This window comes from Thalia democratica, chromosome 2 (genome assembly GCF_965202585.1).
Source record: "Thalia democratica chromosome 2, ktThaDemo2.hap1.1, whole genome shotgun sequence".
NCBI lineage: Eukaryota > Metazoa > Chordata > Thaliacea > Salpida > Salpidae > Thalia > Thalia democratica.
Window position 1 is genome coordinate 48486699 of NC_139166.1, and position 72089 is coordinate 48558787.

The 72089-nt window shown below is 24.6% G+C and overlaps 3 protein-coding genes across 4 annotated transcripts; 2 read left to right on the forward strand and 1 right to left on the reverse strand.

Moving 5' to 3' along the window:
* Nucleotides 1–1394: 1394 nt before the first annotated feature.
* Nucleotides 1395–12235, reverse strand: LOC145829273 (uncharacterized). Of its 2 annotated transcripts, XM_082937022.1 has the most exons (11): nucleotides 12200–12235; nucleotides 9339–9462; nucleotides 7156–7623; nucleotides 5171–5322; nucleotides 4774–4977; nucleotides 3950–4064; nucleotides 3529–3608; nucleotides 3076–3180; nucleotides 2863–2998; nucleotides 2458–2653; nucleotides 1395–1613 (listed from the first exon to the last, which is right to left on the reverse strand). In XM_082937022.1, the coding sequence occupies exons 1-11, from the start codon at nucleotides 12212–12214 to the stop codon at nucleotides 1424–1426; spliced, it is 1785 nt and encodes a 594-aa protein (XP_082793148.1). In that variant the 5' UTR covers nucleotides 12215–12235; the 3' UTR covers nucleotides 1395–1423. The 2 variants fall into 2 exon arrangements, with proteins under 2 accessions (XP_082793148.1, XP_082793149.1); XM_082937023.1 differs by lacking the exon at nucleotides 3076–3180.
* Nucleotides 12236–14188: 1953 nt separating this feature from the next.
* LOC145829271 (uncharacterized) lies at nucleotides 14189–37917 on the forward strand. The gene is made up of 31 exons (XM_082937020.1): nucleotides 14189–14368; nucleotides 18268–18363; nucleotides 18548–18696; nucleotides 18802–18931; nucleotides 22844–23025; nucleotides 24650–24756; nucleotides 25157–25217; nucleotides 25336–25399; nucleotides 25568–25640; nucleotides 26039–26161; nucleotides 27572–27815; nucleotides 28246–28301; nucleotides 28592–28634; nucleotides 28805–28892; nucleotides 29903–29997; nucleotides 30390–30498; nucleotides 31025–31095; nucleotides 31164–31212; nucleotides 31275–31315; nucleotides 31602–31686; nucleotides 32429–32518; nucleotides 33006–33137; nucleotides 33456–33550; nucleotides 33705–33795; nucleotides 34061–34201; nucleotides 34286–34393; nucleotides 34461–34532; nucleotides 34629–34777; nucleotides 35268–35419; nucleotides 36610–36771; nucleotides 37377–37917. Exons 1-31 carry the CDS (start codon nucleotides 14201–14203, stop codon nucleotides 37625–37627), a joined length of 3477 nt encoding a protein of 1158 aa, XP_082793146.1. The 5' UTR covers nucleotides 14189–14200; the 3' UTR covers nucleotides 37628–37917.
* Nucleotides 37918–46455: 8538 nt separating this feature from the next.
* On the forward strand, nucleotides 46456–58404 carry LOC145849834 (NAD-dependent protein deacetylase sirtuin-1-like). The gene is made up of 15 exons (XM_082954909.1): nucleotides 46456–46575; nucleotides 47025–47103; nucleotides 47925–48001; nucleotides 48671–48795; nucleotides 52607–52726; nucleotides 53445–53537; nucleotides 53823–53923; nucleotides 54243–54349; nucleotides 54408–54487; nucleotides 55225–55513; nucleotides 55615–55777; nucleotides 56243–56763; nucleotides 57351–57452; nucleotides 57540–57614; nucleotides 57706–58404. The coding sequence occupies exons 1-15, from the start codon at nucleotides 46506–46508 to the stop codon at nucleotides 57765–57767; spliced, it is 2064 nt and encodes a 687-aa protein (XP_082811035.1). The 5' UTR covers nucleotides 46456–46505; the 3' UTR covers nucleotides 57768–58404.
* Nucleotides 58405–72089: the final 13685 nt, after the last annotated feature.

Below are 72089 nucleotides of genomic sequence, written 5' to 3' on the forward strand. Positions count from 1 at the left end.
TTAATTTTTTAAGTTTTAACTAACTTTCACGTCTTGTCTTATATTTCTAAAGTCAAAATTTTTTTTGTTCCTGCAAAAATTTTATTAAAGTGAAAAACTACATAAGTCTTTAATTTACAATTTACTTACTTATTTTAACAATTTTTTTTCTTATATAAATTTTTATGAAAAATTTATTTGTTTATATACCTTAAATTTTTATTAAATGAAAAAAAATAAGGTCAGTTTAACTGGTTTGTTAAAGATTTAAGCTTAATTTACTTTTTTAAACTAAATTAAAAATATTTTCTGCTATAAGTTTTATAACAATCTAATTATACTAAAGCTTTTTCAGTAAGAATATTCGCAGCTAAAAATGTTAACTTACTATATTTTATTAGATAATAATGACTATGATATAAAGCAAAGACTGAAATTGTACATTTAAAGGAATTCATGTTAAACTACTTTAATTTGTTTCATAAAACAAAACTTTATTTAAGAGAAAAAAAATCTAAAAGGTTACTAGTATTACTTATTTCATTTATCTTTAAGTTTTAAACCATTTTAAATGTTTAATTTGTAAGTATAGTTAACTAAAAAGTAATTTATTTTTGTAAGTTGCTTATGTACTTCTAGGTTTATTCATTTAATTCAAGTTTCAAAGTTTGTGAAAAAATAAAAACTAGGATATATTGTAATTAAAAAAATTATACAAACCTTCGACACTACAAAATATTATACTAATACAAGCTATATACTCTACATACTTTTTTGATATATATATAAAGAGCTTGGATTAATTTTATATGTTTATTAATAAAAGAACAAGTGCATAACATAAGGGCAGTTTACAGCACTATGACTTAAACTAATTTGTATTGCAATAACTAGCAGTTATGGCAATTTAAAAAAAATCTATATTGGTAAATAAAGAAAATTGTTTAAAAAAAAAGCTGAATTGAAGTAAAATGTTTTGTTTAAAAACCTAAAATTTTAAATAAAAATTTTAAAAAATACAGAAGTTAATACGGAAATTTAAAATAACAATTTTAAGTATTAAAAAATACTTAATAAAAACTAAGAAAATGAGAAATTTTAAAGTTTGTTAGGCAAAAGAAATTTAGCATAATACTCATATGATAAAAAATTAGCGCGATTAACGGTTGGATTATTATTGAACTTATTATTGTTACTACAAAAAATGTAAAAAAGTACAAATAGTCTAAGAAATTTTAGCAATTAATGTACAAAACTTTGTAAATAAACAAATTTGAAATTTTTGAATAAAATACAGTCACAACAAATTTAAACAGTAGAATGCTTTAACAGTCACTCAAGTAAAAGTGTTTCTAAAATAGTGAATTGACTTTAAATGAAAAGCATTTTTTTTTTTTTGAAAAAAATTAACTGCTTTTTAACACGCAAAAATTTTGTTGAAATTTTATATTACATTGTTTGCTGCAAACATTGTCAAATTTGAAGGTTTAAATTTGCTGTACTCTTCGTTTGTCAAGATTTCATTGACATCTTGGCTTCTTGGTTTGTACAAACTAGACTTACCAACTTCTTCTATTAATGTATCTGAAAGTGGAAATTTGTCACAGCATAACTCCATTCTTTTGCAGGTTGATCTGAGAAAAATAGATTTTATTATAATTTTGGGTAATAATTGGCTTAAGAATGTAAAAAGTAATTGTAGGAACTTTTTATTACTAATGTTTGAATTGAACCTTAGAATGAAAAAGAGTAATTTATAAACCATACATTGAGTTATAATTTTGTACTTTACCAATATTATATTTATGATAAAAATATTCAACAAACAGATTAACACTATACTTTACTTTATCTAAAAAGACAACAACCTATATAATATTTAAATAATAAGCAAACGCCAAGCTTTTTAACCTTGTACAAATAGTTTTAATTAGAATAAAAAATTTAAAAACCTACCTAAACTAAAATTTGTTAAAAAAGTTCTAGTATCTTTTACTAGTGATATATATTATTGAATTTTACTGATAATATACCGATAAATTTAGCAAAAAAATGTTTCAATTCTTATTATGCATTTATTTTTCCCTTATATTTAAAATAAAAGAAAAAAAATTATATAAAACAAATCGTTGTAATACAAAATATTAATTTAATTGGATTACATTAAAAAAAACAAGTTATTAATAGGGCCTTTATGTCTCCTATAATAAAATATGTTTTTTAAAAGTAAAAATCAAAATGATAAGGTTTGTTAAATAATAACAAAACAAAATTCAAAAATTTCTTGTTTCAAGGATCCGGGTACACAAAAAGACCTCTCGGTCATCGAGTTGCATACCCAACTTTAACTAAAATTAAATAATCTAAATAATGATTAAAAACTTTACAGTTTAAATTACACATTAAAATTTCATTTCTATGAAATAAATAATTTAAAATAAAAAGACATAAATCCAAATACATTAAATTTTTACTTACCTAATAATCATTAAGGAGTTTAACAAAATATGGCCCATATTAGATTGTCTATTGTTTTTCGAGATATTCATCAAGGAAAAGTCTCGCTCGATTTGCGCGTTACTAAAAGGTATCGTTTGTAGTTTCATCATTAACTCCTTAAGTTCTTGGTATTCAACGCGAACACTGCTCCAAAAGTTAACGTTTGTTGATTTATCTGTTAAGAATAAACTGATAACTTTTTATGTACATAATCAATTGTAAGTGTACTCTTACAATAATAAATCATGTTTTTATTTTATCAGAACTTAGTTTTCGGTAGATTTACAGTGTTTACTAAATTACAAAACTTGTTTAACATTAACACTGAAAATTTTAATTTATATTTAAGTAGTAGGTTACTATTGTTATTATCCTTTAGCTAACCGATACTTGTTTGATGACGTCCATGCAAACTTTTGTATTGAAGTGAGATAGTATCTCTGTGGTTTCCTTCAAACAATTTTTTAATTTTTGGATGTTCTAAAAACTTCTCAATATCCGGCATCCGTCTATTTAAGGCCTTTAAAAAATTATAAGTTTTAATAATATTTAAATAAGTTATTTTATTTTTTGAAGATATATTTAATACCAACTAACATCGTTTACAACTTCATACTGTGCCATAAATTCAAGATTTTGCAGCATTCTTTTTTCCAATTCAATTATAAACACTACAACAAAACTTTGAAAAATATTTTTTACCTGTATTAAAACAATTAATTATAAAAATGTTGGAATTATAGGAAAATTAGTTACAGATTAGAACCGTAGCGTGTCATTAACAGAAATTTTTTTACGTGTAATACACAACATTAAGTAAATTACTTAAGTAAAGTATGAGAATTTACTGAAAAAAAAAAAAAACGATTATGTAAAAAATAAACACAGTTATTATAATAACTTGTATTTTGACTTAAAATTTTTTCAAGTAAAGTAAAAACAATTTCAGAAATTATTCTCATTAAACAAATCCTATTTAAAAAAAATCAATTAAGTTTAGTTGTTAATAGACCCAATTGACTAAACAACGTGAATTTTAATTAGTTTAACCTCTGCCTTCTTACTAATGGATAAATTTGCATAAACTTCGTTTACTTCTACATGAAAGATAGGTTCTTCCAAAAGGTTAGCTACAAAAAAAATGTAAATTTTAGTAACTACAACTTAGTTTATATGGTAAATTAATAATTTAACAATTAATTTAATAAAAAAATAAAATATTGATAATAATTACTTATATCGTTTACTCTGTATAAAATCCAATCTAAGTTTGAATCTACTAAATCTTTAACAAAATGTTAGTAATGTTTTGTTATAAGAACGTTATTACACGTTTGTTTGCGTTACTAATTAAAAAATAATGTTTATTTACGCCAAAATGTTGTAGATATAAAATCAAACGAAACTTTATTATTAATAGCCTAAAATAAAAAATTATTCTTAGTTGCCTTGTGATCTAAATTAAGCTTACTTGAATTTGGTTGGTAAATGAGGTCTTTTAGATGCTGTATAAGTTTTGTTATTGCTAATCCAAACTTAAAAGGTTCTACTTTACTTTTTTGTAGAAGAATATTAACAGAATTTACCTGATGAATAAAAATAATTAATTATTACACTGTAAAAATTTAGTCTTGCTTTACATTTAATACTTACAGCTAAACTTGGCATGACTACAAAATAAGTAATTAAAAATAAACATTTAAAATCAAATTAGAATGATTGAAATAAGTTATGTTATAGTGCTTAGGGTGTTAATTCATTATTAAGCAGATAATAGGTCTTAGAAACTAACTTTCTCTAAAATTTTGCCTATAAATTTAAAAACAAAATTTAATCTATTGCTATTTAGCATTTTTCGAATACTTTCAGCATGTAAATTGTTTCTTCTTCTTTCTGGCTAATATACAAACAAATGTTATAGGTAAGAATAAAAATTTCGATAACAAACATCATTATAGTTAATAAACATTAATACTTATAAAACAAGGCTCATTAACAAAGAAAGTTTTGTTTAAAAAGATATATATTCTTATTAAATCTATGTTAATTAATTTGTGCTTTTAAACATTTATTATATATCTTCTGATTATATATTTGATTTAATAAAATGTTACTTTAGTAAACATATGATTACTAAGTTTCAGGGCAGATTGAATTTTAAATTTATAGATATTTGTACAAATATAATTGTAAAAATGCTAAATAATTTAAAACAGGATTGTTTTAAGTTTTATACTAATAATTTTTCTAATTATTAAAGCGTCTTGAAGTTTATAGTAATAGTTTAATACCTACTTCATTAAAAAAAGCTTTGAGTACTTCCCAATTCAATAAAATTCTTTCAATGCATGGAAAGTGTGATATCCATCTAGTTTTGCTTAAGGCTTTAAATTTTAACGGAATTTTACCCGTCATACACACACCTAAATTTTCAAAGTCACTTCTTCTTGTGTTAGATAACTTGAAGTAGTTGAACGTTTTCTTAATAAGCTCCTCAACCTTATTTAATTTAAAAGTATACACACTTTTATTCAACAACAATGGTTTTATTTTAATACAACATATTAAAATATAATAAAATATCATAAATAAATATAAAAAAACAACTTCGTAACTTGAATAAATGCAGCTTACTAAAATTCTCATTCAACAATTGAATTAATAATTTATATAAAATAGTTTTAATACTTACTTCATTAGGTATTGTAGCTTTGGTTGCATTTAAACATGCATTTTGCAAAGCATGATTTGTACAGGATATTGTTATAAGACTGGGATTATCTTTTTTCAGAATTTGTCCTACTCCATTCTTAACTCCTGTCATGGAAGCAGCTCCGTCTGTACCTAAAAATATATTTACTAAGTTAAAAAAAAAAAATATATTTTTCTTAAATTATAAGACCAGTTTGTGCTTAAATTTATACTTTTCTTAAACAATTGAATAAAATCAAATTAAGTCTATTAATAAAGATAGATCATTGTAAGATATTAAAACTAGTTTATAAAAGTTAGCAAGAATACACAGAGCTGAAATAAACAAAAATTAACTTACTATTAATATCTAAATTTAAAATTAAAAACTCGTTAGTAGTACATATTTAATGAATACATAACTAGAATACAAAAATGAAAAAAACAGTAACAGTTCATATATACTTACATATTGAAACTACATTTTTTAACTGAACATTAAACATCTTTAAGACTCTTTTGAATGCGTTAGCAATAGATAACGCTGATTTGTCTCTTCCAAGGTCTTCGAGGTGTAAAAATATAGATACTGAAGTTTTCTTTATTTTGCTTAGATAACAAATACTAACACCTGTGATTCAAACATAAAGCTTTCTAACTCTTTTTGTTATAAGTTTAATAACTGTAAAACTTTGAATGAAAAGAACTTATAATCTGTATACTTTGGAATAAAAAAAAATATAAATATTTTAAAATTATCTGTTGGTAACTACTACTCATGCTTTTTTAATTAGATATCTAAGAAAGTTAAAAAATACCAAATATAGTCGAACTTTTAAGTACATAAAATCTGTGAATTTAAAGGACTACCACTTTGTTCTAGTTAAACAACTGAAGGTAGTAGAACAAAAGTTTAAGAAAGTATAGCTTTAATTGTAATTACAACCGCTGTATATAAAAGGAAAACTGTTATAATTATTAGAACATAAACTGGTTCCGGTTAACCACTCGGTATTTTTAAAATTTTTTCCAGGTTTTCTAAATTTCTTCCACGTTTTTAAAATTACACATATTAAGGTTTGTTTAAAGTTAATAGTTAAGTTTAATGTTAAAACTGTATTAAAGAGTATAAAAACATGGAAAAGGTACACTAAAGCTGCCTTATAAATGGTTCATTAATAAAAAAAAATTGATGATGACAAAAAACTTTGAAAAATAGGGTATAATTTTCTATTCAAATCCAAATTTTATTACTATACAAGTAAAAATTATTGAAAATATCAGGTTTTTCAACGTCTTTTAAAGATTTATGTACAAAATTCCAGGTATTTTTATGCCTAAAATTTTAACTCCATGTTTTTCCTGGTTTCTAGGTGAAGTGGCAACCCTGCTCGTTAAAGCAACAAATTGCTAATTTATTCATTATTTTCTTTATTAATTAAAATTTTTGCTGTTTAATAAATATTATAATAATTAAATCATTCTCCTTATTAGAAAAATAAAATCAACAATATTTTGACATATTTCTTAAACTATTAAATAAAAGTCAACACAAAAATCTAATATATGTTAGAAATGAAACTGACTTAGTTTACTAGAACGAGTTTACTGTTTAATTATTAAAAAAAATCATAGTAATTCTAACTTTAAATTTATGTAAATTTTAATTTATTACCCTATTAAATTCTGTAAAATAAAAACTTTTTCCTTTAACTGTCATTAAACCTACTTACATCTGAGTAACCTAACAATGTCCAACTCATTGCATAACAAAATATTTTCTTTTACAGCTAACGTGTTACAAGAAATAATCTATATTAAAAAAATAAAACAAAGAACAATGTGTTTAAAGCTTATTTCATGTTTGAAATTTAAATTTAATAAGCTTTTTGTATTAAAATATTTTTATATTCAACAGAATGTATGTAAATAAATAACAAATTTAAACTTAATTAAATTAACAAAGCTTAAAAGTAATTTTCTTACCTAGAAAACTTTGTCCAGCAGTATCTGTACTCTCATCCAGATAGAAAGAACAATGCTTCACCATAAAATCAGTTATGATTAGTCTTCTGCAAATTGGTGCGAGAGTAATGCACAGAATCATTTTTGCTTTCCTCCTTTTAAGCGTTGCTGATTCGTGAGCTGTCCCAAGTGTCTTCATGACATCTATCTGGTGTTCGCCTGCTAGCAAGTTCCTGTGAAGAGCTTGTTGCAATGCTAACCGGACTTCTGTCTGGCGTACGTTTTCTTTAAGGAAATTGTTGAATTGCTGTTTAAAAGATTTTTCCATCTTAAACTGATTTATTGAGTTGTGGTTATTTGTGACTGGAGATGCGCGTTTATGTCGGTCAGAATAAGAATGAACTTTTAAGTTGCTCTTTTTTGCTTGTAGTTCTACATTGCACCACTTGCAATAAGCTTTAGTTTCACAATTTGTTGGAGCAATCCAATCTAATAAGTAAAACAGCATTACACATAGTTGACATAACAGATATAACTAATAAAACATTAAACACTATTTATATTTGTTTATAAATAAGTTGTGTATCTAATATTTATTTTATTAATAAGTGAACAATTGAGATTTCAATGATTTAACAAAAACGTTTCACAATAAACTAAACAGTTTAATAGATGTAATAGTGTTGCCTTGTATTTTCAAATTTTTTTCAAAGTATTCCAAAATTCTTACAGAATTTTAAAAGTTCACAATTTTAATCTTTATTTGGTCGAAAATTAGGTTCAAAGTAAGATACTGTGTTAAATAGTATGACAACATTAAAAAGATACTTTAAACTTACAATAAATGTGTTGGTAGATAAAAAATTTTTAGATGAAGAAAAAAAATATTATTTATATTATAAATTTTTGTGTCAAATCGAAAATTTAACTACTGACAATGCTTAAAATGTTAAAATTTCCAGGTTTTTTTTTAATTTGAAGTTTTTCCGATTTTTTTTCAAAAATACAAACATTCCTGGTTTTTTTTTTGGGTTAATTTGACAAATTATAGGCTTCCAGGTAAAGTGGCTAGCCTGATGTAAGCATCACAGTTCAACTTGAGCTAATTAAGTATGTATTTACTATTAAAACGTGCTTTTTAAAGTTTTGTTTCACTACAAGATCAGTAAATAACAATTTTTTTTTAATTTATTTATTCTCAATTAATAAAAGCTTTAGTTAAATCTATCTTATAAATCTAAGCTTACAAATGGGATAATAAATTTGCTTATAATAAAATTGTTATTTATATCACAACTTTTATCAAAAGTTTATATATAAATTTAATCAATGCAGTGAAATAATTCTTTTTTGAAATAAAAAAACTAAGTAGATCTGTCTAGTAATTAAATCAGTCAAAGCTAATCTTCTTAGCATTTATAAAATAGTAAATAAAAATTTTCTTTTTGTATTTGAAAGCAATATACTAAAAAATTTCATAAAGAATTCTTGATATTACCACAAACCATTTGTCAGAAAAATGTTTTTAATATTCAAATAAATGTATTTTATGACAATAATTAAATTTTTTTTTTTGTTTAACAAACAAAAATCATGATAATTTGTTAGGTGTAAAACCAAAAAATTGTTGTAAATAAATAATTTGCCCATCTCACCGCCTTATGGCCTCTATGAACCATTTTACTTAAATAATAAAATTAGAAATTCAATTTTTGTCTATGAAGCGAACTTTGTTTTATACTTACAAATTTTGGTTTTAATTTTATAATAAAATTAACAGTTTAATTTGTGTGTTGTTATTATAAAATGTATTTTAAGTATATTTATTTAAATAAAGTAGTCAAAGGTTAGTACTAAAGTAAAAAAAATTTCATGCTAAAGTATTGTAAATTATTAAATTATTAAAACAAAATGTTAATTTTTAGGTAAAAAGTGAATTGGAATTTTTGACTTTAGATGATAAAATTTTTTGTGCATTATTGAAATAAAATTACAAAAAATACTTTAAAAAATATTTAAAAATTATTTTTTTTTTTCAAAAATTACAATGGAAAAATTAATTTAATTCTATAAAAACATGAGAACTTTCCTTTATAATATTTAATAAAAAAGCTCAGTATTAAAAAAAAATTGTTGTTGAATTCAAAATTGAAATACTCAAATGTGTATTCTTAAATACTACAAATTGTTAGAGATAAAAAAACCTTTTAACTCATAAACAGATTCCCAAGATTTCTGGTACCTCATCTTTTTAGGTGGTGGAAAATCTAAAGTTGGTAAATCTTCTTGGTCTGGAATTTCATCTAAAATAATTTCAACGGTTGTTACCTACGAAAATGTAACTGCTAAAGTAATGTGTTTAGTGTGTAACTTAATAACTATTTGTAAATCCAAGAAAAAAAAACCATTAGAGACTTACCTTAACTACTACAGAATAGCATGGTTGCCACAAGTCAAGCTGAGAAATTTTTTCTGACTTTTTCTGACTTTTTCCTGACATTTTACTAAAGTTTTCCTGACTTTTTTCAAGATTTTTCTGACTTTTTACTATAATTTTACTAAAAAAGGCATTGAAAATTAAGTAATTTTGTAAAATTTAAGGAAAATTTTGCAATTTTAGTCTGACTTTAAAGAATTTTTAATTAATTTTTCACTAATCGAAGGCTTTGAAATAAAAGGAAATAAATAAATTTGAACTGACAATATCTGAGGTTTTTATAAATTTTTTTCCTGACTTTTTCCTGAATTTTTTCAAAAACCCCCCATTTTGACCTGAATTTTCCTGACTTTTGTCATTTTTCTTAGTTTTTCCTGATTTCCTGAATTTTCCTGACTATGTGGCAACCCTGAGAATAGCCACCTGATTTTTATTTAAATTTTTTACATGATTTCAAAAAATCTTCAAAAATACACATTTTAGAGTCTAGCTTTAGTTTAAAGTTAAATTTATTGTAATAAACTGTTTGGAATAGTACAAGGTTGCCACTCATGTTTATAAATTTTTCCTGGTTTTTCAAATCTCTACAAGGCTTTTAAAATTACATGTATTTTGGTTTATTTTCAGTTTAAAGTTATGTCTAATATAAAAAACTGTGTTAAATAATAAAAAAACATGGCATATGTACTATAAAGTTAATTAAAATGTGTATTATAACTAAAAAATTTTAATTGAAATCTTATTTATATGATAGTTTTTTTGTGTCAAGTTAAAATTGTACTACTTAACATGCTGAAATTGTTAAAAACTGAATGTTTTTCTAAGTCTTTGGTTAAAAATTTCTCAAATTCCAGGTTTTTTTTGCCTTAGTTGTTAAGTATCAGGTTTCCAGGTAAAAACAGATTTCCAGGTAAAGTGGCAACCCTGATAGCATAAGCCATTGAAAAATACTTAAGTTTATTGAAAAGCGTTTTATGAAAAAAAGTCTTTTTTGCTGATAAAAAAAAACTTATTTATATGATAGATTTTTGAATCAAGTTAAATTTTATTACCGAACTATGTAAACTTGTTAAGAATTTCAGGTTTTTTAGGTTTATTGTTAAAAAATGTAGGTTTTTTTAAAATTATATCTAATTTCAGCTTTGCTAAGGTTTTAATTGCCTTAATTGTCAAAGTACAGAATTTTTAATTTCTAGGTAAAATAGCAACCCTATAGTTATTATCCACTCTTTAAACAATTTCCTGACTTTTTATTACAATTTTCCTGACTTTTCTAAATCAAATTACCAATTAAAACAAATAATATAATACACATTCAAACACTTGGAATTAATAAAGCCTTCAATTTTATATTTCAGTTTATCAATATTTATAAAATTAGTAGTAAATATTTTACCCTTATTTATGTAAAAAACATTAAAAAACAACTATTCTACAATAAACTATAAATAATTAAACTTAACCATGAAGTTCACCTCTTTTATAATTTATTTTAAAAATTTAAACAATTTTGAAAAAATTATAATGAGGTAAATTATAAACATAAACTTATTACCCAAAACACTAAACCTAGTGTTTAATTAGAATGAAATTATTTATTTACTTAAACAAAAAACAATTCAATTCTAACATATGCTAGATAAACAAACTTATGTGTATTATCATTGTTTTACTAAAAAATGCTACAGATTATCAAACTGCTTACAAAAACTGTTTGTTCTAGTAGGATAGTTTAAAAAAATTTTAATAGAAACATTTTGCAGTTTTATAAAGGATATTCATTTAATTTTATCAGATGAAGGCATTAAGTAATTTTGTAAAATTCTTGGAAATAATTTTAAACACACTTTGAAGAATTTAAATTAATTTTTTACCATTCAAAGACTTGTTTTTGAATATAAGGAATTCAGTGAATTTAAACTGACAAAATCTGGTATTTTTTAATATTTAGTCAAACTTCCTGACTGTTTAAAAAAAAAAACCTTACTATTCTTGTTATTTATCTTTTTTTTCTGCTTTTCCTGAGTTTTTTGACTTTTCCTGACCTTGTTTCAACTCTGCTTAATTTACAAAACTAGTTTTAAAAACCTTGAGTTGTACACTAAAACTTTCAAGTATAATATTTTTTTTAGATAAACTACCTAATTATAATAAAAAAAGACTCAATAAATTTGTCACATTAAAAATTTTAAATAGATTTAATCTAAGCAAATAGTAGTTTCAAGTTTGTAAACAAAAATAATAAATTATATTCAAATTACTTTTAAGTGAAATCTATGTCTTAATAAAATAATTTATAATGAATCTTAAAAAACTATAATAATCAAACTTTATTTTTAAGTTTAAAAATTCAAATAATTTGATAAAAGTAGGATATAAGAAAAAATAATTTGTCTATTGTATCTAATTTTTGGAAAAAAAAATCAAATAATAAATTAATTTAACATCGATTAGTTCGAAAGCTACAATGTTTTTAGTTTATTAACCATTTAAATAAGTGGAAGATACTTTTCTTTAATTTTTCTAACCAAACATTACCTACTACTACAAGGTTAAAAGGTAGTTATGATTAAATGAACAATAAAGTGAATAAAATTAACCTTATGAAAATAAAAAACATAAACTTACATTTAAGGCATTCATACTTATAAAAACAATATGCTTTTAAATATGTTGGTGTAATTGAATATATGAAACTTTTTTGTTCTCAACTTGTAAAATACAGCTTTTGCTTTCATAAGAAATTTTAATTCTATTGCCATGCTTTTTATTTTTTATTCTACTGCGGGGATTTTGTGCTCTGCGATTTAGCATCTCTGCCCATTACGCTACTAAAATTACTTTTGATAATTTTTTATTAAATTACTTACTTTATGTTAGTAACTAAGAGGCGTTACTGTTGTAATTTTATTGTGTAAATTAAATAATTTATATATATACATATAATTTATGTCAAAAAACATAGTACTTGTCTTATACCTTCTACTAGGGTTGCTAGAGTGCTAATGAATTGCTATGCCAACTGAAACCATGAAACTTTTAAAAGCATAAGTTTATTCAAACTTGAAATTATAGTAGTTTTTCTATATTTTTCGAATTGAAAAATGACATGCCTGCCTGATGCACAGTTTCAGTAAAACGGATCTTATGAAAATATCTTCTGCACAAAAAGTTTTTTATGCAAGTTAATAAAAGAAATTGAAATAGCTAAAATAATCAACAGCTTTGAAAAAAAAAAGTTAGATTAAAAACATAAGCATAAGTCCTTAAAATAGAGTAAAAACGTCTTCAAGTTTAATTTTCTATTCGTTAATAAGTAAAAGTTATACATTTTTAGGTTGAGCTTATTTTTGTCAATTAATAAAGTTTAAATTCATTACAAAAACATTTTTAAAACGATATTGCTAATTAAAAAGTAAACTTATAGGTAAAGTGTATATAAAATATTTTTTTCATAATGATGATCGCTTTTTAAGTTATTTATAAACTCATACATCTCTAACACAACGAAATAAAAATACGAAGAAGTTTTTAGTACCCTTTCAGTACGTATGCTTTAGAGATTTTAGCCATAAAAGTTTAAAAAACGGTTTTATGCCATAGGCGGGCATTCAAGCATAAAATAAACAATTACAAATTTACAATGAATTTAAATTAATTAATTAAAATAGTTAAGTTTATGATTGATTTGCATAAAAAATACATTATTTTAATATCACATACAGTATTTAAAATAGTACCAAATTTATTGCAAACTTTTAATTACATTATATACGATTTTTACTAAAAACTATAACATTTCTATGAGTCAAAAAAAAATCTTTATTTACTCAGTGTTCTATTATTTATGTTTTTACTATTTTGTTTGGTATTTTAAACTAAAAATTCTTACGTTTTTATGAGTTTTACTACTAAGGAATTCTTTGTTATTCAGTGCTCTATCAGTTATACTTTTACTGGTTTTGTTAGGTTTGTATAAATATCAAAAAAGATTTTTAATTACATTAATTAACATTATTCAAAGATAACAATTTAAACTTTTAAACAAAAGGGTTAAATAACTTGATTTTTACACTTATTTTATTATAATATAGTTAAGTTGTTTTTTTTTTAAGATAATGTTGTTACTTAAATAGGGAATGAAACCCTTCTTGAATTGATAATAATTTTCTTTATATCACAAACATAATAGATACTACAAATTACTAATGCATTTAGTTAATAAATGTATAGATTATCTTGTAATTCTATAATAGAATATTGTCAAGAGTAATTAACAGTATTTGTGAAATATATTGACTAATTTGCAATTAAAAATTGAAAACTTATTTAATAGTTTTATTAATTTTTTGTTGCGTTTTATTTGAAATTTTTTGCTGTTTTTAGATTAAATTTTATTTTGTAAGACAACTGAAAGAATTTTTATACACCAGGTGGTTGACCATATTATTTATAATATTTTTTTTCTACTTTAATTCTATAGGATAGATTGTTGTTTTGTATTAATAAGCTTTTTAAATAATTATAAACTTTATCATTAAAACAGAATCAAATAATAGTTATGAAGTTTTTTGCTACAACTATAAAAGTTAATAAAATTTATACCAATTCAGAATCTAAAATATAATAATGGCAAACGAGTTAGTTTTGAGTTTTATAAACAAGAATCTAGACTTTGAAACACTGAAAAAAGAAATAGAAAATGGTGATGTTGCAAACATTACTACACTTCTTGTTGATGGAAATAAGATTGAAACAGTTTCTATACTTAGTCCTAAAGCATCTCATTTTGCTAAAGTTAGTTATTTGAAAAATTTAATTTTTGATAATGTTAGCTAAATAGTTTTAGATTAATATTAAATATTAAACAAAAAACTTAAATTTAATCATAAGTTCATTGGAATAACTCAATAAAGTATCACTTAACTTTGTTTTTTGCTATCAATGGTTGGGCTCTACTATTAATTACAAATTTATTTCATTTTGTAAATTTTTATGTTATATACCAACTGAAAGATTTGAAATTTCTAGTTTTAAAAATATATAAATTAATTTAAATTAAATTTTAACCTAATAAGAAAACATGTTATATGAAAAACCATATTTTAATTAAAATACTTTTTAATCAGCGATTGTTACTTGAGTGACACTGTTTCTCCTAAAAGGATCTTCAGAGCTTTTAAAATAACAATAAAATAACACAAATAACATAAATATATATAGTAATTTCAAGTAATGAGAAATTAAATAAATAGTAATTAATTAGTCATTGTAATTACATACAGTAACCTTTCGCACTTGTGACGTTACGCACTCTCGTTTAGTTAGCATTTTACAGTTTTAAATAGTTCAAAACTAAAATTTTAGTTTATTTAAATATTGCACAAATTACGTTTATTGTATATTTTTAATTTAACATGTGTTTTAAAATACTAACTTACCTCTCTATGTCTTTAGACTTTGTTAACTTATGTTCTTTGACTAAGTGATAAACATTAAGTTATACCTCAGTATATCAGAAATTTTGTTAACAATAAGAGATTAAATTAAAATTCTAAAAGAAATATAACTGTGTTAAATAATGAAATAATAAGAGTTTAAAACACAAATAAATAATACAGCACTATTGCCCTATATATGAACAAACACCATTTCTTAATTGTAAACAAATGCCTAGTTACAAATTGTATTTGCTAAGTAGAATAGAATACAAATGTTAAGTATCAAATAAGTCACATATAAATAAAGATAAAATATACTTATTACTAAAGTTAGTAAAATTTTTATACTAGTATTATTATTTTATATAATATTTAATCCTTATTTTTAATATATGTATAGTTTTATCTTTTGTTTTCATATTTATAAATAAAGTAAACAAGTTGTTAAAAGTAGAAAAGTCCCCAGTCTGCTTATAACTAGAAGCAATATCAAAAAACAGCTATTACAGTAAGTATATTTGCTGCCTCTCGTATCTTTACTATATCTCATATCTTTACGCACTTTTTCTGGGACACAATGTGCATAAATAAGCGAGAGGTTACTGTACTTAAACACAGAAAAAAATAACTGGATCTTAAATGGGGGCATGTAGAAGTTAGTTCTGTTCTTACATTAAGTGCTTTGACTCTCACTGCTTCAGCAATGGCCATTCTTTCTGGATTGCAGATAAAGAAATTATCTTTCTTTCTGGGTACTGAGCAGTTGATTTTAAATAGCAATTGCCATTTAATTTCGGAGAATTGGATCTTATTTGAAATTCAGGGTTGCCAGAAAACTTAAAAATCTGGAAAAACCTGGAGAAACCTTGAAATACCTGGAATTTGACAATTTATGCTAAGATACCAAGGGAAACCTGGAATTTGAGAAAAAAAAAACCTGGAAAGGTCTGGAATTTTGAACAAAAGTCCTTAAAAAACTTGGAATTTTAAACAATTTGACATAATGAGTAGAAAAAATTCAATTTGACACAAAAAATCTATTGTTTAGAAATTTTTTTTTGTCATCATCAAAAGTATTTTTTATTAAAAAACATATTTGAAGTAGCTTAACAGTATCTTTTCAATGTTTTTATACTATTTAACACAGGTTTTTACTTTAAACTTAACTCTAAACTAAAAATAGACCCAAAAATGTCTATTTTTGAAAACCTGGAGAAAATTTACCAAAAAACATTTGGCATCTCTGTATAGTGAATTTAGCCAGGGCTGTTGCTTGTAATTTCTTGAGAATGCTGTGCTTGTATGTTGCCACTCTTGATTTGAAAGAAACTCTCGTAGAATCAATGTATTCCCTATCTCTGACTGTTGCTTTATATACACCCTTTAAAAGGCATTAACTATTTAATGGGCAATTCATATTGTTTCTGCAATTGCACGTTCTATTCTGTTCATTTTGTTAGGTAACAAAGCCTCTTGTTAGAAGGTTATTCATACAGTTTTATAACTTAAGTATTTTACAAAGTTTTCTTTTTTAATACTGACTAAATCTTAAAACGAAATAAAATGATTTTATTTTAGGAGTAACCTTTGTCTTATTTTTTAGAGCTTTTATTAAACACCTTTTATTTTGTGAAAAATTTATTTACTTACCCATTATGGCCTTAATTGTACTGTAGTAAAATTTAATTTTTGCCATAGATGGTTTAAAATTTAAAAAAGTTAAAATTAGCCATTTTTTAAAAGTTAAACTTCTGTACAATGATTTTTTTTATAGATAAAAAAAAGTTTAACTAACTTTTGAGTTATAATCAGTTTAATAAAAAGAATTTGATACAAAAGTATAAAGAAAAATTCTTTTTGTCAATTTTCTCTGACTTTAAAAAGAATATTTAAATATCTCTTTTACCTTTTAATCGACCACCATCAAATTTTTTTGGAATATTTATTGCTTTAAAATAAAAAAGACACATTATAATGATATCATATATTAAATTTTTTTTTTTTTACCAAAAGTAAATATATTATTGTATGAAAAAAGTTATATATATTTTGACCTAAAATAAAAAAATGCTACAATAAAATTGTGTGTTACCAAGTTAAGGCTAGACTGATAAAGTTAAAGTTCAATTGCTGAAAAACTGTATGAAAGAAAAGACTTTTAATGAAATAGTTTCTTTTTTCATTTTTAGTTCTGTCTTTTTATACAGACGTTATTGAATTCTCTGACCTTGCACACTTTTATATCAAAAACTTATTTGAATTCCGAAAAAAAAGGAAAGTAACAATAACATCAACTTGCAAAAAAAGATCCTTACCTTCTATGGCAGATGTTTCAGGTTTTTGATAGTCGTTTTTGATGATCATAGGCAAAATTTTGTGCAAATTTTTGTAGGTGACAGTTTAGTTTTTACTCTTCATAACAGACCAAAAACATATAGTGTAGTTTTATAATTTGCTGTCACTTGTACAAAATCAAGTTTGCCAATCATAATTTAACTTTTAATGGGCTCATCCCATTGAAAATATGAATATGCTCACTGGATGCATTGTTATTTATGTCTATTACCCATCTCTTCCTTATGGCCTTTTACAACTAAAAAACACACATAATTGTACGGTTTTTAATATTCAGCGTTGTCAAAAAATCTGGAATCCTGAAAAACCTGAAATTTTACATAATTAGTAATAGGATTTTGATTTGACACAAATAATCTATATATCATATAGTTTAAAAAAAGTTGTCATCATCAAAAAATTTTTTTAAATAAAAAATGTAGTAGCTATAACTATAAAGTAGCTTTGAAGTATCTTTTCAATTTTTTTTATACTATTTAACACAGTTTTCTCTTAACCTTAACTTTAAATCAAAAATAGACCCAAAAATGTGTACTTTCAAAAACCTAGAGGTAATTTTGAAAATCTGGAGAAATTTTGCCTAAAACATTTGGCAACCCTGAGGCCTGAGTATTAAAATCTAAAACAAAATGTTTATTATAATTTTAACTTGAATATTTTTTATTTTAAAACTAGTCTTTGAAATACTTAAAGAGGTTTGATTTAATCATTTGAGAAGCTTGTGTTCTCAGGAATTTTTTTACAACATTCTTTTTTAGTTATATTTTAAACATAAACATGCTTTATTTAGATTTAAAATAAATTTGAAAATTACAAGGGCTGTTCTTGATAAATTTTATAGTTTTTTATTTGAAAAAAAAACTTTGTTTATAATACTTAGTAATGTTCTAAAATTTGCAGGTATCATTCTCAAACAATCAGTTGGCTTCGTGCTCAATGCTTAGTCAGTTTAGAAATTTGAAAGTACTAAATTTGTCAAGCAATGTTTTGCCAAATGTAAGTGGTAATCTTAAAATATTGAAAAACAATTTCGAAAAAAAAAGTACATTAATAAGTTGATTTTATGCCTTGAGTTTTTGAAATTTAAATTTATAATTGTTCTACTGTCATTATAAATATTGAATCAAGCATAATTATTTTCAAAATTATAATTAAGCATAATTTGTATAAAAATTTTTAGATAAAAGGAGTTTCAGAACTTAAAGGTTTAGAATGGTTAGATATAAGCAAAAATGTAATTAGTGACATAGACGAATTATCATATTGTAAACAAATTACTTTTTTAAATACATCCTGTAATAAGTTGAATGTTGTTCCATATCTAAAAAAGTAAGTAAACTTTGTAGTAGTATGAAACTATGTTGTTGTTTTTGTAGATGTGTTAATTATATATGTTTGTTATAACTACTTTTTTAATTAAACTAAGTTATACAGGCTTTGCAAACTGAAAACATTATACTTAGATGGCAATTTAATTGCTTCTTTGAAGTACTTTGAAGAAAACATTTCTGATAGTGTTCAAATTTTGTCATTAGAAAACAACAAAATTGACAACATTAATGATGTGAGTTTGAATATAAAACATTTTATAAATTTTGTATATTTTGCATTAAAAGTTTATTTACTTGATAATTTTTGTCATTGTTTAACAGTTATTGTGTTTGATAGGAAAACTTATTATACAGAAATATAGAAAAAAATTAAGTAAAAGACTATTTATAGAATGTAAGTTAAAAGATAGAGAAATAATTTCTTGGTAATGTTGTATTGAAAATAAAAACTAAATAGACAGTAAAATTACAAACAAAACAATGTTTCACTCCTATACTTGCATATAGGAGATCCTCAGTTGTTGTAAATAGGTCTTATTCAATATTTGAATATCATTTGAATAATAGATATTCAAATATTGAATAAGACCTATTTACAACAACTGAGGATCTCCTATATGCAAGTATAGGAGTGAAACATTGTTTTGTTTGTAATAAACTGTTGAAATAAATATTGAATATAAATCTCCTTAAAGACATTTAAGTCGAGAACTTTAAATTGTTTGATTTAAAACAAGTTACATTATTAGACAGTAAAACTAAAAATCAGCTTCTTTAAACATTAACGAAAAATACCTAGTAATTCTAAAATTAGAGCTGTTAAGTTGTTATTTAAACTATTGTTAAGTCTATAATTTCTTTAAAAAATATATGATAATTTTAGGTAAGATTATTAATTTATGTTTTGAATTAGTTAGTTTATAAACTGATACTTGTTAGTAAAAAGTTGTCAATTTAGTAAAATTTAGCTTGATTTTCTTTCAAGTCTGAATAACTGTTTTTCCTAAATAATTTTTAAAGGTAAACATATTGCTGTGAATATTCATAAAAGCTAAAGACTAAAGTAAACATTTTGTGTAGAAAAGTTACACTATTGATTTAGAAATAAATAAAGTACAGTTTGAATTGAAAAAACAAATATTTATTTATTAACTATATATGTATGTATAAGTTTAGTATAAAAATACTTTTTTTTGTACAGCTGTTTCAGCGCAGTACACGCTTTCTTCAGCAAGGTTTTTATTAAATAAAAGACCAGTTATACGTATGAGTACAAATTTTACAAAATTAAACATTACACAATAATAGTGTGAGCACATTTTTAACAACATTCAACAGCATTCTAAACACAGATTTTAGAAAACTGCTTACAGTATTACAAACAACCAGTTTGTAATATGTTTCTTATGTTTATAAATTCCAATTTCTTAACTTTCAAAACTTCTACCTCTCTGTGTTACATAATTTATGCCTAATATTTAGACTGTATTTAATTTCGTTTTTGCTAATGTTTTCAAATAAATTTTAAAATTGGTTTTATTATTTTTAAACGTCCTTATATATACTGCATTACCATGTTTTTCTGTTTTAATTATATTTATGCAGGGTTGCCACACACTCACGAAACTCAGGGAATTTTAAAATTATAGAAAATCTCAGGGAAACTCAGGTAATTTTGATTTTTTTTAGACTACGGGAAACTCAGGGCAGTTTTGATTTTTTCTAAAAAAATCAGGGAAGTTTTAAGATTTTTAAAAAACACCCGGGATTCTTTTTCTAGATCAAGAATGAAATTTAGTTATCCCAGTTTCAATATTTTGTTCGGAAAAATTAACTTTATTATTTTTTAATTGCTTATTTAGATTTTTTTTAGCCTAGTTCTTCAATATTCTTAGAATTAACATTTTAATTCTCTTTTTAAAAATTTAAGTTTATATTTATCATGACTAAACTTAAACAAAAACAAACAGTTTAGAGAAATGAAAATTGTGGTTATCTATGCATTGAAAAGTTCTATTAAACTTTTAGTTTTTAGTTACTAATGTAATTTAATAAATTATCCTTATTTTTTAAATAAAGTTATTTGTAATTTGTTTATAACTGCTTGTTTTCAGTGAAAAAAATCAAAAATGAGTATAGATTAGTGCTGTCTTACTTTTACATAAGAGGTTAAATTTTTATTTGTAACTAATTACAAAAGTTTGTCAATTAAAATGTCAAGAAAATTAAACTATTTTTTATTATTTGTAAAGTTAACTGACAAGTTTACCCGAAATTGTGCACAGTTTTGTTAATATCAATTGATTTAACCTTTTAACATTGAATTTTTGAAAACATTTTTTTTCATAAGTTTAGTAAGCATCTAATGCAGAAACATACACATAATACCTTCCTTTTATTATAAAAGAAGAAAAATGAGCATGAGGTATTAGTATTTTGCACCTGAAGCTAAAAAAAATAATGTTTTGAAAAAAACTCAGGGAAACTCAGGGAAGTTTAAGGTTACTCAGAGAAGTTTCTGGTCACTCAGGGGAGATTTTTGACTCAAAGAGTGGCAGCCCTGTTTATGTTTTATTTAGCAATCTTTGAATGATAACCCTGTTCACCCAACACAAGACTTGTTATTATTTTCAGATTTTACAGTAACCCTATAAATAAAGTTTTCTGCTAGACATTTGCCATTGATCTGACACTCTTTTTTTGCAATTGCACTTTTGTACGAAGGGTCAAATATGCACAAAGGGACACTTTTGTACGAAGACACTTTTGCACAAGGGGTCAATTTTGCACGAAGATACTTTTGCACAGAGGGTCACTTTTGCACAAACAGATAAAAAGAAAAAAATAAAGCAAAAACATAAATTTAAAAAAGATAAAAATTAAGTTGCGGACTGTGTGTAAGGGTTAGGGGTAAAAGTGATAGTAAAAAAAATCATTAAAAACTAAAATTAATTAAAAAAAAAAAATCAACCCATGAAAAAGTGACCCCACGTGCAAAAGTTTCTTTGAACAAAAATGTCCCTTCGTGCTAAAGTGTCTCTTCTTGCATATTTGACATCTACCCATATATTTTTTTTATAATTTTGTACTAATACTTACACCTTCCTTTTTATTAAATAAAAAACTGGCTGAAGAAAATGTGTTGTACACTGAAACAGCTGTACAAGGAAAGAATTTGTGTAACTAAACTAATAATTGGCAACTAAAGAAAGTAATGAGTCTCTTTTAGCAATCACGGACTCCATAAGACAAGTATATATATAATTAAGCAACATTGAATGTTAGTTGTTTTTATATTAAATAAATATATCTGCAACAAAATTTGCATAGAAAACTTTGACAATTATAAGTCGGAAATAAATAATTAACTATATGCATACTGCATTTATATAATAAAGCATTACCTTTTTTAATTTGTATAAGACAAAAAGCTTATTAGTTCAAAATTTAATGTTTTTTGTTTTTTTAATTTGTTTTTTATGTTTTTAAACTAACTTTCTCTTTTAAGTTTTAAATAACTTCTAAACAAGATCTGTACTTACTAAAGTTTCTAGTAACTAACTGAGTACAAGCTATTATGTAATAACAGGGTTGCCAAAAAACGTGGAATCCTGGAAAAACCAGGAATATCAAGCGAAAATCACTAAAAAATATAGAAAAACTTGAAAACTTAAACAGTTTTTACATGTCAAGTAACGAAATTTCGATAAGATCTAAAAAATTGACATAAAGATTAAAAAAAAAATTAGTATCATTTAATTTTTTCAATTGAAAAACACATTTAAAGTAGCTTTACAGTATCTTTTCAATGTTTTTATACTATATAAAAAAGTTTTTTACCTTAAGTTTAATTTTTTACTAAAAATGGAACAAAAAACTTCTTTTTTTAAAACCTTTAAGAAATTTAGAAAATCTGGAAAACTTTACAAAACATCTTTGGCAACCCTGTAATAAGTACAAACATTTTAAAGTAGTATTTAAAAGGTATTTTTTTATATTATATTGTACAGCTGAATTTTAAATTATTTTACGTAAAAAATATGTTTATTAATGTTGAGTTTAATGTATAGAGAGTAAAATTGTTTTATGTATAGCTTAAAATTTAAAGAAAATGAATTAATCAGTGAAAATTGTTTTAACTTTAGGTAAAATACTTGACCTATTTGAAAAACTTATACAAGTTGTCATTGTGCGAAGTAACAGAGAAAAGTGATATGATTTTAACTTCGTCGTATAGATCGGTTGTTTGCAGTTATTTAGAAAATCTACAATTTTTGGATGAAGTTGAGACAGGTCTTTCTAGTTATAAGAAAGATGGTTTTGACAAGTTTGTTAATATTCGTATATTTCTTATGTAATTAGTTTTTTATTATACCATCGTGAATTAAAAGAAAGTAAATTATTTTTTAAGTCAGAAAAAGTTGTTTACAAACATTTTACGATTTAATTAATGTTCAATTAGTGTTTATATTTTTGTTTTATAGATACGTTGTGAAACAAATTTTTTTTGAAAGCAATATATAATGCTTTAAAAAAAGTTAGTTAAATTGAGGAAAGTAATATATTTGACTATAATGATATAGGTTTCTTTTTGCTAAACTAAAAAAAAAAAAAGGTTAAAGTTATATATTTTTATTCAAACATTTAAATCTTGATATGCTTCTGGTATTGACTATTTTTTTAAAATAACGTAAACATTTTTTTAAACTTTTTGTATATGTTATTAAATCTCGTTTTAATTTATCCTAAAAATCTTCTAAGCTATAAGAGAAGTTTTGATTATCTTGATTGTATAATATTTGATGATATTTGAACATTGGTACCAAATTTGGTATAACTGACTCTAAGATAATACTATTTTGAAAAACAGGTTCTAAAAATATTTTTAAATTGTAAATAGGGGTACACATAGCATTTTTTGCTATAAATTGGAGTTAAAATGCATCTATCTAAACCATGATTTCCCAAAAAAGGCCATTTCAGAAAGTTAGGGGGCCATAAGCTGAAAACAGGCTAAAGGGGGGTCATGAGTAGTAAAGGTGTCATAGGAGGGCCATGAGGCCATAATTTAAAACTAACACTAGTTATTCTGGAGTTAATGATGAAGAGAAAAAAGTCTTAAGCGAATTTAAAGGTAGTCTTGTAAAAAAATTTGGCGGAGTAGGCCATAGCAGTTTATATTTATTATAAGGGGTCTTATGCAAAAATTTTGGGAAACTCTGGTTTAAACCTTTTTAGCTTAATACATTTAGTAATTAAAACATGTTTTATTGAAGTGAAACTATTTTTTAGTTTATTATGAAATATAAAACGTATTTATAAATATACTTCGATGTTTTTCTCTTAGATTTAAATTATAGTTAAACATTAATTAAAGCTTTGTTTAAAGCCTTATTCAAATTACCTCCGCCTAGTTTTACCTCAACGAGTGATAACCCTAATTAAAATTAATTTCGATCCAAGATAATTATTTTATATATTTTGCTCATTTAGCATAATATAACTTTAAGGAACTCGTTGATTAGTTAACTTTGTGGTTTTCATTTAAATATCTTATTACATACACAAAATGATTGAACATTCTATTCTGAAAAACAAAAGTTTTTATTCTTTAAAAAAGTTAGTTGTTTTGTCAACATAAGGATTCTAAAAAAGAAACCTAAAGCTCAAATTAATATTTAGTTTAAAAAATTAACACCTAGCTCTCAATATTTTTTTTATAGTTTTACATCTTTAATTGAACTTAAATAACTTAAAAGTTCTAACTAGAATTTAGAGCTGTGTAGTAACTATAATATTTATTAAATTTTTGTTGAAGTTTCTGCATGTATTATTTTTAATAATAAAAAAAAAATTATAACAAAAAAAGCATAAGGTAAGTATACTAATAATTTTAACATACTTTAATATTTATACGATCATTAAACTTTCAATTACAATTTTTTTTACAGTAAAAACATTCATAAAAATAAGCACAGTGCAAATGAAATAATATTAGATGATGTTGAAGAAAATTATGTATATAAGAAAAAACCTACTACACCTTACAAACAAAACGGTTAATTATTTGTTTTTATATTAATATTAGAATTATGACGTTGTAAATTTTCTTAATATTTAAACCTATAAATATAAAATAGTAAAGTTACAAAAAATATTTAAACTATCTAAATAAGTTTTCAAGTATTATGTGGTTGTATTTGAAAAGGATTATACATATTTTTTAATAATATTTAGCTAATTTTATTTTTCTCTAAATACCTTTATTATTATTTGGTCTATAAAATATAACATTAAATAAACAATAAATTTAAACCCTCTCATAAATATTTTGTGGTTTTTTTTTACTTTAAGAATTAATTGAGTTAAAACAAGACAGATTTTATTTAAAATAAGAAATATCAAATTTATCCTGTTCACTTAGATTATAAATCCTGATGTGTTAATGTTTAATATAGGTTTGTTTCAACCCCAACCAAGAGACGAAAAGTTCCAAATGTTTCTTTCTCCAGTCAGAAGGTAAAATACAATGATATTTAGACATATAATTTATTTATTTAAAATTTACAATTTTTAAAATCGTTTTACTAATACTTAGTAAAAGTTCAAGAAAAGTAAATAATGTTTTTATTTATAGTTCAAGTCCGAACCTCACAAATCCAACAATACGACCTGTTGAACATCAAGTCGAACCATCTAAGGTGATTTTGTTTTTAAAGTTGGGATTTAGTAGAAAAAAAAATTTAAAACAAAAAAACTCTACCTAGTTTTATTGGGTTTAATTTTTCTTAGTCAATTTACTAAAATAATGTAATATTTTAAAATGCGTTTAAACAGTTATGGTATTTTGTAATTTTGTATGTATGCAGAACTCGATTGAACAAATAAAAGATGAGAGCATTGAGGAAAATTTGCTGATATCTGAATCTGAGTTTATTTCGAGTTAGTATAAAGTAGAAATTATATGCTAATATTTGTAAGGATTATAAACTTTTTTTTTTGTTTTTTATGTACATACTTTTACTAACTGTTTTTTACAAACATACAGGTGAGTTGTAAAATAAAATTATAACATATACAAATAATTAAATTTTACTGATTGTTTGAAAATTTTTAAAGTTTGTTGAAATTTAAATTGTAATATTTTTATTCAGCTTGAATGGATGAACATTTCAATAGATACTTTTTATTTTTACTTGATTAAAATCAAATGTTATACTATAAATAAAGAACAAAAATTGTGACTAGTAATAATATCTTCATCACTTGGAAATTTAGTTATACAGGTAATTAACTTAATCACAAACATTTATTTAAAATCAATTACCATTTGTTACTAGGCACTTCGATTCCTCCAAAGATTTTTAGTGGCTGTTTAAATGAGGAAGTTGAAGAGTTTGCTTCACTAAAAACACTAGATGATAATGAAGTAAACGAAAAGTTTGATGTCACTTTATCAAATGGTTATTTTTCATTCAGATTTTGTATTAAAGAATTTTTTGATTATTTTTAATTAACAAAATAATATAACAAAATACATTTCATTTTTCTTAAATTTAATTGAGTACTTTCGTAGTAAGGCTCATCAGAAATTTTATCTGACTAAGTTACACTGAATTGAAATTAAAATAAAATTATACTGTAGAATAAGGTTTTAAAATATATTAAATGTTAACGGGTATGGTGAAGCGTTTCATCAGACTTTGTTCTCTTTACTATCTTGAAGGCGAGTTGAAAACACTTCAAAATACTTTCCTTTCCCTTGGTTATCCAGGTAACTTAGTATCGAAAGTTATAACAAGAGCTAAAAGTTCAACAGCTTTAAAAATGATTGGCCCTTAGAAGTGTCCAGTATGTATACTTAAAACTTCCATACCTTGGAAATATTTCTAAGAGGTTTTCTAAGAAAATTTCAGAGGAAATAAACCAGGTTTTCAGCTCTGTTCATTTAAGAACAGTTTTGTATACTGATCGACCTCTAAGTGGAATTTACAAAGAGGTTTCTTCCACTTAGAAAAAAGTAACATCATCTATAAATTTAGTAATCACTGTGGTAGTGATTACGTGGGAAAAACATCTCAAAGGTTTCATGTAAGAATCGATCAGCATGTTCCGAAAATCTTGAAAAGTTGGTTTGGTGGTCGTTCGGAGAAACCAATGAAAAAATACTTCTCAGCGATTGGGCAACATTTGTTGGACGATCTGGAGTGTGCTAAAAACTATAAAAAGGAGAACTTTTGAGTCTTAGTTAAAGCGGAGAACTCTTTTCAGGTACATATTCTGGAAGCCTTATGCATTCAATCTTTAAGGCTCAGTTTATGTAAGCAGAAAAAGTTTGTATACCAGATTAGACTTTTTAAATCCTTATTTAAATAGTTTTAAAGTAATTAGTTTCCCGTTAAGATTTTTTTTTAAGTTTAGTTTTATTTTCATTTTTATCGCTGGTTTATTTTAGTTTGATTTTAATCTAACGAGTTTTAGTACAGCAAAGTTCTATAGTATAAGCATTTATTTAGTTTTGACATTCGATTATTACGTCATTTTATATTTAAGAACTTTATTCTACAGTATATATTACAATTTCAATTCAGTGTAACTTGATTGGATAAAATTTCTGATGAGCCTTACTACGAAAGTACTCAAATAAATTTAAGAAAATTGAAATGTATGTTGTTATATTTTTTAAATAAGTTATGCACCGGTAAAAAGCTGTTTTAGTCATTTATGAAGTAAATATTTGCAATCGTTTAAACTGATCTATTATATAAGCTTGTAAAAGTTTCTGAGCAGTTACTTATTAATATTTTGCAGATAAAAATATTACAATACGAAGTTTTAAAAACTCAATAAATTAGGCGAAAACAAAATATTAGGCGACTCCGCAGCGGCAGCAAACGGATTCTCGAAATACGAGGAATACGAGATGCGTCCGATTAAGGGATTGGACAAGAAAGTTCAGGTGGAGATGTACGGGGCACTTCACCAGCAACCCGTGTCCACCAACAAGCGACCGCAGCCGCTTAAGAAGCGAACCGGACCGACTTCCAAGCACGAGTTTGGCAAGGGCCATGAAAAAAACGTTTCTTCTTCTATGAAAAGCAACAAAAAACATGCTGTGTAAATGGTCTTACTTACTATATTTACTTACATCAAAGATATTTATATATAAGAATGATAAACAAATCGGATTTATAGAAAATGTTTTTTTCTTTCTACTAGCTGACCTTTTATTGTCTTACTTAAAGCTTAACTAATTTAAGATATAGTTTTTATAGAAAGTTGTAATATATTTTTAAACAGCAAGTTCTCAAAATGTTTAGCATTAGCTTTAAAAATATTAAAGTCAATTTATTATTATTATTAAAGTTCTATTAATTTAAAACCTTGATTAAGAAAATACCTTGAGATTTGATTATGAACTTACACTTTTTTAAAATTAATACTTAGGTTTAATACTTTGTATATTATAATTTTATATAATTAAAAAAAAAAATAATCTTTAATTGTTTTAGTGTATGTTTGCTCGACTCAATTTAAAACTTTACAGTGTAAAAGAACCGAGTAGGAAAAATGACCTTTCAAAAGCAGTAAAAAATAAAACACGTTAGTTTTTGATTAGTTTTGTTAAAAAATTCAGTTATGATTATTTTTATTCTAATAACTTATTACTAAAAACTATACTTTAGCAATAAAAATAAATTTTTTACACTCAAAAAATATTACTTATAAATTGTTTTATTTAACTTTTAAAATGTTCAAGCAAGAATAAACTAAAGAAAGTCATAAATTTGGTTTTAATAAAACTTAGAGATACAATACTGAGCTACGCATTGAAAAAACACAGACATAAAATTGTAAGACTTTTTTATAATAATTTATCTGTAAAAAAACAGACTCTACTTCAAAACTACCTAGACTGGAAACAAATTTCACAAGGTAATTATGTTTTACTGAGATTATAAAAATGTTTAATGAACTAACCTACTTATTTTTAGAAACTATGAAAAAATTCAAAGCTTCAATTTTTAAACTACTTCTATCTTTATTACTTTATATGAACTAAACTTTTGTTATCGATAATAATATTTTAAATAATTAACACACAGTAAGAAGAATGAAAAATTAAGTAATCACTTCAGAGAAATGATTTCCAAGCCTACAAATAAAATGGATCATGCTGCAATTATCATACAAGTAGATATAAAGTTTATTTACTTGTGAATTAATACAACGATATAACTGTGTTAATTAAGAAAATAGCTTTACAGTTTTACAGTCGTGCAAAATAAATTGAGCTGTAGGAAACATTATATAAGACTAGTTCGAAATGTAATTGTCTAGAATACTGTTTTAATTTACTAGATAGTCTGTAAAAATTTTAAAGCAATATTAGTTATTTAGTTAAAAAAACTATATGTTTTTACCAAATTACATGTTCTTTTTGTTTTATTTATTAAATGAAGTATTTATTTGAAGTAAATCCATTTTTTACTGGTTAAAACAGTCAAATTTTGAAGATGGTAAATTTAAGGCCACATGGGTTTAAATATGTTTTGTACAATTTGCTCCAAATTTGTAGCTTTTGCCAAGTTTCCAGTTAATTTTACTATTTAAAAACACAAAATAACTCTTGATAAATCGGATTAAAGTTGGAGAGTTTATTAAGTTGCTTATTAGGCAACAAAAAAAAAACTACTTCATCAAAATTCATATCCTCGTATGGTTTTCAAACAACTTTTTTTTCTGAAACCTTGATTAAATGAAATAAAAGGATTATTTAAAGTGAATTGTAAAAAAAAAACATTTTTTTAAATATAAAATAAAATGTTTTTTTTTATTGAAAACTTCTAAGCTAAAAAATCCTTCAACAAGAATTATTGTTTATAAAGATTAAGCGGTGAAAGCTTAAAAACGATTGCTTAAAAATATTAGGAATAACTAGGTTTCTAATAAAATAGTTTGTTTTTCGATCAATCTTTAAGCTTGAAACTTAAAAGACTTAGTAAGACATATATTAGCCTAAACTATTATTGTAAAACTAACACATACTTAGCTTGCAAAAGTAGTAAACAACTTAAGCTTGTTTTACTTATTTGTTTCAAAATATGATTATACTAAGCTTAACAATAAATTGTGTTCGCTTATTCATATTATATTTCTTTATAAATGTTAAATTAGTTGTAAAATTAAACGATGTGTTAAAGGCTGCATGGAAAGGCTACAAAACCAGAAACATGAATTTGCGAGTTATTAGAATGAGGAATGGGGCCAGAGCAAAAAGATCAGAAGATTACATATGGTAAAATATTTTAATTAGTTTTATTTTATTACATATAATTTATTTTTGAAATTGAAACATCTTTATGATTTGTTACTTTTTTAGAAATCAGTTTGATATTCTTAGTTTAGATTTACAGCTTGAGCTCACGCAATTACTTGAAAATGTTTTTTGTTGACTATATAATGGTTTTTATGCAAAACGTATAGCGTTAAATTTATTAAGTATGTTAAAATTCAATTAGATTTATTAGCTTTGTTGATTCGTTTACTAAAATGTGTTTTAAGGTAAATTAATTATAATTCAAACTATTGAAATTTAAAGTTTTGTAATATTTACATCTAAACTAGTTTACATTTTAGGTTATTTACACAAACAAATTTTCTTTAAAAGTTTAACTAATAAATTAAAAGGTACCTGTGTGAAGAAATGCGAAATATGAAAAGTATTTTAAACAAAGAGCAAAAAATAAGAAAACTACAAATTGCAACACTTAAAAATTTATGGGACAAGGTTGAAAAGGTTTTTTTTAATTTATCTTGATGTTGCCATTCGTTCAGACTAACTCAGAAAACTTTTATAATTTTAAATAGTTTAAAATGACTCGGAATAGTACTAAACTTTCATAAAAACTTTTTATCATTTAGTTTTTGTTAGTTGCCTTATAACGTTTAATTATCTTTTTTTTAATGATTTTTTATAATCTCTAAATGGTAGTTTCAATAATAGTATAAGTAACGTAAATTGAATTTAAAAGTATTTTTACTTAAATGAGTCTCCCATTTGGATAAAATATGGATACTGATTACTGTTTCACATATGTTTGATATGTTATATATTTAGCTTCAAATAGATGTTACCTTTTAATCTTCTAACTTCCAATGTTTTTAATATTGTTAAATATAATTTTGTTTAAAGTTATAAACGCATACCAAACAGTATAAAGTGATAATGTTTTTAATATTTATAAGTTTTTGTGGTAGACACAAAAAAAAAATGAATTGAAAATCTTATATATAGAAAATAATCAATTAAAAATAAATTTCAGGTTCAAAAAAACCCTAATGATAATTGTACAACTGTTACTAACCAGCAACCAGAAAATAAGGATTTTGAAAAGTTAGAATTTTTACTTTGATCAAAGTCTTATTGATTCTTATATTATTTATAACATTTTATTCTTTCAGTAATAACGACGAAAGTAATGGCATTAAAACTGCATCTTCTAATGAAAAAGTTTGTATCTTTATTTTGTGTATTTTGTAAAACAAAAACAAACTTAAGTGTAAAAATTTTAGGTGGGTGATGATGAACACAGGGCTAAACTTTTTTCGGAAAGGTATTTTGCGTTATTATATAAAGACTGCGCATAAAGTTGTCATTTATTAAATTAGTATTTTTTATAACAATGTAGTACAAATTAAGAAAAAAACGTTAGTTAGATAAAATTCTTAACTGTTGTTTTTTCGGTATGTTTTCCTAAAATTAAGATTAAATTGATAAAATTTTTTCATCAAAAACTTCATGTATCTAGAGATCCGTAAGACTAATTATTATAAGTTACATTAAATTTTTTTTTTGTTTTTTTAACTTAAATATATTTTTATGAAAAATATTATTTTCAGAATAGAAACTATTGTGGAAGAAAATAAAAACCTTAATAATGAAAACAAAAGTCTTAAAGATAAATTAGATATCATACAGTTACAAGTTCGATTTAAATCTCTTAATATTCAACTTAATTAGATTGTATTTATTAAATTGACTACTTTAATGGTTTAAAACAAAAAGATTACAAAATAATTAAAGTCTATTTTTTAGCATATCAAAGTTTAGTTCTGGCTTAGAAAAAAAAGTTTTATACTACTTTATAGGATTTAAAATTTTTAATGTAATAATACATTGTTCAAAATTTAAAAGTTTAAATCGTAAGTTTTTTACAACAGTTTGGTGTAGTTTTAAAATTTTTATTTAAACATAAAATTCAAATAGTGTTGGTCTAGATAGGCTAACAAAAATTAAAAACGCTGTACATTACATAAAAGATTGTAATGCTGTCTAGAATCGAATATTTGAAAATTGTCAAGTTTTCGCAAAATTTTGAAAATTTGTTATTAAAAAAATTTTTGTTTTAGTTTATTTTTATTTAGATAATTTTTTATAAAATTTCTGAAAAAAGAAGATTAGATTAAGGATTATTTTTTTGTATATTTAATTTAGATTTTTTGTTCAAGAGGTAGTTTTAATTTTATTCTAAAACAGTTTTTCATCTAAGAAATAATGTTAGTTTTAACAACAAAAGGTGCCTTTGTTTGTCTATATACTTTTAAGTTATATTTATAATTTTTTTAAATATTTTAAGTTGTTATAATTTTTAGGGCATAGATTTTGACACCAGAGTCATACTTAAATTTTTTGTTAATATTTTCGTTTGATGTAACCATGTTTTTAGGTTCTTCAATTGCAAGAAGCCGTTCTCGATTTAAAAAATAAAAAAACTGAGAAGGAAGATAAAAAGTTCATAGATAATTGTAATCTTTCCGTTAGTTTATTAAATTTTTGAAAATTCTGTGCATATTGAATAACACGAAAATATACTTATAAATATAATTATTTAAAGTCATAATTTAGTTAATAATTCTACTCTTTTATCTTATTCTAAATTGAAAATTGTATATTTTTTATTAATTCGAATAATTAAGTGTTATACTACTAACAAAACTGATTATTAAAGAAAAATGCGAAAGTTATTTGTAGCTATTTCATAAAAAAATTAAATAAATCTTTTTATAAACAAATATTTATTTTTTTGTAAGAAAATTTTTCAGTAAACAAACAACACACCAGTATTTGTATTGAATTCATATGTAGAGTGTTTGAAGAAAAAAGCCTTAAGATGTTAATCAGTTTTAGCACCTTAAAATAAATTTTAGTTTAATTTGGAAAAGTTTTAAAATTATATTTACCTGTTTCAACTTTATTTTTTTAGTTTAAAAACTCCATTCAAACTAATATTCAAAAATTTATAGTCGACAACTTTCGACATAGATGACCGAACGGACGAATTTTCTAGCGATGCCGATTCTTTAGATGATAAGTCAGATAAATTTTCATACAAAAAATCAACTGTGGTTAATGAAAATAAAAAATTTTCATTGAAAGTTGGTTTACGTCAAAGTTTTAATAATTATTTTAAACTAGTAAACAAATTAAATTTATTGTTTTGATAGTTGTATTTTTATCTGTATCTAGTTTAATTATGGTTTCACTTAGTTGGCTGTTGCATCAAATAGCTATAAAAGTACTTAAAGTTGTTTTTGATGGTATTTAAAGTAAAGTTATTCCAATGCTTTTTTTCTTTCTCAATCGTGAAAATGTGAAAGTGTTTTATGTAAAAATAAATTAAAAAATATTTTTAGGTTTAGGTTTTTAAAGTTTATTAGCTAGTAACAAAATAATAATCTTAAATAATTTTCCAGAAAACTTCAGCTTTATGTGGCGATAACTTTGAAGAAGTTGCACTTTTTGCAATTTGCTTACAGACATGTTTGTTTTTGAAAAACAACAATTTTTTGTTAGTTTATTTGATTATTTAATCTTTAAAAAAAAAAAAAAACAGTAACACCTGTCAGGAGTAATCTTAGTTGTAATAAAATAATTTCAATGAGCCGCATTAGCTCTAACAGTTTTTTTCTTTGCATTTAAAAAAGTCTTACCAATTTATACAGTGAAGTGAACTTAAAAACAATATACATACATGAAAATGGCGACATTTCTCTGAATACCAGAAAAAGTTCAAGTGAAGACATGACAGATCAAGTACTGCTATAAATTTACTAACTTTTGTATTTTTTACAAATTACTTTAAATTTACTAAGTTTTTTGAGTGAATAGTATAGAATTAGAATCAAAATTTATGTAATTTTTTTTTAAGTGAACGTAGTTTCAATTCACTTGATACTTTATTGACGGAGTATACTACCTTTGTTTAATAATCATATTAAAAAGTATGTTTAGAAAATATTTTTAATCTGTTTAGAAATTAAATAAAACGAACATTTTTTCAGTTTTTACTATTTACTAGGACTGCTTGGCATCTATTGCATTCACTTTTTGGTGTTTGACAGAAAAGAAGGACAATAAGGAGAAGTTGAACAGCTTTCTCACATTACTGGCAGAAATATCAGATGATAGTTTGAAACTTTCACTCAACGATGTCATCTCAGTAAGGATTGTTTTAATAAGTTAACAAAAACGTTTGTCAAAATTTTAAATAATAAAATTGGCTCACAAAAGTTATTTCATACAGAAATGTGAACTTTTCTTGGCTAAAAGAGAAAATACATCCCAAGAAATAATTATGCAGCTGTTCCAAAAAGTTTCCTTGAACATGTCAAGAAAAAATGTCATACCTGAGGTAATTAGCAAAGTCGAATTAATTTAACTTACTTTAGTACAACTTCTAATATTTACCTTCTATAAAGGGTAAACAAAAGAAGATAAAACGAAAGCATTCTACATACCAGCAAAAGGACAATAATAACTCAAACAAGCAGGTAAAAGGCTTAAATTACTTTTAACGAGATACATATTTTTTTAAATGACACCATTGGCAATATGCATTTAAAATTTTACTGATTATTTTTTTATAGAATAAAAACGAAAGTCTCAAACCTCCGACGTCGTTGAAATATGAATTATTTAAAAACGAAGATCGTTCAAATAAAACTTATAAAATAATTCTTTGTTGGCAAAATCCTTTATTGAAACAAAACTTACCTACTCCGAAACTTAATTATTGGTACGTTTTATAGATTTAAGTGGTTGCAATTAATCTTTGTCAGACTTATAACAGGTTTACATAAGTTTCCATAAAAATTAAATTACTATAAAAGTCTTGATGAGTACTAAGTTGTGTTTTTGAATGCCTTTTTTATGCTGTTTAATTTTTAAAAAACTTTCTAATTTTAAACAAGTTCTAAATTACTGTAAACTCGTAAATTAGATTAAACTGCAAAAGTTGTATTTTATATAACAAAAACAATTATCAATTTACCTAGTATGCACAGAATATTTATTTAGTGTTCTATTATGTTCAGTTTTTGAACATTTTAGGAACCACCAGTTAAAACTAATAAACATAGGAGACAAAAAAACTTGTTATGTTTATTTCTTAGACTAAGAAATAAGCTACATTTTAAAAAATATTTCTTTTAACTCATATGAACAAAAAAGTTTCATGCACAGCTAATAGTTAATAAAATAAACAAATGTAAAAAAAACATTTGCAGTATTTACGTCAATGATCAAATGAAAGGTCGGATAGCTTGTTCGAAAACAAGGTGTTTACTTGAAGGATTAAAATACGAAATAAACTATAAAGTTCGAATGAGAATTGACCACGGCTCAGCTTTGTTTTCCGAGCCTCTTTCACTATTTCGCAGTAAGTCAATTGTTATATAAACATGTTTTACTTTCTGTTTTTAAAATAGACTAATTAAATATTATCTTATAATGATATACTTCAAAAAAAAATCGCACTTATTTTTATCGAATTGAAATAATGATATTATTTTAAATACTATTTCACATTAAAAACTCTGTAAGTTATCTAAAGAATTGTTAGTAAAGTAAAGTATTTACTTTCTGGCCACCTCTTTTCAACAATTCTTTTTTAGTTTATGTAAAGCGTTTTTTTATCTTTATTTTCAAAGTTACGTTTTGGCATATGAAATTTAGTCCATGCCAAGCTTTTTATAAATGTTAGTTGATCAACTATCTTCGTATATTTTGTGAATCCTTTAATGTTATTTTTAGCTTTCACTGACCTATAACTTGTTTTTTGAATTATAACTTGATGTATTGACTTAGATTTATTTAATCAGTCCTATTTTAAAATTTAGCCAAAAGTATTGTTTTTAACAGTTTTTTAAGCAACTATATGATAATAATGTCTTCGTACATGGTTTTTTTTCGCTTTGTAAAATTGTTTAATGAATAGTTTCTTAAGCTTTAACATAATTAGCTATTAGTATCTGTCACTTCTATTTTTTTTCTTGCTTTTAGATATAGGTCATGCTTTGATTTAGCCTAATTAGCTTAAATGAAATAAAAAACTCGTTAAATATTAAAGAGGGTTTATTTTTAATCACTTGAAGAAGACTAGGTTCAGTAAGGCTAACTTAGAATAGTTTAAAGTTAAAAAATACTAGTTTGAATATTTTAAATCAAGCTAATTTCGGTTAGTTTAAAAATCTGCTTACTTAGACAAGTTTAAATAAGCATCTTAAAAGAAACTATTTCAAATAAGTATTAAACAAAAGTTTTAGTACAATGTAACATTTAAACAAAATTATTTTAGACTTTTTATTTATAAACAACAATTTTTTAAAGAGTTTATTTAGCAACAATGTTTCTACCGACAGGTGTTTTCAAGCTTGTTTTTTGTAAAGAAGAGTTTACAGCTTGGTAACAGCTGTTGGTAGAAACATTTTTGCTGAAAAAATGTTTTTAAATAGTTTTTGTTTATTAGTCTCCTACTTTGCTAGACCTCAAAAGTTGCTACAAAAAAGCTTATTACATGTCGATGTTTTATTGAAATCAAAAATGTGAAATTAAAAAAATAATTTTTAGGTAGAGGTGAAACAAGTGGCAAGGAACTCTCCAAAATTCACTCAGTTTCAAATAAAGACACAAAATTCACGCAAAAACCCACAGTAGTGAGCAAATCCGCAGATGAAATCAATGAGAAAAATCAGGAATCAGATGCGGACTTTTTTAGTGCTGAAGTTTCCAGTAAGTTGATTTTGTAGTAAAATTCGTATTTGTATATTAAAGATAGATTTTACCCTTAGTGAACTAATATAATATTCTTAAGATTATAATATTATGAAAATATGCACAACATTTTGGTTATGAAATTTATAAAGTTTTAGTTTTGTTTTTAAAAAAATAAGGTTGTTTATATTTGTTTTTTAAATAGACTAATAATTCATCAGAGTAGTTTTGTTTTTAAAGTTGTTAAGTTAAAAGTTAAGCTCAAAAGTATTTGTTTTTTTTATTAATTAGTTACAAACTTGTTTTTCTTTTATATAGTTTTATTTATGTGTAAAAAAAATTAGTTTAAGATTATCATGTTATAAGTAAAGCAATTAAAACAAATAATCAAAATTATACATAAACTACGTTTGAAAAAAACATTCAAAACTAATCAACTTTGTTTTTTTGTTTATAAAATTCCTCATAGTACATAAAAGTTTAAAATAAAATTATGCCTAATATATCTTGTTAAAAATAACAGGAGACAATGTATAATAAGTTGTAACAAAATCAAAATAAATCAAATAAGTTATTTGAAGTATTTTTAGTTTTCAAATAAAGTACTTGTAAAATCAACACAGAAAGCGAAGATTACGGGGCGATAGTGGAGAGGGTGCTCAACCGGTACAAGATGTCGACAGAAGCACTCGATAAACAAGATGAAGCGAGTGAAGAAGTTGTCGAAGAAGACACTGAAGATCATTCGACGAAATCCCCCAGTCTCCCAGTGACATCACAATCAATTACATCACCCTCTTCTTCAACCACCTCAACGAGAAAGTCGCAGCAACTGCTCGAGGAACTGAAGCTGCAGCTTTTGAATAGCGAATGAAGGGACTTTTTACACCAATTTTTTTGAACAACACAAGTATTTTAAAATTTTAAGGTATTTAAATGGTTACTTAATAATGCGTTGTTCTTCCAAGTAGTCCTGTTGTTTTTTTGTTCTTTTATTGGATTTTTTAACCTCAGCTCTGTTTTTGTACTTTGAATGTTGTGATGCGCAATCTGTCTTGTAGCCTTTTTATTGAGATTTTTAGGCTTTGTTGTTATAACTTGCATTAAAAATCTAGGTAGTTCTCTGAAGTTTAAATTTGCACATTTAAATTGAATAAAAACTTATAGCCATTTTTATTTTAACTTACCATATTTTGTTGATAATGAAAATATGACATAAGGTTTAGATATTAAGTACTACTTAAAAAAAATTAATGAGATTATTAAGATATTTTTACAAAAATTTACATTTTATATAGTAGGTTAAGAGTTATAAGTGTTAAACTTTTAGATAGTTTTAATACATTTTACTAAGTATATTGATTTTTAACTTATATTATTTTAATTGAGGTTTGTTAGAAATACATTTAGTTAATGAGTAGTAAAGTTCTAATGTTACTTTTTGAAACATTTCAACTCTCTTTGGCTGTCTTTAATTTTTACTATTTTATATACTCGAATTGATAAAAAAACATTAATCGTTATTTTACATCTAAGTTTTTCATTCAATCCAAACTGTAAAAAAATTCATCTATGCTTTTTCGAGATAAAAAAATAAAATTCTGCTTATATTTTTTATTAACTTTTTGCATCAACTCAATAAACAGCTTGAAATAAAAGAAATAAATCTCTATGTTTTTTGACAAATTTTAAGGTACTTAAGTGTTTACATACTAATTTAATTAGTCAACAATATTATTCATTTAATTAGATTAATTAGTTTTCTTAATAAAATGTTTATTATTTTTTTATTTAATAAAATTTATTATATGAATTTTTGTTTTTCGAACGAAATTTAAAAAAGTTGAGGTGAAAAAACTAGTCATAAAAGCATATTTTGATCCTAAGTTAATAAAATCCCTTTATTACGTTAAGGTAATTGTTTTAATTCACATTCTAGTAAAATAATTAAGCTACTTTTACTTATACATTAATACTAATGTGATAATAGGCTTGTAATTAGTTACACATGTTGTGCTCAAAAATAAGATCGTCAGAGTAGACCAAGTCTACGCTGACTGAGGGTAGAGTACAGATTGCAAGGTGAGACCCGTACGTCGCCAAAAACTTTAGGTGTTCTCTTGTCAATTATATAAATTTTACTCTTTCAATTAAAAAGAAAAGAATTTTGTTGAAGATTATTTATTTAGTAATGTTATAAAATCTCGGGTTTCTTTTTGTAGTTCTTTCTTAGCGTATGAAGTCTATGTAAGTTTTTGTTTGGTACAAGTAAGTCTCAATATCATTGCAGTATATAATTATAAAGTACAATTTTATATACCTTGTTAGTTAATCTGCCTTATATAATTAGTTTTTAGCACTACTTTTAGTTATTTCCTACAGTTTTTTTTATAAAAAAAATGACTAATGTAAAGTCGAAACGTCCTCGAAATCAAACAAACTATAAAAACGTTACTTCAAAATGGTGTTTAATGATTAAGTGAGCTTTTTTTTATATGCACAGTTTATTTATACTGTCAATATAAACGTTTGTTTTTAAGTACTACTATATCAAATAACTTTTGTTTAAGTTTATAAAAATAATTCGATATATGTAAACATAAATAACTGTATTTTTTAAATACTTAACTAATTTCAAGCTGTTTTCAGAAAACAAGCTTTGCCCCGATAAGATTTTTTTTAATCTTAACTTTTGCACAGTATGCTTTTGTGTTATTTGCAAAAATTAAAATATAACAGCAAAAGCTCTAGAGACGCCTTTTAAAAAGTACTCTAACACTTTTTTTAGTGAGATGTACAAAAATGTTATGACTGTTAGATTTTAGGAAACACATACGGTTTATCTCGTCTAAAAGGAAAAAAAAATATTATTACTACTCAATACGCTTTGAATTCTAATATGCTGTATTATGTTTAGATTAATTAATTTGATTAGAGTAATAACAAAAATATTTTTTCAAAGGTATTCTCTTAAAACAGTTAAATACGCGTAAAATACTATATATAAATGATGAAGTACACATAACTTTTAAATTAGTTGTTGTGATATTTTGTCATAAACTATTTATCTTAAAACAATAGATTTTTGATGTTTTTGTTGATTTTTTTTCTAAAAAATAATTATTAGATAAAAAGTTTACAAAAGAAAGTAAAATTTTACGACTTAATTAGAGTGAGTTATTTTTAGTTATATTTACGTCGTTAAAATAAAAACAATTAATGATAAATTAAAGGTGTTTTCTTAAAATAGTTAAATACGCGTTAAATACTATCTATTAATGATGAAGTACACATAATTTTTAAATTAGTTGTTGTGATATTCTGTCATAAAGTATCCATATCCAATATTTATTTTAACAGTTTATTACTAACAAAACAATGTTTCACTCCTATACTTGCATACAGGAGATCTCATATACTTACATCTCCTCCATGTAAGTATATGAGATCTCCTGTATGCAAGTATAGGAGTGAAACATTGTTTTGTTAGTAATAAACTCTTAAAATAAATATTAAATATAAATCTTCTTAAAGATATTTAAGTCGAGAACTTTAAATTGTTTAATTTAAAACAAGTTAAATTATTATAAAGTATTTATTTAAAACAATAGATCTTTGATGTTTTTGTTGATTATTTTCCTAAAAATAATTATTAGATAAATAGTTTAAAAAGAAAATCAAAATTTACGACTTAAATAGAGTGAGTTATTTTTTAGTTAAATTTACGTCGTTAAAATAAAAACGATTAATGATAAATTTAGTAAAAGGACATATTGAAAAAATTTAATTGAAATACTAACATTAAATATTAAGTTGTCATTATCTGAAATTAACAAAAACTTTAGATTTTTTTTATTTCAAAAAATAAATACAATTATTCGTTCTGTAATACTTTTAGTTTGTCGATTTAATTTAATAGCAGTTTAAAAACATATTTTTTATCCAAAAACATTGTATTTATACAATTTTTTATTTGACCTGTTAAAATTTTGAGGTGGTTATTAAAGTGGAAGCTTTATCTAGAAATATTGAGTTTTATTAATATACTTTAGTTAGAAGTTTTGTTTATTTTTTTAGGTATTTATAAAAATGTTAAAACTATTAGAATACTTCTTTTTTCGGTTACAATAACATTTTTAAAAACTATAAACTTTAACAATTATTAAATGTAGACTAAATGTAATAAAAAATACATTTAGGAATTTAACAGTTTTCTTTTACTCAATATGTAAACAAATTACTAAATTCTAAAACTAATTTAATAACAGTGACCCAATTCCAAGCAGTTTTTCAATAAACATGTCTCAATTAAAACCAATAAACTATCTGTTAGCAATGAATTAAAAAATGAAAATAGCTGAATTTAAAGTTTTTTTTACTATTTTAGTTATTCTTTTGCAGCAAAAAAATAAGTTAAATTTTTAGGTTTTAATTTAGTACTCCAAGTTAAGGATATACAACAAAATTAAATATAAACAAGTTTATAAAGAAATATTTATTTTAAAATACTGCTTCGCACCAGGCGAATCAAAAAAACTTAACTTTTTTTATTTTAATTCATTTTATTTTAAGAATAAACTTGTTTGAAAAATACTGTTTAAAATAAATAACTATTTTTTTAAAGTAAAGTGCTAAACAAATATTAACCTGTATAAACTAATAATTTAAAACATTTCCGAAAAATATTTTTTATTAAATCTATAATAAAAGCAAGCTGTTTTAACTGAAAAGAAACGTTTAAATACTTTAACAGAAACTTGTTTAGGTTAAGTAAGAGGTTTAAGATAATTTGCTTTATATTTGTCTAGTATTCCGGTTGTAATTGCTTAAAGCTACTACAAAGTTACGTTTAAAATTATTCGTCCGAATTTTTTTCCAATTAAGAACTGTCAAACAGAGTTGCCAAAAAAATAATATTTCTGAATACTTAACAAACGATATCATGTTTGATCAGATTTTAAATCAAATATATTTACAAAGTTAAATACTTTTGATGCTGTGGAGATTAGTAGACAGATTAAATAAGCAGATGGTCCCTTAATTAATCAAGCGTGAAATTTTAAATTAAAAAATAAAGTTTATGAAGTATTTATTGTATATTCAGTATAGCAACATCAGAATTCTAGCAACTCTGTTCTGGGTTGACTTACTCTTAAGTCTCAAGGTAGGTGAGATAAGTTTTTAAGGCTAAAATCAAAATAAGAAAAATAAATAAATTGATTTATTTATTTTAAATGTTTGTTTAGTACCTTATAAAAAATAATAAGCTTAAAATTAAATTTACATGCTATATAATGATTAAGGTTCAACTCTGGGTAAAACTTAATTTTATGTTTAGCCAAAATGTTTCATACTATATATTTATATAAAATTACTATATTACACAAAAAGTAAACAAAGCCTGTTGAAATAAAATTTAAGTAGTTTTAATTTTTGTCTATTCAAACTAACAGGTACGCTTATGCAATTTAAATTTTTACAGAATATTTAATACAAATATGTATATATATATAATTATATAAAAACTATCATATGTATATATATATATATATATATATATATATATATATACATATGATAGTTTTAAATATTGTTTTAGAAAAAAAAGTATTCTAAATAACAAAATTAAAAACAAAACTATTTGTGTGGCTTGGTGGCCTAGGGGTTGTAGTGAGCACATTATTGTAAAAGTTAAATTAAATAAAATGAAAGAGCTGCAAATAAAATTGAATAAGAAAATCAAATTAAGTATATTAGATGTAATAAGTTTTATCATTAGATAAACAGAACATGCAAGTCTAACAAAAAGTAAGGTTTTATGTCTATAATTTAAAATTACTGTTGATTTTATGTAAAAATATTCCAGCACACTTAACATTTTTCTATATTTGTTTGTTTAGATTTTTGCTGTATTATTTTTAAATTTTAACTTTAATTAAAATAACTTTATTTTATGTTTAAAGGTTTTAACCAGGGTTGCAAACTAAGCTGAAGTTTGAACAATATATATCTGTCTTCTTTATCTTGAACACAACAATCATCTTTATATTTAATATGACCTTAATATTAGTTTATTTTATTTGCAACTTAACAGTTTTAAGACAGCTTATCAGAACATAATTGCAAAGTATCAACACGATAGAATGTAAAATAAAGGTTTGGCATCCAAGATAAACAAGACAGATATATATTGTATATATTGTGTATTTATATATTATTCAAACTTCAGCTTAGTGGGTTTCAGCAATACCTGGTTTATTGAAAAGTTAGGCTTAAAAGCCTGAAGTTTTAAATAATTTTTACATGTAAAGTAATGAAATTTGATTTGAGACAAAAAATATATCATACAGATAAAAAATTGTTGTGATTATCAAAGTTTTTTTTATTATAAAACACATTTAAAGTAGCTTTACAATATTTTTTCAATGTTTTGTTACTATTTTACACATTTTTCTTACCTTAAACTTAATTTTAAACTAAAAACAGACCCAAAAACATCAACTTCAAAAACCTGGAAGAGATTTTGAAAACCTGGAGAAAATTTGCCAAAAACCAGTGGCAACCCTGTCTAACATAAAATTAAAAAAAAGTGGATTTCCACCAACTGGGTGGCCATTTTACTTAAAAATCTGCAAACACCTAGAAAAATCAGGAATTTTATATTTTAGTTTGGCAAACATAAACTTGGATTTTCATAATTTTAAAAACAAGAACTTAATCAGAAATTTTTAACAAAAGCATGAAAAAACCTGGTACTTGAAAGAATTTTTATATGTACACCTTTGAAAAACCATATAATTTGTGCAATATTTGCTTAATCTGATTGTTTTTCTCAGGGTTTCCAAAAACTTGGAAAACCCTGGAATTTAATAATTAAGGCTAAAAAACCTGAAAAAAACTTAAATTTTAAACAATTTTTACATGTTAAGTAAAAAAATTTTGATTTAACACAAAAAATCTACCATATAAATAAAGTTTCATCATCATCAAATTTTTTTTATTAAAACACACTTGAAGTAGCTTTATAGTATCTTTTAAATGTTTTTAAACTATTTAACACAGTTTTTACCTTAAACTTAATTCTAAACTAAAAATAAACTTGAAAATGTGTTCTTTCAAAAACCTGCAAGAAATTTCTCTAAAAGCAGTAGCCACCCTGTATGTTAAAAAGTTGATTTTGTAGTTTCAGCTATACTTTTCATCAAAAATGATTAAAGGTTTCCAAAAGTTGAAGACATTAACCCCTGTTGACCTATTTTTGCTATCAGGAGCAGGGTTGCCACACACTCTGGGAATTCAGGGAATTTTCAAGTTTTAAAAGTCTTAGGGAAAGAACTCAGGGAAACTCAGGGAATTTATATTCTTTTTTTTAACTCAGGGAAACTTAGCGCAGTTTTGATTTTTTCTAAAAATTTCAGGGAAATTTTAAGATTTAAAAAGAAATCTCAGGGAATTTTTTTTACTAGATCTAGAATGAGATTTAGTTAATCCAGTTTCAAAATTTTGTTCAAAACAGTTAATTTTATTTATTTTTAAGTGCTTATTTAGAAATGTTTAAGCCTTGTGGCCAGTTCTTCAATAATCTTAGAATTAACATTTTTTTTTGTTAAATAATAAGAATTTTAAGGATTTGAAAAAACTCAGGAAAACTCAGGGAAGTTTAAGGTTACTCAGGGAAGTTTAAGGTCACTCAGGGAAAAATTTTTGACCCAAAGAGTGGCAATCCTGCAGGAGGCTAGTAAGGGAAAAATATAAGTGTGTAATTGAATAGTAAAGGAGTAATATCAAATGAAAGGGGGAAATAAGTTTTAAAATTTCTGACAAGGTGGTGGTTATAAAAATAAATTGGGAAGACTTAAAATTTTAATAAAACTTTAACTTTAAAAATAAATCTCATGTTGACTAATTATCAAAATTTTATTTAACATTTGTCACTCAGCTGACACTGTTTCACCTCAAACAATCTTTAGACCTTTAAATAAGTAAAAGTTTTACTTAGAGCTCTGAAGATCCTTTTAGGTGAAACAGTGTCAGCTGAGTGACAATTATGAATCTTAATAATTAAGCTCTTTAGTATTTAGCACTAATTCATACAGTTCTTCAACTTATGTATTAACTATTTATATGTTTAAAAAAAAGATGCATTTATTTTTATTCAAAAATAAAAACAAATTAAAATATTACTAAAGAAACGTTGTGTTTAAAAACTTAAATATTTGTATTAATATAATTAATTTTTTTTGTGAACATATTAAGGTTGCCACATGTTCAAGATACTCAGGACAGTTTGAAATTTTTTTAAATTTCAGGATGAGTCTGGATAACTCACCAGGTTGCCACATACCCAGGAATCAGGATAACTTGAAATATGTTGAAAATCTTAGGTTGACTCATGATAGTTTTATAGTTTCTGAAAATCTCAGGCCAGTTTTTTTTTGGATTTTGAGTGAAATTTAGTTGATTTAGATTCAACATGTTTTTATAACCAATTAAGTTAAAGAACTTAATTTTTCATGATGTTGAAAAGTTGTAATTCTTTAAAGATTTGAAATAAAACTCAAGTCAGTGAAACAGTCAGGACAGTTCTTGGTTACTCAGTACAATTTAGGTTTCTCAGGGCAGTTTTTTTTTTGACTCAAAGAGTGGAAACCCTGAAATCAGTCTAGTTAAAAAAAAAACTCAGCACTGCTCAGCTCAGTTTAGTTTTTTTACTTTATAAACTTAAGATTTTTTTAAGATTTCTTAAGATTTCAGGCTGGTTTTTATCTAGACCTTGAGTAAGGTATTGTTTCAATATGTTCTTATTTTCTAAACAAATTTGCTTAAGAAGTGGATTTTTATTGATTTTGATAAGTTGACAAAACACCAGAGTTTTCAAAAAAGGTTCAAAAAACTCCTCATTTAGGGCAGTTTTCTGACTCAAAGGGTGGCAACTTTGCTGTGAAAACAAACTGCTTATTTTACTAGAGTGTAAAATTATTAACTTTAAACAAACAAAATATTATACACTTCTATGCTCAATTGGCATAACAACTATTAGTATTTTGACAACTCTGGTGGCAACCGTATATAAGGCTAGTAAATTTAATTGGTTACATTTTTAAAATAAATAAAAATAAAAAAATTAAATTTAAAAAAAATGAGAAGCTGCCTTAATATAACTGAAAAATGTTAAACAATAGTATTTAAAAAATAGAAAAAGCCTTTCAAATGATGTATTAAAACTATTTCATAACTATGAAAAACAAAACAAAACTGATTTTGCATATATAACATATTTTTTGTATCAAATGTTTTGGTGTGCACTAGTATTATATATACACTTGCTAAAAATATGCACTATAAGCACAATTTTTTAAAAAACTTATAAATAATTTCAGGCTGACTAAGAGTAGTTTATAGTCACTCAAGTTAGTTTTTTATCTCAGAGAGGAGCAACTTGGTATTGTGTCTAAAATATATAAAGCTTATTCTTGTATCCATATGAGTAAACATTAAATTGTTTATAATTAGAAAAGTATAGGAATTTGTTTAGATTAATAGGAAAATAATTTTGTGTTTAAATGTTTTGTTTATAATCTAGAATTAAAACCTTGGCAAGTTAGTAAATGTACTATTATAGTCTATTATTGTTTTGTGATCTTAAAAAATAATACTTAAAGTAAAATGATACTTATATCTTAATATAAAAAAATAAAACACAGACTTTGAAATTAAACAAGTTATTTTATTAAACAATTAAACTGAAGATTATGAACTCAGATCATTTAGCAGTTAATCCTGAAGAAATACCTGCAAAACGAAGAAAATTGTCTGAAGAGGGTAAGTTTTTTATGTTGTTGAGTATTTAAAACAATTTATTTTAACTTAAGAATTTCATAATCAATGTTGAATAATTTCACCTATACTTTAGAGTAGTATATAAAAAAAAAGTTTTGTGACATATTTGTTACTTGATTTACATTATCAAAAATGTTCTTTACAAATAAGTTTCAATTTCAACCTCTTAAAAACTATATATCCGTTTCTGCACTAATTTAGATTTTCAAGCATTAAATTTTTTTTTAGTATAATATTGTACAATGTATTAAGCAAAGTTCTAAGGTCTGTTTTACAATAATGATGTTTCAATTCTAGTGTTGTAAATGTTTATTTTGTTATTGTGTTTTTTTCACACTTAACAATTAGGATTTCAAGAAAATAGTTTATTTGTGATTTGAAAAGTTTATTTGTAACAGTTGATTATTAAAACACTCTTAAAAACTTTATAGAACCTTGTACAAACCAGAGTCAAAGTTTAACTAGCTCTACAAATCTTGAGGAAGAAAGTTCCAGCTCAAACATAGAAAGGTATATTTTCTAATTATTTGGTTATATATTTTAAAGTATTTTAAATTATAAAATCACTGACAACAACTATATACAATATACATTTATATTGATATTTGAATCTATACATACAGTGTTGCTTGTTGTATTTTAAAAAATTTCTACTTTTTTACACCTAATCTAATACTATTTATGATACTTTGTACTTTGTACTTATGTATGATTTTAATTAATGTTTAATAGTTTTACCACCTAGTAATTCAAATTTTTCGAGAAAATATTTACTTTATGTTATTCAAGAAAGCAATATAAATTATACAAACATTAAGTCCTTACCCACGGCTTATATTGTACATGTAAAAAGTTTATAAAAAAAGTTCAAACGTTTTTACCAATAATGAGCTCTGGTTTAAATTTTTCAAAAAAGTTAGTTATTTTTATGCCTTTTGTGGAAAGTTTAATAAATTTTGATAACACTTAATTATAATTTGCTTTGTTTTTGTTTGTTTAAAAATATCTCTTAAAAGAATAAAAACTTAGTTATATAGAGTTTATTTATTTATATTTGTTTTAGTAAATTTTAATAAGTAATTAACTGGTCACAATTAATATAAGAGTGTAAAAGAAGTTTTAGCTCCAAAAACTTCTTAAATGCTTTCCTATTTTATTGGATTTAGAAAATTAGTTATACTTTTTGCTGTTTTAACTTTAGTTCTTTCAATTTGGTAATTTTCTTAGTTAATTAATAGTTAACCTAACTACTTATATGCAATCTCATGGACAGGTATATGTTGTTTTATTTCTTTAGTAAATTACAAAAACTTATATTCTACCAAACACAGGGATCATAATCAGGAACAAAACCAAGACAGGTGTGATGCACATAAGCACTCAGAATTGGACTGGGTAAATGATAATGGTAAGTTTGTAAAAATATATTATAGATTTCAAAGCTTATTAGTTTAATTTTTCTTTTAACATATAAATTTGATAGAAACTAACATAAATTAGAGTTGAAACATACAGAAGATAAAATGTACTTAAATTTTTTTATGCATTCACTAAAAGCTTTGTCCATTAGTTTTAATATAAGTATACTTTTTTATTGTACACTTCAATACTTATGTGCACACATTATAGCAAACTAATTTTCTACACATGTTATTTGTATTGAAAAAAAAAACTACTGTAGAACTAGTGTTTGTTTATTAGGAATTCATATTTTTATAATAATTTAAATGTTTGCAATTTTGTATTTATAAATGAAAGATCTTTTTTTAGTTAACAGACATCTAAAATAAGTATGAAGGTTATAAAAAATAAATAATGTTTTCTAAATGATTATTACATAATAGCTATAATATGGATACATGTGTAAACAAGACGTTTGTAGTAGAAAATACTAAACAATTAAATAACAAAAATTTTATTTAAAAGAAAAAAGTGATTTTTTCTATTTTTTAAGAAAAACAATGATTTTGAAATAATACCAATGCTTTATTTTCGCTTACAGATAATCATTTTTTAATGTTTGTCATAACTTCCTATTCAAAAAATATACTTAAAGTTAGGAGTTTATTTTTTATAGAAGCCGAAAGGACTTTCATAATAAATCAGTATACTCAGAATGCTGACCTTAAAGGTTTGATAAGAAATCTTTATCCAGATGTACATATACCAGATGATGCAGACCCTTACCAATGTGTTAAATTTGTGAGTTATATACATTATATATATATTATTACTTCTATAATGTAAATTTCAGTCTTTATTTCTAATTTAGACTGCTGATGATTGTAGCAATAACTATATGAAACAATTGTTCTTTTTTTTTGGAATTTTCATTTTAAATAAAGTATATAATTTATATATATATATAATGTATCCAGTGTATATTTAATTATAAAATACAAATATAGTTTTGTAAAATGTTATATATTTGTATTTTATATATTTTTATATATCATTATACTCTAATTTTATACATAATAGTATAATAAGTTTTATATATTATATATTTATTAACTTTTGTGCTTAATTTATCTGTACTAATATAAAATATGAATATAAAAATAAATTTAAGGGCATAAAGGTATCCATTTTCTTTTTTCCTTTTTTCTTTTCTTTTTAATTAACATTAGCTTTTATCTGAAAGCTTAAAGTATATACTATAAGGTATATTTTATAGGATAAAAATAATATTAATTAATTTTCGAGATATAACAGTATAAAAAAATATCAATACTAATTGTATGGATTCAAACATTTTCAAGGCTGATTTTCTTGGAACTTTGAAAAATTCACTAAAATTCTATATCCTTCTTCATTTTAAAAGCAATTTAATTCAAATTTTCAGAAATTGTTTTTTTCAATATTACAAAAAAGCTGTAAGAAGCAGACTTTAAAAAAAGCCATAAAAAAATTTTAAAAGAAAATCGTTTTTGTTTGTTTTTATAAAAAAACTTCGAAAATTAAAAAATATTTTTTCTACAACTTGTTTAGAATTTATTTAAAAATACTCCAAAAAAGTTTTAAAACAATTTCTCAAAAACTGAGGGAGAAGATATTTTTTTAGTTAAATAGTCTTATTTCTCCGTTTTAGTTTGCGGCTTTTATAAAAAAACTTATTTAAACTCCTAACGTTGATCGCTTATATCTTAAAAGGTTCTTTGATTTTTACCAGGTAAAAAGTAACTAGTAGCTTAATTTATTATGTAGAAGACAGGAACAAATTTAAAAAAAGGTGCATACTCCCCTATGCCCATAAACTAATTATATATAGTTGATAAACTTCCAAGGATATTTAGATATAATTGTTTTTATAAGGTAATTATTAACCTAGGTTCTATTCACTTATTTTTTGCTTCTTTATTACAAATGATGCTTAAAATGGAAAAATATCCCTGCTCAGTAAATAAAATGTTTGTGCACACCAAATTAAAAAACAAAGGTTATAAACTTTGTTTAACTTACTCGTTGCCTTATTAATGAATGGTATGTATTTTTATGACTATAGTTTATGTAAAATTTATTTTAAGTTGCAATGTTTAAATAAAATACATATTACGAAAAGAAATGACATTTTTTTAACTAAATAGTTATAACTACTGCATACTATTAAAAATGTCTTGTTCAAGTTATATTCAACTACTTTTTGTTATTTAAAATTCGTTTTGTTTTCAAATTTTTAATTTAAAAAACAAAATCACAGAAAAATATTGTATTTTTTTGCGGTTCAAAATATAATTTATTAATTTCAAATACTATTAAGTATGTTTTTTAAAAACAAATGACCGCTTTATTTTTTTGCAGATGTTATTTAAGAAAAAGTTTACAAAAATTGTTCTAAAAGTACAAAATTGCCTAAAAATTTTTGTATAAAAGTTATATATTCCAAAGTAAAATAAAACTTGATCTTCAATCAAATGTGCAAATTTTTATAAAAAGAATATTAATATAACAGGGTTGCCAAAAAACCTGGAATCCTGGAAAAAAACCTGGAATTTGAGAATTTTGGCTAAAAAACCTGGAAAAAACTTGAATTTTAAACAATTTTTTAGATTTTAATTAGTAAAATTTTGATTCGACACAAAAAATGTATCATATAGATCAAACTTTTTTGTCATAATCAATTTAATTATTTATTAGAAGACACATTTAAAATAGTTTTACAGTATCTTTTTAATGTTGTTATACTATTTAACACATTTTTTTACCTTAAACTTAGTTTTAAACTAAAAATAGACCCAAAAACGTGTAATTTAAATAACCTGGAGGAAGTTTTAAAAACCTGGAGAAAAATTGCCAAAAATTTATGGCAGCCCTGATATAAATAATAATAATATTATAATCGCTGCTATTACAGTATCGTCTGATAACTCATTGTGTTGGTCAGAAATTGTGTCAAGCTTAGGATTACTTTTACGAGTATACCTAGTAATACCTGGCGTCTTTTCGGCCAATTGGGCACGCGTAGCGTGCTTAGAATTTAGCTTTGTAAGGCTAGATGCCGAAAGTGTCCTTGTTTTTTACTAGTAGTACTCATAGCTTAGTAAAAGTTACATATCTTATTAGTGAATAAACTAGACAGCGGTTATTTAAATTTTACTAGTGGTCTTAAGATGTAATTTAATGTAACGATTAATATAACTTTTGACATAAGCCATATAGTACTTATTTAACCTAGTCTATACTGATTCTAATATATAACCTGATATGTAATCTTAATACAGACTAGATAGTAAATCTTTAATTTAGTCTTAGTAAATTTAACTTATAACATTCTATATAATCTTTATAGAGAGTAAAATACGATACACTAATATTAACAATATGTAATTTACTTAACTACGTTCTACTGATAATACTAAAAATATAGATTCAGTACTCAAAATTTATTTTACTATTAACTATAAAGCGATAAAAATACCACTGACAAACGTGCAAGTCAGAGCCCGCCGGTTTGTTTGAAGGGCAGCTTTTACTAGATGTGATAGCGTTTGTTTTCAGTTCTCAGCAATTCTTACTTAAGTTAGAGCAAGCTAGGACCGGAAGCATGTAAAACGTCTAAAAGTCCGCTTTGGTTGAACTACAATAGAAGTTTCTACTCAAGAAATAGTTTTCAAACAAACAACGAAAGCTGGAATAGATACAAACCAATATATACTTGCTTTTATTTTTTCGGCGATTTTTACAGGGGTCAATTGACTCTCTGTAGAAGCTCGAAAAAACGGTTGTGAGCGATCTACAAAAGCCGAAAATTGTATTGAGATACACTTGCCTTCGTTTCGCAGCGGTTTACTGAAGTCAGTGGACTACAATATAAGTGCAATGCTGAGTAACAGTCGCCAAAACAGCGTAAGCTGAACGCGTATAATAGCTAAACTACAATCTAAGTGTTCACAACTAGACCGAAACACGTTCTGGTAAACGATTCTCTTGGTCTCGTTTGTTACTAAGTCAAACAATAAACGATTCCAAAAAATAAACAGTGAAATCTTGTTTATAAAGAATCTAAAAAAATGCCTGCTAAAACAAAAGAGCGTTTGCTTTAATTGTAACTATTATTGCCTACAATGATAGTCAGCCCGAACGAAAAGCGAACTTGCAAATGCAAAGCGCTCTCGCCTCAAACAAAAAGCTGCGACGCTTAACTACGACGGGAGTTTTAATATTCTACTCAAGAATATTCAAAAACTGCACTGAAGGTTTTAAAACTCTACACAAGAATATTCATAAAACTGCGCCACTTTCAAGCCGCTTTCGGCTTCATATAGTATAGCTTCTACAGTAACTCTCTTCTTTTTAAAAGTCTCTCGATGAAAAAGCTGAGATTGCTTAAAATATGCTGCATAAATGACTAAAGCTTTTCTATGATTATGTGAGATATTTCTAGATAAGATAGAAATATCTTATATCTGAAAAAAATGTAAAAAACTGTCGTTAATTTTATAATTTAATAAAAATAAAAATATTTTTGTAAGTATTAGTATATTATAATTAAAGTTTTAACAATTTTTAACAGCTGCTGAGAATGGCATCAGTGCCAAAACCTCGTGAAAAACTGCCCAATGTAAATACCCTGGAACAAGCGATCGATCTCATTAAAAGGTCAAAGAATATAGTGGTTCTAACTGGTGCTGGGGTAAGTCGGTTAGGCATTTAAAGAGTTGTGTTTTTGAATATTCAATGAAGTTTTTATTTATATTTTTAGATAATCCTCGAGAATTTTTTTACAGTAGTATGTAAATAAGCAAAATTTTAAGATTTAAGTGTGCTGCTTTAATTAATTTTTTTAGAAAAAAGTTAACTGACTAATCAAATGTTGCAGTGCCGTTAATTGATCCCATACTTACTTTAACAAGTCATTAAAAACTGTTGTTCGAGTAATATTAGAATTCCATTTGGATTAAGACAAATATTATAACTTAATCCAAATGGAAGTCTAATAAAACTACAAAATTACTGTTTCACTATTTTTTTTATAAATCAATGTTTGACTAAAATAAAAATAATGTTTATGAGGTCTTAAGACAATTATTATAACTAAAGACCTCATTAACATTATTTTTATTTTAGTCAAACATTGATTTATAAAAAAATAGTGAATCAGTAAATTTTTAGTTTTTTTTTCATTTGATGCGAGTTGAGGTCTTTGATTCTTACTCTTCAACTATATTAAACTTATACAATAGTTTAGCCTCAAAAAATAGTTAGTTCTACTAATGCTAACTTTTTACACTAAATATTTTAAATCCTTTATAAAAACAAATATTTGATGTATTAGTCCATTATTTTTTTCATGAGGCAAGGTACCCTAATAATCTTTAGTTTTAGTTTAAGCTAAAATAATTAAACTAAAGGTGTCAGTTTCATGCGGAATCCCAGACTTCAGATCAAGAAACGGACTTTACGCGAGGCTTGCCGTCGACTTTCCTGAGCTGACCGAACCAAGTGTTAGTTTAAACTTAAAATTCAGTTGTTTGAAATTAAAAAAGTTATACATAGTTTCCATTTATAAGTTAAACGTTTGTGTTTCCTGTTTATTGTTATAGCTATTTTTTATAAAGTTTTAATGAGTAAGAGATAAAATTAAATTTCTAAAGATTAATAATATCTGATATGATAAATGCTTTGGTAAAATTTATAGCAAGGATTGTTCTCAACGTAAAACTCTTAAATTCCCTTTTAAAGAATTTGTGGGTGTTAGAAAAACAAACACAATTAATTCATTATAACAGGATATGTTTGATATTGATTTCTTCCGAGAAAACCCGCATCCATTTTTCAAGTTTGCCAAAGAATTGTATCCAGGAAACTTTACTCCAAGCCGTTGTCATAGGTAAGCTTTATAAGTTTAATTTTTACAAACATATTTTAAATGGTGAATTTCTTTATTAGCTTAAACTTAAAGTAATGAAAACTTCTTAAGTGGTTGTTTTCTTTACATTTCTTAAGCACATGGAGCTCACAGAAAGTAATTTTTATCTATTTATTCCTAAATTATTGATAACTATACTTATTTAGACTTAAAAGTAGGTATTTTTATATCTTATCTATATAAGTTAAGTTAGTTTTCTACAAGTAGGTGATCACATTTGTTATACCGATGTTTTTTACTTCGATCTTTTAAATATTTTTTCATATGGGATTTTTCAAAGGTTTATTGCACAACTGGAAAAGTCAAACAGGCTGTTAAGAAATTACTCTCAGAACATTGACACTTTAGAAACAGTTGCCGGAATCAAACGAGTGATGAATTGCCATGGTTTGTTACAACTTGTTTGTTTAAAAAAAATTATAGTCAAATAAAAAAAATTGTTTAGGTTCATTCAAAACTGCCAGTTGCACGACTTGCAAGCACCAAGTAAGCGGGGATGAAATCAAAAAAGAAGTGTTTGATCAGGTAAACTGCATTTTGACATACTTAAAAATTTAATTTAAGTTAGTGTAGGGTCAAGGAAGTCAGTATGCTTTTTCTATCTATTATTTTATGGGATAAATGTTTTAAGATACAGCCAGCAAGCATTAAGACGATTTAAAATTAATTTTCAAGTATTAAGACTTAAAAATTTACTTCAAAAGGTGCTAATACAATTGTATACCAGTTGCTTATTTTATTTAAAAACATACCTAAGTATTTTTAATTTTGTCTTCAGATATTACTATGAAAAATTTAATTAGATATATTTCTTTTAATAACACTCCAAAACTTGTAGGTTACTCTAAAACAAAAGATCATTTATTTCTTATTTTTGTCAACTAATACAAGAATGTTTTTTTAATGATTTTGACATTCAATAATATTTTTTTGATTTATACTGTTCTCATTCTATGATTATTATTTTTTATTTTGCATATTAAACAGTTTACTTTCCTTAAAAACTGGTAATTTTTAAGATCCATTTTCAAATATTTAAAAATGCTAATTGAAAATACATAAAATCTTGAACACTAATTTATCATTTAAAAACTGCGAACGAAGCATCATTGTATTTCGTTTATAATAAAGCTATCTTTAAAAAAGATTCGATAAACCACGTTTATTTTTTATACAAAATTGTAAATCAATTTCATGAAGTTTTGGTTTCAACCATTTAATACATTTTATATTAAGTATAAACGAACATTGAAAATGTTAAGGTGATTCCGCGATGTAAAATTTGTCCGCCAGCCAAAGTGGAAGAGAGCAGAAACATTGCTGAATCTTCCAGTAGCGCTCCTCACCTTTCCAACGGTTCGCTTCAAAACGAAAATCGTGATTTGGTCAAGCCGTCCCCGTCCGCCTGCGTCATGAAACCGGACATCGTGTTTTTCGGAGAAGGCCTGCCCGAAGATTTTCACCGATCCATGACTGAAGATAAGGAGAAAGTGGACTTGTTCATTTGCATCGGTTCGTCGCTTAAAGTTCACCCTGTGGCAGCCATACCAGGTTCACTATTTAATTATTACTTGTAATTCTAAAAATTGGTACTAGTCAAAATTTTTAATATGTTCTGAGAAAAATGTTATGAAATTTATATTTTTTCGCAGATTCTATTGGACCAGAGGTGCCTCAAATTCTTATCAATAGGGAACTACTAAGGAATAAAAACTTCGATATCAACTTACTTGGCGACTGTGATGTCATAGTAAACGAGATTTCACGTCGACTAGAACTTGATGAATTTAAATCACTTTATGATGAAAACAACAAGTATTTTCGTTGTTTATTTTTAAACTTTAACTACAATTCATATTTTTGTTGAATACTTTGAAAATTCTCAATCAGCGCTCATTTTTTCTGATTAGTTTAAGTTAATAATTTGCAGACAACGTTGTAACGCGTATAAAGCTTTAAAGTTTACGGGAACTCATTATTTGTTTATTTAACTTTTTTGTATTTTTTTAACCATTTTATTATAGTTTTAACTGGTTAAACACTTTTACACTTATGAAGTAAGCTCATTCTATATTTCAAACTTTAAATTTTGGAATTTTGATTTACAAAGTGTATATATTTTAAATTTTGACATAATGATTGCTGAAAACAGAAAAAAAGACTATTTGTCATTTCATTTTAGTTGTCAGTAATATCATCTTGTAAGCGCTTGTGATTTTTTTATAACAAACTATTATTAAGAAATTACTAAGACTCTTTAAATTTTTACAACTGTTTAAGATTAGAAGAAATCTCTAACGAAAACGACCTTCTTCCAGAAGAAATTTTCAAACCTGACAGTGTTCCTCTACAAGCTGAAGAGAATGCACCAAAAAATGATGATTCAGATTCAGTTGCGGAAAAAAGTCCGTGTAAGTTAAAAGAAGAAAAATTAACTGAAAACCTAGGTGCAACTTCATCTACAAAAGAAGAGCTTCATCAAATAACTGAAGCATGTGGTACTAAAGTGGAAAACACTTCTGCTAAAATTTATGAAGATCAGCCTAAAATTAAACAAACTGATGTTCAACCAGAAAAATTTCTGACTGCAACCGAAAATGGTGTTAACTCACTTGACAGCAGTTGTAACTCAACGAACCAAGAAACAATTTACCCTCAAAATGATATCAAGCCCAGTGTTAATGGTGATGAAAATCCGACTACGTCACAATTAGATGACGACATGGATGATTCTGATGATAGCGATTGCTCTTACACCGCAGTTAAGAAGTGGAGAATTTCGCTCAGCAAACGGCTTCCTAGTTAGTTTATTAGTTATTACCGTTATTCTCTTAAGCTGGTTACGTCAGTATAATAGATATTTTAAATACAACAATAATTTTAAAAGTAATCAATTTATTGAAAACTTACAATTTTTTTAAAAGTTAGGTGCTAAATTTCTACGGAGTATTTACAAATTATATAAATTGATAACTTATTAAGTTAATTTTGTATGAATCCAACTAACTCGTTTCTTTTAAATATTTTCTAGCATACATAACCACTAATATTTGTAAACGTTTGATATACTAAGTAGAAGTTTTTGTTTTTTTATATATGATATTTAAGTATATATCAAATTGTTACATTAAAAAATCATAATTTTTTTTATATCTATGTACTAATAACTCCGTATTTATACTTAAATTTGTTATTTATAATATACTCCGTATTTATTTCTTTGCTACATTCACTTTAATTTTGTTAGCATGTACATTTTTTTTGTAAAAACTCTATTAAATATATATTAATAAAAATTTAACTTAAAAAAAGTAAAAATCTATCAATTTTTTGTCGATTTTGTACCTTTATATTTATTACCAATTCATTTTGTTCACTTGATTATTAGGTGGAAAGTTTTTCTTCGATGGCTCGCACACTTTTGTGTTTCCAGGGGCAGAAGTCACAATGGACGAACTGGAAAAAATGAACGAAATTTCAGATTGTTCAAGTAATTACTGTCAATTTTATTTGTGTTGAAATTATTTTTAGTTTGTTTACAAGAATCTAAGTTTTAATGTTTAATCCAAATTTACAGGTAATGCAAGCAGTAACGAGGGAAAAACTGATGAGACTGAACTTTCAAACGGAAATCACGCTTGTAGCGATCAGGGTGAGACTTTCTTCATAACAAAACTTCATAAAAAATTGTTTTCTAGGAATTAACTTCCATTACTGAAACTAATTATCAATTCTTCTTGCAGAATTAGGAGATGCTAGCAACTCAAACTTGGACGCATTCAAAGAAGAAAATAATACCAACTAAAACCATTGATTAGTGGTAGTTCTCCTTAATTTTATAGAAGGCTATTTTTTACCTACTTTTATATTTTATTTTTTTTAAAGTGTTTTTGTTCTTTTTATTAAAACCTTTTTTTTAAACCCTTTATAACTTTGACCATAAAATATATTAAGTTTACTATTTAAATTAATATAGTTCACATTTATATATAGATTTTGTTCAAAAAGTTCTTTTGTAATGAAAATTAAAAACTTAAAGGCTCAGTTTTTTTTGCTACTTTTTAAATATTTGAATGACTTTTAGTAATAACTTTGATCAATCATAACTTTATGTATTTATTGAGAACAAAAAAATATTATATACCATAAAAACTATATGCGAACAAAGTCCTTAAAAAGTATCATATACTTTGGTTGTTTTTAAAGTGCCTTTTACCATTAAGCTTCTTTCGTGTTTTTTGTCGAATCTAGTAAACTACAGATTTTACAAAAAAATAAATTTGCGAAAAAGTAGACTTTACTTACTACCTTATTGATGTTCTTATAGTAGCTTTTAAGTTTAGACATTTGAGTAAACAAAATTTTGTACACATTTTTAATATTTCTGAATTTTTGTAATTATGTGTCTGTGTAAAATTGTGAATGTCTAAATAAAAATACTCTTTCTATTTTTTTCGTTAGTTTTTGTACTTCGCAGCTGTTTAATAAAATGAATAGGTTAAAATTATTTTTTAATGTTTGCAAAAACCTCATTTTTCTGCTATTTGAAAAAAATAGTGTTATTGAAAATAACCGTAGTCTTTTAATTTGCAACTATCCTTAGCAACTGTTGTTACTAAAAATTATGGGATTGGATTTTTTTAGTAAGCTAGTCAGAGTTTTTAAAAATATATGGAACCTGTTTAAAAAGTTCATTGCATGTTGTAACATTAGTAAAAACTTGGATATTAGAGTATTTTTAAATATAGTTGTAATGAAATAAATATTTGATAAGCACTGCTATGTTTTAAAAATATAAATAAAATCACATTTTAAAATATTTTTTATAAAAAAATTCCTTTTTATTTGTTTTGCATATGGTGTTTTCGAGCTAAAAAGAAATATTACAGGCAAAGTTTGTTGGCCAAAAAAGTTCGCAGGCCACGCTTTTACCCTTCGTTGGTCGCAGTCTGCTGACCCCTGAATTTGACAAAAGAACTTATTCCGAGTTTTTTTGATAGATTAGTTCATAAATAAAACCCAGAAAACTTAGTTACTTGTCATTTGTTCGATTTAGGATATTTCCTATTATCTTTTTATTTACTCAAGAATTTTTTCTTGAATGTGTTCATTGGTGGGGCGGGTATCAAAATTAAAGGAGAGTCATTTTTGCACTGATGGTCACTTTCGCACTAATTTTTAATAGAAATATTTAAATACTTTGTTACTAAGTTCGTTAACTTTATTTAATCTAGCTTTATTTGTTGTACCCCAACAAACTGTATATAGTGTGCATAACAAAGTGAGTTAAAGATGAAAAAATGAGACTTCTTATTTAAAAAGTAACTTGTTTTTTACAAAACACTAATTAATTGGCTTTCTAGTTTACTTTTTGTAATTTTTTCAAAATTTATTTCAAAACTCTTTATTTCTGGCAACCTTGTTCTTTATTTATATTTTTAGTCAAAAACTTTTTTAACTGTTTTTTAAATCAATTAAAACTAAGACAAATTAACTATTTTTAAATTGTTTTTGTTTATACAAATAGAAGAAAGGACTATTCTTTATATAAGGTTATTTTAAGAAATAAAACATTTGTTTGTTTTAAACATCAACTACCTAAAAAAAAACTCTTTATTTTTAAAGAAATTCGAATACATTGAGAAGAAATCCATAAATATTGTCAAAGAAACTTGTGTATAAAAAGACTTTCCGATCGTTGATCTACACACCATATAATAACGAAAATTATTTAAGATACAAAAACTGTTTTTCACATCAGAAAACTGTTTTCAAAGAGAGAAAATCAAGCAATTAGAAAAAAACTAATACTTACTGAAAAACTTACCTCAGGAAATTAAATCCTTTAATAACATTGTAACATAAACGTACAATATAAAAATTAATTGCTACAATTGAGACTGAAGTAATTTCATTTAGTCCAAAACAATGTAGTTCATGATGGTAACTAGTCTTAAGAAAAAGTGTTTACAAGTTGTTCTTAAAACATAAAAATTTATTTTGTCTACCTGTTTATAATTTATATATTCGATTGGCTTTTAAATCAAGCTTCCCACTGCTCAAGTTGGTACCTTTCAAGATAGCTTTAGTCTTTTAAGTTATTAAGTGTTTTAGTTTACAGCTTCCTATCTAAATAAGCTAAAATTAATAGTCTATTTTTGTTGTTAAATATCGGTAAAAAAAAAATTAAATTTAGAGGAAATTGTTTAATAGTGATGTATATTGTTCATACTTTAAAATAAGTGGTACAAAACTGTTTTTTAACGTAGTTATAAAGACTCCTAGCTAATACTAAATTAGTGTTCAAGATTAAACACTTTTACTTTCAGTCTTCTTACACTTTCATATTATTTTTTAGTATAAATATTTAACTTTGTTACTTAGTACGTTAACTTTATCTAATCTAGCTTTATTTGTTGTATGTTAACCCAACAAACTGTATATAATGTAAATAACAAAAAGTGAGTTAAAGATGTAAAAAAGAGACTTCTTGTTTAAAAATAACTTTTTTTTTTACAAAACACTAGTTGCCTTTCTAGTTTAGCTTTTTACAGTTTTTACATGTTTGGACCAGTTTAGAGAACTGTTGATTTAAATACTCAAATACTTATAACTGATTATTTTATAGTAGCTTATTTACTTACGTTGATAACTTATTTTATGTTTTTACAAAAAGTGTTTTGGCTAAAGAAACAATATGCATCTAGTATTGTTAACATTTAAATTATTTTTTATTAGGATAAGCTAATGCGATTTTTTAAAAGTTCCAACTTAAGTTTGGCATTGTATTGTAAATATGTATTTTGTTTAGATGTTTTATATAATAGTTTGTCATCTGCGAATGTAAACAAAGATAGTTCTGCAAATTATCTATCAATTATTAAATCAATAAAAGCCATAACACTGTACCTCTTTGTCCTAATTTCTTTACTCTAAAATCTTAAAACTGCAGATTTTTCACAAAGATCGATTTAATCTATTCTGTGCCGACGAAAGCGCGCTTGGACTAAATTAAGTAGGTGGGTGTCACTTTTGCACGAGCGTCACTTTTGCACGAAGGGTCACTTTTGCACAGCGTCACTTTAGCACGAGGGGATACTTTTGCACGGAGGTTTTTTTTGCACGAGGGGACAATTTTGCACGAGGAGACACTTTTGCACGGCGACATTTTTTCACGATGATAATTTTTCACGGCAATATTGTTGCACATCGATGCTTTTGCACAACGTCACATTTTTACGATGAAATTTTTGCACAGCGAAATTTTCGCACGATGACTTTTTTTGCACGGAACATCAGTTTTGCATTTTGGTAAAAAAATTTTTAGCTAGTACCAAATCTGTAACAGAAAAAGAAACTGAAAACTAACATTTTATAACATACTTAAATTAAAGGCAAATAATAAAAAATTTAAAATCTTAAACAGTAAAAGTTAATGTTTGAAACAAACTAACGAAAAGATAAAATAAATTGTTTAAAAAATATTCATACCAGGGACAAAAAATTTGATTTATTTAAAAACTAGGACATAAAATACTTTAAGTGTAAGTAAATTTTTCTAGTTTATTTTGAACTTTAATATATAAATCAACAGATATGCATTTTTATATATTTTAGTAAACGGTTATAAGTTTATTGTCCATATGGTGGACCTAGGCATCAAACCTAGACCACTTAAACTGAAAGACACATAATGAAAAAAGAAGAATAAACACAAATAGTTTGTTATTAAAACAAAGATAAGAACATAATTTGGTATAAAATTTATAGGTTAACATAAAAAGCTAAATTTTAACCATAAACTTTCAATTAATTACGCTTTGATGTAGAACGATCAACATCAAGTATTTAAATGCATTGACTAACAACAAAAATAAAAACCTTACGCTGCAAGGACATTAACAATAGACTGGCCAGATGAATAATCACTAAATACATTGAAAAATGACTCATTATTAATAGAGTGAAGGTGCTGCTAACAAAATTGAACTATAAACTAAGCTAAATCTTAAAATTAAATCAATGGTTGATAAAAATAACTTATTAATTTTAATAACCTTAGATTATTAAGTAAAAAATAATACTCAAGATTTGTGTTTTAAAGCCTTACTAAATTAAGTTTATGTTTATTTTTAAAAATTAATAAGATTGAAGTTATTTTTATTTAAAGTATTCAAAATTGTTTTTAAATTAAACTAGAAAATGTGTATTCATCTAGTTTATTTGAAATTAAGTTTATAAATATGAACAAATGAATTGTGGTACTTAAAAAATTGTTCTACGTAAAACTTAAAATAAAAACTTTTATTTGAGAACTTTATTTAAGCACTTACGAGTTCTTTGACCGAAACTTAGTTTGTAAAATTGATTCTTGAAAAAATAAACTTATAAAAGCTCTACATTAAAATTTCATTAAAAAACTACCACATTTTATTCATTCAAAACAACTATCGTTTAAATGCGAATATTTTTAAGCTGAACAAAAAAAAGATTATTTAAATTTTTTATGAGAAAATAGAAATTAGAAGAAGAAATTCCGTTCAAAATTGACTGATTGTTTAAAATTTTTGCAGTTCATAAGTGTATCCGTGAAAGTATAATGCCGTGCGAAAGTGACGCTTTGCAAAAATGTCGCCATTTAAATGTAACGTTGTACAAAAGTTTTGACTAGTAAAAATGTCGCCGTGCAAAAATAACCCTGCTTGCAAAAGTGACGACCGTGCAAAAGTGTCCCCTCGTGCTAAAGTGACGCTCGTGCAAAAGTGACGCCGTGCAAAAGTGTTCCTTCGTGCAAAAGTGACCCTGCGTGCAAAAGTGACCCCTCGTGCGAAAGTGTCTTCGTGCAAAAGTGACCCGTTCCCAAATTAAGTTTATGCAAGCAGAAGTCAGAAGCTTGAAGTGAACATGAACTAATCATTTAATGCAATATTTTTTTATATATTTGTAAAGTCTTAGTTTAAATTCAGATAACTTTTAACCGATATTTTTAAGTTTAATTTTAGGATAATTTTCTAGTATTATTTCTTAGTTAAAATGTTAAGAGTATTTAAATAGTTAACTCATCACACTTGTCTTTAGTTTTTTTAGATGTGTTTTTAGTAAGCTTTTAAAAGCTAAATTTTAGTTAATTTTTTTCATAGGAAATAACTTTGTAAAAAAAAAACTACACGTTTCATGTTAATAGAAATTACAGAAATTAAGTTGAAAATTAGTGAAAGAGTCTAAATAACTAAGTTAATAAATCTGTTGCACACATAAATTTATCTTTCTTTTGTAACTTTTCATGTTTTTTTTTAAATTTAGGGATGTCATGAATTAAGCAACGTAACTTATTCAACTTTGATGTAATCTGGTTATCAATTTAGATTTTTATTAGTGATCTACTCGATCCACAAACTAGTGTCTTACCGGGATCCGAATACTTTTTTTTTCAAATTTAGATTTGGCCGTATCCATTAAAAAAAGTTTTGTTGTTTAACTAGATTTCTAAACTTTTTTTTGCATTTTACTTATAAAAGGGATAGAAAAATTTTGTATTTATTGGAATAGAACATAGATTTACAAAGCGACTAGAGAAGTTGCCCACCATTGTTGTAGAATATAAACATATACTCGTTATTATTTAAAAAAACTTATAAATCAAGTTAAAACATAAATTAAATTTGAATTATAATAACTACACCTACGCTTTACACTATGTCTAATATGAAAATAATGAAAGTTTTGTGAAATGTTTGACATCTGCTTACTAATAATTTTAACTAGATCAAAAAATTAAGTGATTTTAAAAAGTCTTTAAAAACTTTCATTTTTTAAGACTGTTCATTTCTGTTAGTAAGACAACGATAACTATCATATTAGTTTTCTTTGTTTTCTATTTTTTAACTATCAAAATGTTTTTTTCTAAGGTCATTATTTAAGACCAACATTTTATTCTCCAAGTATAAACCACTTAACTTAGTCTTTGACTGGATGGTTTATCAAACGTTATTGAAGGAGTTCAATGTGTCTTTCTTGTTATGACAGGTACAAACTAATACTACAGTAAACTCTCGCATCTTTACGCACTCGTCACGTTACGCACTCTCGTTTAGTTACGCATTTTAGAATTTTAAAAACTTAATTTTTTTTTTTTTCAAATATTGCGAAAATTAGGTTTATTGTATTTTTTTAATTAAAAGTATGTTTTTAAATGCTAGCTCACCTCTCTATACATTTAGACTTTGTAAACTTATGTTCCTTGACTAATTGAAAAACATTTAGTTTTTAGTATATCAGCAATTTTGTTAACAATAAGAGATTAAGTTAAAATTCTAAAAGAAATATGACTGTGTTAAATAATGAATGTATAATGAAATAATAAAATTTTAAAATACAAATAAACAATACAGCACTCTTGCTCTACATATGAATAAACACTTAATAAGAAATCTAAAAAAACTTCCTAGCAAAAAGTAGCAGTGATACTTAATTAATATAAAGCTTACACTTAACATAAATATCAATTGTTTTTTTTAGTAAAAATATCACTAATTTTCATTTGACGCTTTTTTTTAGTTTAAGTTTATCTAATGTAAGACAGTAAGCGTTGAAATTTTTCGCACGTTACCTTCTATTCTTCGTAATGCTAACCAGCACCAGTTACTCCAACCTTTTTCTTACATTTTATATATTTTTGTTTTAAAGAAGAAATCCATTACAGCACCAAATGCATGTTTTTGTAAAAGGCTATAAAAACAAATTTTAATATAGACTAGACACGACACCATTTCTTAACTGTAAACAAATGCTTAATTATAAACTGAATTTGCTAACTAGAATACAATGTAAATGTTAAGTATCAAATAAGTCACATATAAATAAAGAAAAATATAAAATCTACTTATTATTAAAATTAGTAAAATTTTTCTACAGTATTATCATTTTATATAAACTTAAATTCGTTTTTTTTTACATGTATAGTTTTATCTTTTGTTTTTATATATATAAACAAAATAAACGAATTGTTATAAGTGGAAAAGTCCCCAGTATGCTTTTAACTAGAAGCATTATCAAAAAACAGCCAATATAGTAAGTATATTTGGTACATCTCGTATCTTTACGATCTCTCATATCTTTACGCACTTTTTCTGTGGACGCAATGTGCGTAAATAAGCGAGAGGTTACTGTATTTGTACAGTACAATTCAAAAAACACTTATGTATGTTCCTAATTCAGGTTTCTACAAACTATGTTTAGTTATTCTAGTTATATAAGTCCTGGACAAGACGTTAAAAGGTATTCGTGGTGTGCGACTCGATACCCGAAAGGTTCTTTGTGCACCAGGTCCCAGGACCAAATATTTTGAGCGTCTTTTTTTATGTCGTTCAATGAATTATAATATTCATTATAGTTAAACCATTTTTTGTGAATTTCAGACATATAACACCTCTTCAAACTCTAAAATTATTTAAGTTTAGTTCTAGTCTTGATATTTTATTAACTATTTAACAAATAACATTGAAAAGTACTTTATCGACTGTAGAATTATTAAGGTTAACTTTAAATTTTTTTTAAATATTTTTAGTCAGATGCTACATTGTAAGTAAAATATTTGCAGTAAAGAAAACGCTAATACTTTTTGTTTTTATGTAGAAATACTGAATCTTATATCCGTTCACTAGATTATAACTTTTGACCAAGAATTAAGCAAACTAAGAAAGTATTACAACAAGAAAGTAGTTTTTTAAAATTTTCATCTTTTTCAAAATCAAAAACCTTTTTAAACCAATACTTTTGTAATTCATAGTCGGTAAACTACTTTTTTATTGGATAATTACTTTCCAACTTAAAAAAATTAATTGAATTGTTTATTTTTTGAAGACGGTAACAGGAAAAAAAAACAAAAAAAAACAATAACCTGTTTTGTTTTATTCATGATGCGTTCTTTTTACAATAAACGTGTTCTTTTGATGTAATAAAGCTAGAGAGGATTACGAAAACACATTACACGCTTGCATGCTAAGTGCATGTAGGTCACAATAGTTTACATTTGATTACGACAAAGGAGTTGAAATGAACTAGTTATTTAATATAATTATGTATGATAGATGAGAATTGAAAATTTATAATTTTTTTATAAACTATAAGCAAAATATTTAGCTTTTTGTAAAAACTTATATAACAAAAAATGTGTTAAAATTAAAAAAAAAAAGCGATTATTTTTATTTTTACTTTTAGAACAAGCTTTAACGTAGCAAAATGTTTTGAACAAGAAAGAAATTCAAAAGTTTTTTGTTAAATTCAAATTTAGTATTTGATACTTAGTTTAATAAAATAATATTGTATTTTTGCTTTAAAAATGCAAGCTAACTATATTGCTATTTGTGTTCTGTAGTTTGACACATTTCTTCATTCAATTTATCTAATTTTAAAGTTTAAAAACATGATTATTAAGTTTTTAAATCTATTTTTTAAAGACAGTTCGAGTTATTTGTATAACATAAGCTGAGCTAAATGTAGTTTTGCTTTATCTATTTTAAAAGTTTTTGATGATTAACAATGTAAAGCTTAATTTTAATCAGAATATTTAAATTTAATCTAGTTTTATGGCTTAGTTAAAAATTGTTACATCCTAAAACAATATTTATGTACGTAGATGACCCTACACACTTTTAAATTATTAATTGACACTTTTAAAAACTTACGCATTATTACGCAAAAAGTATGCAAGCTTACATCAGAAAGTTATTATCTATACAAAAGTAGTTTTATTTTTGTTTAAATCTGCAAGTTGTGGTTTTTACACGTAATAATTTAAATCAGTTTAAAAAAACAGTTCAAATTAAGTTTTTTTAAATTTATCTTATTATGTTTCAAAGTTTTTCATCTATTTAAGCCAATATCTTTTAGTCTTGTATAACAGAACATAAGTAAAATGAAAATGAAATTTTATTCACGGCTAAAGCAAGTTGTATTTCTAAGCATAAGTTTCCCTTTTGTATTTGCTTGGTTTATTTTTATATACTGTATTCTATTTATTCTTCTTGTCAAAGCTGGTCTAGAAAAAAAGAAAAAAAGTAAGTTTTACAACTCGTAAACTACATGTTGTTTCTTACAGCCTTAGCCAAATTGAGTCTTATAAGTGTTATACAAAACTATAAAAACTAGTTTATTATGAGTAAAAAGTTAGTACTTTGTATCAGTTAAATTACTGCCTCGTATGTATATAGAATAATATTTCTACTTTAAATAAAACAAGTTTGTAAAAAACAAAACACTTTAAAAAAAAAATCTAACTTTACTCTTATACTGTGGATTCAAGAGAACTTTAAAATAAAGGCTAGGTTGTTCGTCAGTTTTAGCAAAAGTTAAGACAGATAATTTGAACAAAACATATGCCAGTACTTTATGTATAAAACTAATCCACTATATAAAATCAATTAAAAAATACATAATAATAATAAAAATAAGTATTTAACATGATATATTGGTAACATTGAAGTTTAAACTAACTTTTACCGTTAAATTTATATGTTTTTGACACAAGTTTAGACTACAACTGTTATAAATTTATCTATTATAAAAGGTTTTAATACAAAACACATAAAAATAATCGATGTATAAGTATCTATAACTACTATTTTATAAATTATTTAACTACAACTATAACATTTATTTTATAGGTAAATCTAAAAGCATTTACTATAGTATGATCACTTTATTTTTTTATATTTTACAGCGGTAAAAAATGGTACTTGTATAACATACTAATATAACAACTAGAAATCTGTAAACAAAAACAAAAATTTGAAACTAAGTTTTCACTATTAAAAGTTTATCGATATAGTCCTGGACATGACGTTAAACTGATCTGGTATGTGACTCGATAACCGAAGGGTTTTTTTGTACACCAGGTCCTTGGATCAAACTTTTTGAGCGTTTTTTTTTGTCGTTCAATAAACAATATATACATTAAAATGTTTTTTTTTATAACAGCAATAATATCCCCATTCAAAGACGGACCGATGTTGGAATGCTCCCAAGTTTCAACTTCTTCCACCATTGACTTTCTTCTTCACCGCAATCCCAGCTACATGTACGAAGTGACTTTTGGAGCGTGGTGGGAGCTGGGAAAAAGATTTTGTGGTCAGCAAAAGTGTCCGCTTATTGGCGACAAAGAACTGTACAAGTGCATCATGATAACGGGAACTTGCGAGGGCTTGAAAAGTCCACATTGTGGTAAATAAAACTTTTAGCAAATTAGAAAATGAATCTAGCTATAAATAGAAATGTAGAAAAAATTAAAGAAATTAAAGTTAAAGTTGTTTTTTACAAGGTGTTAAGCAATTTTTTAGGATTATAGAAATTTAATAAAATCTTTGTTTATAGATGAAGAAGATAAATCTATAGAATTCGTACTGGATTTCCCAATTGATGAATATGAACTTTTTAAAGGTTTCTATTGGGATATCAAGCAACTGCGAATTCACAAAAACAATAATATATCATTAAAGGACAGAAAAGACAATATTTACACACCTTCTCATAAAAAGTGGAAACTAGCAAAGGCCCATGCTCAAGTTTGTTTTTTATTCGATTACTACAACTTTATAAGTTTTTCTTTTAAAGAAAATGTTTTATAAATTATGGCTTTAACTTTAGAAAAACGTTCTAAATATTCAGAGGAGTAATGTAACATTCTTGTTTTTATTACAAAGCATTATAAAAATTTAGTTTACAAACTCAGTAGATGATGTTTTAGCATTATAAAAAAGTTGTTAGAAGTATTATATTTAAATAACTTTTATATAAGTTAAAAAATTTAAACTATTTTACATATAAGGTTCAGTTGACTTTTTATTTGCCTGGAAACGGACATAACCACGTTCACTTTCTATTTCCAACCATTGTTGCTACTTTGGTGAGACAAAAACTTTCAGTTGGAAGCCCTTTAAGAAAGCTTTTAGAACCTCACACTAGATTCACCGAGTATATAAACCACAAAGCTCTGTTTGTAAGTATACTTTGTTGAATGACTGATTTTTTAATAGTAGTATATTTATTTATTTAAATAGATTACAAAAAGGACCACTTGAATAAGAATTTATTATTATTTGAAGTTTTTTCTTGATTGTTTTTAAGAAATATTTAACTAAGTTTCAAAGAAAATTTATTTAATTAATCTTGATTGCTAAAGTAAATACAAACTTGAACTTGATAATTTTCTTTTAAAGTCATCATTTTGTTTTGTAAATTAGTTTACTGTAGTAAAGCTTCGTCATAAAAGTTTTAACTTTCGTGTCGTGTGACTAAAATGATATCTCATATAAGTATTATTTTTAAACACTGTAAAATTGACTATGTCTTACAAAATATATTTTAAAATATAGACATACTAGTTCAAAGGAATACTTGGTTCAAGCTTTGATTAGTGTTTTTTAATCAGGTAGTAAATGTAGTAATTTCTTTAAATTTCGAAAGTTTTATTGATTTTTTAATCATACTTATAAAAAACCCTCTATTGTTAAACGGTAACTAAGTTCTAAAGATAAATACATTGGTTAATCAATTAAAAGAGTAGTACATAGTTTAAAAAGAATTCTTAATGTAAATTACATTTTTGATGTAAAAGCTTACTTAACCAGCTTTATATTAGTATAATAAATATTTATTAATTTATTAAAAATAAACTTGAATAAAGTATTAAAAAAGATTTTTTTTTAAATGTAAAAACCTTATATATTTACATCAACAAAAAAAAAGTTACATTCCAAACTCAATCAACTTAAACCTAACGTTTATTTTTTAAAGTTACGACTTGTTGTAGTGAAGATTTGTTTTCTTTCTCTAAATTAACTTTTTGTAGTAGTTACGAATATCATAAAAAACTTGTCAATATATTAAGATGCACTCAACTAAACCGTACGATATAATCACGATGAACCGTTGTATGTGAGTGATAAACTTAATAAAGATTTTTTGGGCTAAATAGTTAGTTTTTAGGTTTCAGTTAGGAAAATATGACGCAGATAAACCATCACAACTTAACGTCGTCATTTTTTTGCATTGTCAGTTTCAATAAGAATTTATAGCCAACGCTCAGTTTTTACTTGACTATCTATTAACTTAGTAATAATGAACTTGGTCATCGTCGGCAAAGCTGAGAAGTTTCCCGCCATTGGAATTAGTACTAATCAGCTATTAACTTAGTAATAATGAACTTGGCCATCATCAGCAAAGCCAAAACTAGTGCTAATACTATGGCGGGAAAATAACTCAGCTTTGCTGACGATGGCAAATACTTTTCTTCTAATTTTATTATATTACAAAATAAATTGTATTGATAATTTTCATTATAGGTACGATACATGACTTGAAAAATTACCATTACTTTATGTTTATGACTTTTAATAGAGTATTTTTAGATTTTTTTTTCTTGATTATTGTTTTTACTATCAAAAACTGTATTAATTAATTAGTTCGAACTTATATTCAAAAAATTTTTGGTTATAAACATAAACTCACTACAAAATATGTAAAATATAACAATTTATTTTTAATTATGGTTTGAAAGACATAAACCTAGACTATCTATGTAAATTTAAATTTATATATATATAAATATAATATGAAACTAGAGTGCACAAATGGTTTTAAAGTTTTAAAAACAATTATAAAACTTGATTAAAAAATCAAAAACTTTAGTTTTTATACAAAAAAATTTATAACTAAACAATAAGGATATATTTAACTAACACTAGGTTAACCAAAACAAAAAAGCGTTAAAAGGACAAAAAAAATTAAAGAGTTAAAGTAGATATTAAGAAAATTTTAATTTTGACTAAAAAATATAAAATAATACAATATTCTATAGAAAATTAGTAGAAATATTTCAAGTCTTTATGATTCAAACTTTAAAATAATTCAAACTTAGTTATTTATAATCCAGTTTAATATTTTCTTTGATTCCAACGGCTACTAAAATTTTAATTTAAATACGGAAAACACCTTAAAAAAACAATAACATATACTAATTTTGAAGTTTAATAGTTGTAAAAAAATCTTAAACAAGTTGTATTTTTATTTAAAGTTAACTTTTATTGAAAGTAACATTTATTCTATACTATCTTTATGAAAAGTTGTACTAAAACTATAATAAGTCAAAATTTTATGTTATCTTAAATTTATAATTACTTTTTTTTAGCATTGTAAGTCTTCTGACAATCACAATACTTTCTTTGAAAAGTGTTTTAAGCCTTGGTTGTGTATTCCTATGAACAATTACTACTTTCTACAAAATATCAAGAAGAGAACAGAAAAGCACTTTCTAGAAAATCAACTTTTAAGAAGAAAGCTTAACCTTCGCTTCCCTTACGACAAATTTTTACATGAAGTAAGGTTTTTGTAAAACAATAGACAAAAAAGTTTTTTCATTTGTAAATATTAATATTATTTAATGATTGAAATCTTAGTTTGTTTACTAGTAATACTTTCGCCTAATTTTATTTAGTAACTCTTTTAAATTAAGACTATTGAGTTTTTCTTATGCACTTTTTAAAGTATATAAGCATTTAACTAGTTATTATACATTGAAGACTCAAAACAAAAATTGTTTTTTATTAAGGTTTTTTGAATAAACGGCTGAAAAACTCACTGACTAAAACAGTTCAGTAATCGGTAAGACTACAACTGGTTATTTTTAATTAGTAAAATTTTAGTGTGATAAAACCTAACAGTGGAATTTTGTATAGTTATGTTCTGAAATATTTTAAAAGTATTAGTTGTAGTTAAATTTTTTTCCGATTAGATTTATTAATCTATTTTTTATCCAATAATTTTGAATATAAACAAGCCTCGAGATATTGCCTTGTGAAAGTTATTCTACAAGTTTTCGCCATAACATTTTGTTTGCAATAACCAGTTATATGAGTTCTCTATACAAAAAAGTGTTAATTAATGCAAATTGTAATTTTTAATGCGAAAACACGACTATGGGTTAAATAATCAGGACTCTGCCCAGAACGTATCTTTTAGTTAAAAACAGCTTGTGCAAAAAACTAAAACCTAACTCTTTTTTAGTTGTACAAAAGTGCTTACGAATTTTGTTTTAATTTAGTTGTAAATAAAAAGTATAAGTTTAGTTACT

Excerpts from the sequence above, each read along its gene's own strand:
- LOC145829273 (XM_082937022.1), bottom strand. Across the intron at positions 3,609-3,949 it reads CATTTACCAACCAAATTCAA|CTAACCTTTTGGAAGAACCT; the intron begins GTAAGCTTAATT and ends TTTTTTTTGTAG. Across the intron at positions 2,999-3,075 it reads AGTATGAAGTTGTAAACGAT|GCCTTAAATAGACGGATGCC; the intron begins GTTAGTTGGTAT and ends AATTTTTTAAAG.
- LOC145829271 (XM_082937020.1), top strand. The coding sequence starts at position 14,201 with ATGGCAAACGAGTTAGTTTTGAGTTTTATAAACAAGAATCTAGACTTT. Across the intron at positions 18,932-22,843 it reads AAATTGACAACATTAATGAT|GTAAAATACTTGACCTATTT; the intron begins GTGAGTTTGAAT and ends TTTTAACTTTAG. Across the intron at positions 31,213-31,274 it reads CTGCATCTTCTAATGAAAAA|GTGGGTGATGATGAACACAG; the intron begins GTTTGTATCTTT and ends TAAAAATTTTAG.
- LOC145849834 (XM_082954909.1), top strand. The coding sequence starts at position 46,506 with ATGAACTCAGATCATTTAGCAGTTAATCCTGAAGAAATACCTGCAAAA. Across the intron at positions 53,538-53,822 it reads CTGAGCTGACCGAACCAAGT|GATATGTTTGATATTGATTT; the intron begins GTTAGTTTAAAC and ends TCATTATAACAG. Across the intron at positions 57,615-57,705 it reads TCACGCTTGTAGCGATCAGG|AATTAGGAGATGCTAGCAAC; the intron begins GTGAGACTTTCT and ends TTCTTCTTGCAG.